Source organism: Vicia villosa, unplaced genomic scaffold (genome assembly GCF_029867415.1).
Source record: "Vicia villosa cultivar HV-30 ecotype Madison, WI unplaced genomic scaffold, Vvil1.0 ctg.002943F_1_1, whole genome shotgun sequence".
Classification (NCBI taxonomy): Eukaryota; Viridiplantae; Streptophyta; class Magnoliopsida; order Fabales; family Fabaceae; genus Vicia; species Vicia villosa.
The window spans coordinates 6,637-78,725 of record NW_026706074.1 but is presented as its reverse complement, the minus strand read 5'-3'; the positions used below and the strand labels follow the sequence as shown (position 1 = coordinate 78,725).

Genomic DNA, 72,089 nt, shown 5'->3' with positions numbered 1-72,089 from the left:
ATTTTCTGCACAATCGATCACTCGGAAGATCCTCTCGATCTCCTTCAACCATTTCTGAGCACCATCAGGGTCATGGGTGCCTTTGAACAGTGGAGGGTTGTTCCTCTGAAAGTTGTTCAACTGTCTGTCAGCACCAATCACAGCTCCATTGGCATTCCCTCCCAGTACACCAGCAATCATGCCCAGAGCCTCTGCAATAGCGTCATCGTTCCTTCCACCTCTTCCAGCCATTGTTCTGCTAATTCACAAAACAATCTCGTTAGAAAAATTGTGGTCATGTGCTTTGGAGTGCAAACTCGGCTTTAGCACTAAACTGTCAATACTGGTCATGATCTCGCAACGACTTTACGGCCATACAGCTCGAGTCATGATGCTCCATTCGACTTACTCTTGGTGTCATTGTAAAGAGTAAATGAAAGAGAGAAAAATTGGTATTGAGATGATTTAGAAATAATGTTAGCATCCCCATGAAAATCGCTCTTGAACTTGCTCACTTTCTATTGATTTTTGCTCAGATAAAAACTCCAAGTTCTTGGTATGTTAACAACTTCAAGTTTCTGACTTCTACTTGCCATACTTTGATGCATTCTCATCCAAATGCCAAGTTCCTTTGGTCAAACGAAAGAGGAAAATTCCTAGGACAAGCTTTATGTTAGCAGTTTCATGAATTGATACTTGAATCCTCATGTAAATCTCCACCAAAGTCAAACCGTCATTCAGAAATAGAACTCTTGAAAATTATGCCAAGTATTGGGAAACTAACAACCTTGAGCCATGAACTTCTTGCACTTGTAACTCTTGATACGAAACTCAAATAAAGAAACTTCCAACTACAACATTGTAGCTTGCCATGAATTGAGTAACTTTGCTTTTGAACTCATCCCAAGAGAATGCCTTGAACCATGTGGAAGTTAGGCTTGAAGTCAGCTGCCTCATTAATCTTAAATTTTCTCCAAATTTTCTCCAAGTGTAGAATTTTCCATTTTTGGAAACTTCACCTTTTAACTAATTTCCCAAAATGGCAAATTAGTTAAAATTTGACTTTATTTATTTTTATGATTTTCCTTGATCAATTTTCCAACAAAAATTTCACCCATGAATGTTGACTCCGATTTTGACCAAAACAGTCAACTGTCTGACTTTTACCATTTCCAGATGAATTTTCCCGATTAATCAATTTCCAGTCCAATTTTCGATCAGTTTTCAACCAATAAAATCTAGTGAATGCTTCCTCAGGGAACCCATGTTGTTTCATACTCAAAAATCATCTCCTGATTAAATGTTGACCAAAAAGTCAACTGCGTTGACTTTGGTCAAAAACCCTAACTTGGAAAGCCTGATGAACTTGAGGATTATATCTTTTAATCAAAGCTTTGGCTTGGAGACGATAAAACCCTGATTTTAGGAAGATTTCAACGGGAATGATGGCATACAATCAGTCTTCAAATCTTCCCTTATTTTTCATCAAGAATTTCTTCTGGAGAAGCTATTTTCTTATCAATTTTGGATAGTAACCATGATATGGATGAATGTAATGGATGAATGGCCTAGATGAGGTATGCACATGAATGTAATATGAACGCCAATTGGGGAATAAATAAGTGGGCAAATTTTGGGGTGCAACAGTTACCTACAAACTGCAAAAGCTTGCTAGCGCTATAGCAAGCTAACTATCTTCTACACAGCAAACGGCGAGCCCTCGCTATTGCTAGTTGGGTTTATTTATCACGTTAGTCCCTTGGCAGTGATCTCCTTCAAATCTTCTCGCTAATTAATATCATCTCCGGCAGCAAATAGGGATTCATTTTCCCTGATCACAAGGTTTTTCAAAGTGTCCCTCAATTGGGTTTATCACGTTAGTCCCTCGGCAGTGATCTCCTTCAAAATTTCACCAATAACAAACAAGGTTTTATTTTTCTTTTCCAAACTTACTAACATACTTCAACTAACATAACTAACAGTCATGCATCATTCAATTGCATATCTCGTTCATACATAATGCATATACATGCATTGCTCTCATTTATTTTGAGAAGCTCACTGCATCATACATTACATGCATCATAACATTGCATAAAATCAAGGTTGCCTTTTTAGGCCATGCTACAATCAAAACACGTGGTTCCTTTCAAAAAGCATCTGCTTCACATCCAAGAAAAAGAGGGGTATTTACCTTGCATGTCATCTTTAAGCCCATCTCCCATGGAACTTTTTCCCAACAAATGCAAATTTCAGGGCATTTCAGTGTTCAATCATCTTCTACCTTTAGATCACGATAGGAAAACGTGCCTATCTGACTCTTCAGGTTTAAGAAGATTGAACAGGGGCAGCTGTCATACCCCAAAATTTTCCCTCTTATATTCAATCAAAGGTTCCTCATTTCATCTTCAATAACTCAAGGTTCAAGGGTTTATTCAAGCAACATTCTCCTAATCGAGGGCATCCTAAATTAGGGTTTGCACTTTATCAAAGGAGTTTGAATCTCTAATGCCTCAAATGGATCTCAAGGTATCTCATATGTCTCAAAGCATCTCCATGTCAAAAGTCAAGGCCCAATCCCAAGGTTTGCTCATTCAATGGCTCAGATGATCCACAGTCGACTAGGTTAACCTAAAAGTCAACTATGGTCAAAGTACGGTCAAAACTCCTGACTTTTGATAAACATCAAGTATTTGAGGTTATATCCATCATTTTATCAAAGTTTGATCATGATCCATTAATAAAAACTCAGAAATGAACAAATTCAAAAAGGTTCAAATTAGGGTTTTTTATAGGAGAAAGTCAACTCAACTTTGACTGGTCATAACTTTCACATGGAGTATCAAAAATTTCCCAACCAAAGCCTAATTTGAAGGAAATTGGATTCTCTACAACTTTGTCTCTCACAAGCCAACGCCCAAAATGCTTCATTTAAGAGATATGGTCCAATACATTATAGGTCCTCCAAAAAGTCAACAAAAAAACACCTTTTGGGTCAAAGCTCATAACATGAGTATGAAAGCTTCAATTAAGATGAAATCAAAAGGATCATTTAAAGGACTCTTTGAGCTTTCCAAAAAGTCCTAGAACATGGTCATATGGCAAAAATTGAAGGAGGTACAAGGCCCAGAAGTTGGCTAAAAATCAAGGAAAAGGTGAAACCCTAAATGAAGAATCTTGTATTTTCAAGTAATGGGCCATGAGTTTTTGGTTATCCACGTGATTTTGAGATCATGCAAGACCCAAATATCATTTGATAATTATTTTATGATTTTTATTACATTTATTTTGAATTTATTCATTTAAATTCAACTTAAATCAAATAAAATCAAAAATAAATAAAACCAAATCATGCAAAATACTTCCATTCATTGAATCAAGTCAAATTTCATGTACCAAGGGCCAATTACACGTTGTAAAATTTATGGGAAATAGCATGGAGCTTAATCTGGGCTTTTGTTTGGTTTTTATTCATTGATTTTTGCAGGTTGCCATGGTTGGTCACGGATTCTTGGGAAATCCGCAGGAAATTTTGCATCAAAAGTCGCAGGAATTTCCACAGGAGAATTTGAAGAAGAACATGAATAGTAGGGTGGAATGTTTGACGTCCACGCGTGCCACGAATGGGTGTCCCCATTGGCTGGTCAAATGCTGCACATCCTCTCTCCATGCGTGGCGTAGATCTATTCGCTGGTCAAAGTTATTGATTTTCTCTCTCTCGCGTCATTGGACAGAAGCGTGGGTGTGGGACCGGCAGTTGACTAACTCTTTAATTGTTTTGTTTTATCTATATTATATTTTCTGTGCAGTCTTTTGTCAATTAATGAATTTGGCATAGATGGAGAAGAAGAAGCGCTGGGAATCAATAGGACCTGGGTTCGATCCTTGGGTCCATCATATTTATTTTTCTCAATTGTTCCTTCAAAATCCAGCGCGTGCAGTCTCCATACTTTCCCAATGCACCGTCAATCCTCACCATCCGATTTCGCCAGTAATTTGATCAAACGCTTGGAGATGCGCAGGTGCATCATGGATTTCCAGAGTACGCCACACAAGATTACACTCCCAGGTTTTTTTAAATTATTTTCATTATGTGTTTTAGTTTATTATTTTTCCTATTTTTCTTTTACTTTGTTAATTAACTTGAATTAATTTATTAGCCAATAACCAATAGGAAATTAGGATTAGTCCCTAATAATTACTTTAAATTAGGTTTTGATAATTAGATTAATTAGGTTAATTAGATGGTTAATTTAATTTGGGTTTAATTTAATTTAGTTAATTAATATTAAAGTGTTATTTATTATTCGTTTCGACTGAATTAATCGGTCGTGATGGTTAATAATCAATTATCTGATTAATTAAATTCAGATAGGGTTTTATTTTGCTAAAAGGTTGTAACCATCTTATTGGTTACGATGATTATCATGCTTTTATCGAATTCATTACTATTTTTAATCAAATCTATTGATTATGAGGGGTAACGATAAATTAATAATTTAATTTTAAAACATACAAATTTTCTATTAGTAATAATCGAATCTATTGATTAGAATTGTTAGCAATCCTCTACTAATCTATTAATTATGGTGATCAAACCTATTGATCATCGTGATTAATGGTCACATAGAAAACCAGGGTTGTACGCCCAACCTTAAAATACTTTCCAAAACCTTTCAAAAACTACGATTTATCATAACTACGATAAGGCAACTCAAAAAGCCTTCAAACCATGTCAGATCAAATTCAAAGGGCGTACAACCCTTACCCCGAACTACGTAGACTCTGATCCTCCATAAGGAGGTACGTAGGCACTTGGCAACAAGGCGAGTCCCCTTCCCCAAAATCCTCATCAGGTTCAAATCTTACCGTTCACTCTTTTCATTTCTTTAGCTATTAACTTAATTATTTTAGCCATAAACCTCCGCCTCTCAATTCAAGACCTTAGGAAAGAGTTAAGGGTGCCTAACACCTTCCCTTGACCTGATTATAATAATCTTACCCAGATCTTTATACTGCGTAGGGTTTCCTATTCGCCCTGGTAGAATAGGTGGCGACTCTAAAAGCTTATTTTTAGGGCAGGTTGCTACACACAAGATAGGTGATTGATCAAGGAGCTAAGGAAAATTAGGGTTTTAAAGCTCACTAGGTGGCTCGATCCTTCTCATATGATTAAGTGATTTCCCCCATCAATAACCAAGCCCATGTGCGGTTTAAATAAAGATCAACAACTTTCAAATTCATCTGTTACACAATTAGGGTTTTGACCTAATTCTATGGAAAGTTGACTTTCGGTCAAAGCTTGGTCCTACGGCTCAAGGTGACCATCATAGGAACTCATATGCATTGAATTTAAAAGAGTAAGATCATCATTATCATCATTATTATCATCTATAATAATTTGTGCATCATTTGCTAACCAAAGAATGAACAAAAAGATTGTGTTTGCTTGTTTCACAAGATAGGTGATTGATTAAGGAGCTCGGGGAAATTAGGGTTTTAAAGCTCACAAGGTGACTCAAACCTTCTCGTATGCTTAATTGATTTCCCCATAAATATCCAAGCCCAAGTGTGGTTTAAATCAAGATTAAAAACTTTCAAATTCATCTGGTACATAATTAAGGTTTTGACCTAATTGTCTTGAAAGTTGACTTTTAGTCATAGCATGGTCTTATGGCTCAAGGTAATCATCATAGAACCTCCTTTGCATTGTATCTCAAACTGTGTGATCATTATTATCATCATTTATAATCATTCATGCATCATTTGCTAACAAAACAATATATAAAAAGCTTGTGTTTTCTTGATACACAAGATAGGTGATTGATCAAGAGCTAAGGAAAATTATGGTATTAAAGCTCAGTAGGTGGCTCAAACCTTCTCGTATGCTCAAGTGATTTCCCACATCAATAACCAAGCCCAAGTTCAGTTCCGATCAAGATCAATAACTTTTAAAATCATCTGGTACAGAATTAAGGTTTTGACCTAATTCTACGGAAAGTTGACTTTTGGTTAAAGCATGGTCCTACAGCTCAAGGTGATCATCCTAGGAACTCATACGCATTTTTTCTGAAAGAGTATGATCATCATTATCATCATTATTATCATTCATAATAATTCATGCATCATTTGCTAACCAAAAATTAAACAAAAATATTGTGTTTGCTTGTTTTACAAGATAGGTGATTGATCAAGGAGCTCGGGCAAATTTGGGTTTTAAAGCTCACAAGGTGACTCTAACCTTCTCGTATGCTTAATTGATTTCCGCATTAATATCCAAGCCCAAGTGTGGTTTAAATCAAGATCAAAAACTTTCAAATTCATCTGGTACATAATTAGGGTTTTGACCTAATTATCTTGAAAGTTGACTTTTGGTCATAGCATGGTCCTATGGCTCAAGGTAATCATCTTAGAACCTCGTTTACTTTGTATCTCAAACTATGTGATCATTATTATCATCATTCATGCATCATTTGCTAAACAAAAAATATACAAAAAGTTTGTATTTTCTTGTTTCACAAGATAGGTGATTGATCAATAAGCTAAGGAAAATTAGGGTTTTAAAGCTCACTAGGTGGCTCAAACCTTCTCATATTCTCAAGTGATTTCCCCCATCAATAATCAAGCCCAAGTTCAGTTCCAATTAAGATCAAAAACTTTCAAAATCATCTGGTACAGAATTAGGGTTTTGACTTAATTCGATGGAAAGTTGACTTTTGGTTAAAGCATGGTGTTACGGCTCAAGGTGATCATCATAGGAACTCATCGCATTGTATCTGAAGGAGTATAATCATCACTATCATCATTATTATCATTCATAATAATTCATGCATCATTTGCTAACCAAAAAATAAACAAAAAGATTGTGTTTGCTTGTTTCACAAGAGAGGTGATTGATCAAGGAGCTCGGGCAAATTAGGGTTTTATAGCTCACAAGGTGACTCAAACTTTCTTGTATGCTTAATTGATTTCCCCATAAATATCAAAGCCCAAGTGTGGTTTAAATCAAGATCAAAAACTTTCAAATCCATCTGGTACATAATTAGGGTTTTTACCTAATTCTCTTGAAAGTTGACTTTTGGTCATAGCATGATCCTATGGCTCAAGGTAATCATCATAGAACCTCCTTTGCATTATATCTCAAACTGTGTGATCATTATTATCATCATTCATAATCATTCATGCATCATTTTCTAACCAAAAAATATATAAAAATCTTGTGTTTTCTTGTTTTACAAGATAGGTGATTGATGAAGGGGTTAAGGAAAATTAGGGTTTTAAAGCTCACTAGGTGGCTGAAACCTTCTCATATGCTCAAGTGATTTACCCCATCAATAACCAAGTCCAAGTGCGGTTCAAATCAAGATTAACAACTTTCAAATTAATCTGGTACACAACTAGGGTTTTGACCTAATTCTAAGGAAAGTTGACGTTTGGTCAAAGCATGGTCCTACTGCTCAAGGTGATCATTATAGGAACTCATACGCATTGTATGTGAAAGAGTATGATCATTATTATCATCATTATTATCATTCATAATAATTCATGCATCATTTGCTAACCAAAAAATAAACTAAAAGATTGTGTTTGCTTGTTTCACAAGAGAGGTGATTGATCAAGGAGCTCGGGAAAATTAGGGTTTTAAAGCTCACAAGGTGACTCAAACCTTCTCGTATGCTTAATTGATTTCCCCATAAATATCAAAGCCCAAGTGTGGTATAAATCAAGATCAGAAACTTTCAAATTCATCTGGTACATAATTAGGGTTTTGACCTAATTCTCTTGAAAGTTGACTTTTGGTCATAACATGGTCCTATGGCTCAATTTAATCATCATAGAACCTCCTTTGCATTGTATCTCAAACTGTGTGATCATTATTATCATCATTCATAATCATTCATGCATCATTTGCTAACCAAAAAACATATAAAAAGCTTGTGTTTTATTGTTTCTCAACATAAGTGATTGATCAAGGAGCTAAGGAAAATTAGGGTTTTAAAGCTCACTAGGTGGCTCAAACCTTGTCATATGCTCAAGTGATTTACCCCATCAATAACCAAGCCCAAGTTCGGTTGAAATCAAGATCAACAACTTTCAAATTCATCTGGAATACAATTAGGAATTTTACCTAATTCTATGGAAAGTTGACTTGTGGTCAAAGCATGGTCCTACGGCTCAAGGTGATCATCATAGGAAATCATATGCATTGCATCATTTGCTAACAAAAAATAAACAAAAAGATTGTGTTTGGTTGTTTCACAAGATAGGTGATTGATCAAGGAGCTCAGACAATTAGGTTTGTAAATCTCACAATGTGACTAAAATTTCTTGTATGCTTAATTGATTTCCCCATCAATATCTTAGCCCAAGTGTGGTTTAAATCAATATCAAAAACCTTCAAATTCATCTGGTACAGAATTAGGGTTTTGACCTAATTCTCTTGAATGTTTACTTTTGGTCATAGCATGGTCCTAAGGCTCAAGGTAATCATCACAGGACCTTGTTTGTATTTGCTAACAAAAAAATATACAAAGAGATTGCCTTTTCTTGTTTCACAAAATAGGTGATTGATTTAAGAGCTCATGCAAATTAGGGTTTTAAAGCTCACAAGGTGACTCAAATCTTATCATATGCTCAAGTGATTTCCCCCATCAATAACCAAGCCCATGTGTTGTTCAAATCAAGATCAACAACTTTCAAATTCATCTGGAACACGATTAGTTTTTTGACCTAATTCTCAATAAAGTTTACTTTTGGTCAAAGCATGGACTTATAGCTCTAGGTGATCATCATAGGTTCTCGTTTGCATTATTTCTCAAAGATTGTGATCATCAGTATCAACATTATCATCATTCATAATCATTCAGGCACAATTTGCTAACCAAAAAATTTACGTAAAGATTGTGTTTGCTTGTTTCACAAGATATGTGATTGATCAAGGAGCTTAGGAAAATTAGGGTTTTAAAGCTCACAAGGTGACTCAAACCTTCTCATATGCTCAAGTGATTTCCCCCATCAATAATCAAGCCCAAGTATGGTTCAAATCAAGATCAACTTACAAATTTATTTGGTACACAATTAGGGTTTTGACCTAATTTTATGCAAAGTTGACTTTTGGTCAAAGCATGGTCCTATGGCTCAAGGTGATCATCATAGGACCTCATTTGTATTGTATCTCAAAGTGTGTGATTATCATTATCATCATTCATAATCATTCATGCGTCATTTGCTAGCCAAAAGATATATAAAAAGATTGTGTTTGCTTATTTCACAAGATAGGTGATTGATCAAGGAGCTCGGGCAATTTAGGGTTTTAAAGCTCACAAGGTGACTCAAAGCTTCTCAGATGCTCAAGTGATTTCCCCCATCAAAAACCAAGCCCAAGTGTGGTTCAAATCAAGATTAACAACTTTCAAATTCATCTGGTACAAAATTAGGGTTTTATCCAATTTCTCTGGAAAGTTGACTTTTGGTCAAAGCATGGTCCTATGGCTCAAGGTGATCATCATAGGATCTTGTTTGCATCGTATCTCAAAGAGTGTGATCATCATTTATCATCATTCATGATCATTCATTCATCATTTGCTAACCAAAAAATATACAAAAAGATTGTTTGCTTGTTTCACATGATAGGTGATTGATCAAAGAACTCAGACAAATTAGAGTTTTCAAAAATGCCATTAAATACAAAGAGTTTTTAGAAATATTTTCAATCAGTTGAGATCATAACACCTTTTGTTTAATTCTTGTTCCTCTTAGTATATTGAAGTTGTATATACTCTCAATTGATTCCTTATTTTTTGCATATATTATTTATATTATTTTCCAATTACGTTATTAATCTACCATGAACAAATTCCACCCCATTCATTGGTGTATTTTCAATATGCATGACATAACATTCCAATACTTTACAACTTTATCCTTTACTTATCCCACTATTGTACCTTCCACACAATTTTCTTAGTTAGTCACAACTAGTAACAAACCCGTTCATACGCACGGGTTCTATTCGGTTACGCGAATTTGGATTCATCATTTATTTTAAATACAAATGTTAAAAAAAATAGATCAATAATTGATTATTTCGTATATAAAAATATTTAGATCAATAATAAGTTTTTCCCCGTACACCATTTTTGGATTAAAAATATTTAATCATAAATACCATTTCTCGTATATAAAAATATTTAGATCCCGAGACAGTTCATTGGGTGGATCATGACCAGTGTTTGCTCTGTGTCTTATAAATTCAATGTCAACGGGGAGCACACTAAATTCTTGAAAGCCAATAGGGGTATTCGACAGGGCGATCCAATTTCACCCATGTTGTTTGTGATCATAATGGAGTATATGCATAGGTTGATGGCAAAGATGCAGACCAAACCAGAGTTCCACCACCATGCCCAATGCAAGAAGCTTAGCCTCACAAACCTTATTTTTGCTGATGATGTATTGTTGTTTTGCAGAGGAGATAAGAGATCTGTGGAGCTTATGCAGGAAGCTTTCATCACCTTCACCAATTCTACTGGTCTCATTGCAAATGCAAATAAGAGTCGCATGTACTTTGGAGGCATAGCTGAAGGGATGAAACAAGAGATGCTTCGGATGACTGGGTTTACTGAGGGTGAGCTGCCTGTTAGATATCTGGGTGTACCACTTACGAGCAGAAAACTGAGTGTCCATAACTACATGCCTTTGATTGAGAAGATCCTTGCTAGAATGCACCACTGGACGACAAAACTGCTCAGTTATGCTGGCAGGATTCAGTTAGTTAAGAGTGTTACCCGAGCTATTGCGCAATATTGGATGCAATGCTTCCCCATACCGAAAGCTGTGATTAAGAAGATTGAAGATATTTGCAGGCGTTTTGTTTGGAATGGGAACACTGAGGTTAAGAGTAAAAAATGTCCAGTTGCGTGGAATAGAATCTGCAGCAGGTATAAACAGGGTGGGTTGCAAATTATGAATCTGTATTGGTGGAACTGTGCTCTACTTATGAAGTGTCTGTGGAACATTAGCGAAAAGGCTGATAACCTGTGGGTTCGATGGATCAATTGCCATTACTTAAAAGGCATGGATGTCATGGATTATACTATTAAAAATAGTAATAGCTGGATGTTTAAAGGAATATTGAAACAAAAAGAGCATATGATGAATATGCTGCAGATCTGGAATGAGGCCAAGGCTAAGCATAGATTCGTAACTACGAAGTTCTACAACTGTTTGAATTCTGATGGCAGCAATGTGGCATGGGCTAGTGTGATTCAGCATAACAAAGCGCAACCCCGGGCAATTGTTTGTTTGTGGATGGCTTGCCACATGAGGCTTCCTACTAGAGATAGATTGAGACGGTTTGGGATGTTGCAGGAAAGTGTTTGTCTCTTATGCCATAGGGATGAAGAATCACATAACCACCTTTTCTTTGAATGCAGTAAAACTGAAGGGGTGTGGCAGAGTATTCTCAACTGGATAGAGGTGGATCATAAACCCCTTAAGTGGGAAGAGGAACTTCATTGGATCACTGCAGTAACTAGGGGAAAGGGCTGGAGATCTATGGTGGTTAAAGTTGGTATAACTGAGACCATTTATAGCATTTGGAGAATGAGAAACGATACTTGTTTTAAGAATAATGTGGATAATACGAAAATAGTGGATAGAATTAAGAATAGTATAGTTTACAGGATGTGGAACATTAGGAAATTCAGACAACATGTAGCTCGTATTATGATGTAATGTTGTCCGTGTCTTTCTAGTTGGTTGGATCGTGTGTGATCACCATGGGCTTGTATAGTTTTTTGAATTAATATCAATAATATATTCTTTGATTCAAAAAAAAAAAAAAAAAATATTTAGATCAATTATAGATTTTTTTTCGTATACAAACTTCATTTATGTTTAGGTATCATTTACAAAAATATTTGGATCAATAGTAAATTTCGTATATAAAAATATTTAGATCAATAATAAATTTTTTCTCGTATACCATTTTTGAATAAAAAATATTTGGGTCATAAATACCATTTTTCGTAAATAATAGTTTTTTTCCGTATAAAAATATTATTTTTATTTAAGTATCAATTACAAAAATATTTGGATCAATATTAAATTTTCGTATATTAAAATATTTAGGTCAATAATATATTTTTCCCGTATACTATTTTTGGATCAAAAATATTTGATAAATACTATTTGTCGTATATATAAATATTTAGGTCAATAATAGATTTTTTTCTGTATACAGACTTCATTTTTGTTTAGGTATCATTTACAAAAATATTTGGATCAATAGTAAATTTCGTATATAAAAATATTTACATCAATAGTAATTTTTTCCCCGTATACCATTTTTGAATAAAAAATATTTGGATCATAAATAACATTTTTCGTAAATATTAATACAAATATTATTTTTATTTAGGTATCATTTACAAAAATATTTGGATCAATATTAAATTTTCGTATAAAAAAATATTTAGATCAATAATAGATTTTTTCCCGTATACCATTTTTGGATCAAAAATATTTGATCATAAATACCATTTCTCATATATAAAAATATTTAGATCAATAACAGATTTTTTTCTGTATACATACCTCATTTTTGTTTAGGTATCATTTATAAAAATATTTGAATCAATAGTAAATTTCGTATATAAAAATATTTAGATCAATAGTAGATTATTTTCCCGTATACGATTTTAGAATAAAAATATTTGGATCATAAATTCTATTTTTCGTAAATAATAGATTTGTTTCCATATATAAATATTATTTTTGTTTAGGCGTCATTTACAAAAATATTTGGATCAATATCAAATTTTCGTATATAAAAATATTTAGATCAATAATAGATTTTTTGGCCTATTCCATTTTTGAATAAAAAATATTTGAATCATAAATAACATTTTTCGTATATAAAAATATTTAGATCAATAATAAATTTTTTTCCCGTATACAAACTTCATTTTTGTTTAGGTATCATTTACAAAAATATTTGGATCAATACTAAATTTCGTATATAAAAGTATTTAGATCAATAATAGATTTTTTCCCGTATATCAATTTTGAATAAAAATTATTTGGATCATAAATACTATTTTTCGTAAATAATAGGTTTTTTTCGTATACAAATATTATTTTTATTTAGGTATCATTTACAAAAATATTTGGATCAATATTAAATTTTCATATATACAAATATTTAGATCAATAATAAATTTTTTGAATAAATTTTTCCAGTATATCATTTTTCACTAAAAAATATTTCGATCATAAATACAATTTTTCGTATTTAAAAAATATATAGATGTTTTTTTTGGAAGAAAGAAGTGAGAAAGTGATGAAAGTGAAAAAAATAAGAGAATGTAGAGAGATTTGATAAGTTTGATAAAATATAAGAGTTGTATTATTTTAATAATAAAATTAAAAACTTTATGGTGCAAAGACCAAAATATCATAATTTTAATGTGATGGCAAAAAATCAAATAAGAATATTTTTGACTTTTCCACAGCCATTAATTTTCTTATATTATAGATTAACTTGATACTTGTCTAAATCTTAAATGACACTTTCTCTTTCTCTTATAACATATACGAAAATGCAATGAATATGTTATCTTAATAAAAGTAATACCAACAAAGTAGACGGTATTTATTGATTTTACTAGTAGAATACATCACCAAAACAATAAAAAAGTCTTTAACAATTTAATTCAATTCGTATGGCTTTAGAAAATTTCTTTGACAATTTGTGAATCAACAAATAATATAGAGTTATACACAGACTTCATGTGACAGCTCGTCCAATGAATAGACATACAAATGTTAGCATCATCCACCTCGATTAAAAGAATAACCAGGTAATGTCGGACCTCAAAGTTGTTCATGCTCTCTAAATAAAGCACAAACATCTTTGTACTCTGACTATGAGAGACCGGACCCTGGGCACTGGCAGAAGAGCGTTAAGGAGGAAGCTCCTTTCTTTTATTCATACTAGTATTAAAAGACTTTGATATAAATCCAACTCAGTTGTGAATGAACAATTACTAAATGATTTAAAATGATTTAAGTTGCTACCTCAAAGTCATTAAACGGGAGACAGAAACCTATCAAATAAGAAAATTTCTTTACCCACCTTTCTATAGGGGTCACCCCCAGCGAAAAATCAAAACTGTCCCTGTTTTGGAGATGCATCTCCGAAGTTTTTTTTTTTTTTGAATTTTCATACATTTCGAAAATGAATCTCCGAAAACACCAAAAAAATGGTGTTTTCGGAGATGCATCTCCGAAGTTAAAAAAATTTAAAAACGTGAATATTTTCGGAAGTTCATTTCCGAAAATATTCCTGCATATACAAATTTCCTTCCTTCACTATTTCATCATTTTTCTCCAAAACATCTCAAAACCCTCTCCAAAACCCAATCAATCTCCATCCACTTTTCGCCCTAAAATCAAGTTTCAAACCGTTGATCACGTTAAAGGGAGCATAGAAAGCTACAATTTCAGGTAAACATCACTCATTTCATCCCCTATTTCACTACATTGATTGATAAATTTTATGCTGAAACTGATATGGTTCGGAAGTTCATTTCCGAAATATATTACCTAATAAATTTCGGAAATGAACTTCCGAAAATATTCACGTTTTTAAAATATAAAATGGCTACTGATGGCCATGTTTCGAAGGAGTGTATGATCGAAGGCAAGGTGGTTACTGATGACCATCTCTGAGAAATATAAAATGGCTACTGATGGCCATGTTTCGATAGTAAAAAATGTCTAAGTTTTTTATGAAGATGATGGCTACTGAAAGCTATTGGAAGGACATATCCTCGAAGACTTAGACAAAATTTATGAATTTGCTTAAGTATTATTATTTAGCGTGTTTGTTAGTAAGTGTTATTAACATACTGCCACGCGTCGAAGATGGACTCAGGCGGGAAGATTTGAAATTCGAAGATAGTTGCGTAACTGCTTATTCACAGATGTCATCGCTGGAAGTTCTTATGAGAAACGTGGCAGCGGATTAGCATAGGGCCGTTATGGTCGAAACTAGTATAAATAGGAGTTTTTATGATAGAATTCCGTGTGTTCATTTTGTACAAATCACTCACATATTTACTCAAGTATCAAGCGTTAACGAGAACGAGTTCGCTGAGAAAATGTACGTATGACACCACCATCTTAATACATGAGTATTATCTTTTATTGCTTTTCGTTTTCGAATATCTTTAAATTCTTGCATTCTACTTACTTCTTGTCATTTACATTACTGTATCTTTACTTTCATGTTATTTACTTTCATGTTATTTACTTTCATGTTATTTACTTTCATGTTATTTACTTTCATGTTATTTACTTTCAAGATCTTTAACAGTTTTATGTTTTAAGATTCTTTTTAACAGAATTGCATGTTACGTTATCTGCGTTGTTTACATTTTAAAGTCATAATCACATATAATCAAGTCATCACTAAAAGTGTATGTTTTCAATCGAATAACATTTGTCGAAGACAACGAATCATGAACATGGTTCTAAAGAATATTGATAACAATCTAATTGACTATGTGTCCTAGGATCAATCTAGTCGATCCTGCGAGTAACCAAATCATATTTATTATAGTTTGGAGGACTAGCGGTTGTTTACCGGAAATCACCGTAAACAAATTGGCACGCCCAGTGGGACAGTGTCGAACGGATTGTTTTAATCAATTGCTTTGTTTTGTCTAGACAATATCAAGACCTTGTATGAACCTTAGGAACGGTAAATTAACAAACAGTGCACAACCGGTTCCCAAACGAAGGTACAACAAGAAAATGGCTGTTACAGCCAGTGCAGGGGGTGATCAAGATCCCTCACAAAGCACAGGATCAGGAGCGGCAAATTCGAATTCCACTCAAGGAACAAGGGATACAACGGGTCCAAATGGATCGAGACCTGCAGATAATTCCCAGTCGGTGCCTGAGAATAATACAGGACTTTCAGGGACTTTGCCAGTTTCGGTGTCAACAACTGCACCTTCGACCACGAGTGCAGAGGAAGTATTACCGTTTCCCTCAACAAATGCTGCAAATAACTTGTCTAGTCAAGGCACGAATTCAACTTTCGAATGGAGGCCAAATCCTCCATACGGGATGCCATTTCCTTTTGGATCAGGCGTACGAGGGGCCGGACCTACTTATGTCCCAACTAATAATGCGACATTTTCACCAAATGTGGGATCTGCAAGTCGAAGTACACACAACGTTGGTTTTTCTACCCAGGTGCCTCATTATACCACAAACAGCCAAGCAGCATTTCGACAAGAAATGGATGCAAGCAACCATGATATGCTAGGGGCTTTAGCCAAAGAATTGACTTCAATCTTTTCCCCATTATTGACAAACATTTCTTGCACAAATAGGGAAAATGTAGAAACTTTCCAAAAGATGTCATCTCAAATGAATCGGATGGCGGAGTTCATGGGTGTAACACAACCAAAAAGGAAAGATAAACAGCCCGCGTACCAAGAGGGAATGCCCGTTTTAGAACGCATACAAGATGAGGGCCCATCATCGAGACCAACCATCCGAGACATAAACTCCTTGCGGAGGACGAATTGGACAGAAGAAATTCCAGTAATTAATTTAGAGACTTCAAGTCAAAGAACCGTCCCCGTTCGACAAGAAACGGAGGAAGAACAACCCAGAGTAAGAGTTGTAGGTAGAAATGAACATCCAGATGGGGTTGTTCAAAGAGTCAGAAGGGAAAATCTGGCCACGGAGAATAACTTGACTGCTATGATAGAAAGGGTGATGGCCAATAATGGCCTAAGTACTGGACTCAGACGTCCAAATTATACATCCCCTATATCAGACTATATTATGCAGACAGAATTACCTAGGGGCACTAAGGTACCCAAATTTACAAAATTTTCAGGCGAAACTAACGAATCGACAGTGGAACACATTGCTAGGTATCTAACAGAAGCAGGGGACTTGGCAGGAAACGAGGACTTGAGGATCAAGTATTTCCCTAGTTCGCTGACAAAGAATGTCTTTATTTGGTTTACTACTTTGCCACCCAATTCGATAGATGCGTGGGCATACCTAGAAAGATTGTTCCATGAGCAATTTTACATGGGTCAAACTAAGATAAGTTTGAAGGAATTGGCCAGTGTTAAGAGGAAATTCACGGAGACTATTGATGATTATTTGAATAGGTTCCGTCTGTTGAAATCTAGGTGCTTTACGACAGTTCCTGAGCACGAACTTGTCGAAATGGCTGCAGGTGGTCTAGATTACTCAATAAGAAAGAAATTAGATACCCAATACCTTAGGGACATGGCCCAGTTGGCAGATAGAGTTCGACAGGTCGAACGCTTGAAAGCAGAAAAGGCTAGGGCTAATAAAAGTCATAAGAAGGAAAGGATAGCATACGTCGAAGCCGAAGACGCCGATGATGAGTCTTGCAATGACTCATATAGCTTGGAGGAAGTCGAAATAGACTTAGCAGAATTAAAAGAGGCACCACCTTATGCCTGCAAACTATTAAATCCTGCAAATGGAAAGAACCCTGTAGAAAATGATAAGAATGATAGGTTTCCTAAGAAAACTTATACATTTGATATTACTAAGTGTGATGAAATATTTGATCTATTAGTAAAAGATGGCCAAATGATACTACCTCCTAATTCCAAAATTCCTCCGTTGGAACAACGGAAGAAAAGAGGTTTCTGTAAATATCATGGGTTTTTAGGCCATAAAACTTCACAATGTTTTCTTTTCAGGGATCTAATTCAAAATGCTATCAATGATGGAAGGTTGAAATTTGCTGACAAGACCAAGAGTCACATGAGGGTCGATACCAATCCCCTAAACATTGCTGATGCTAGCCTCTGTGAGGTAGAAGATATCAACATGGTGGAAGTATCGGAGATCGAAGTGGCGGAAACTAAGGCAATGCTCAACGGAAAGCAGGCTACTGAAAGCCTAAATGATGAAATAATCTTCAATACTGAGATTGAAGAAGCTTCCCAAACAGAGATGACTGAAGCACCAAAAGAAGAGAGCAATGAGGCCACTGAAGACCTCAGGATAAAACTCCAGAAAATCCAAATCTCTGAAGTTGCTCCAGCGGTGGTTAACATGGTTAGCGCCAGACACCCAACATCTGAGTTTGGCGAACTAGAGACACGGCTGACAAGGCAGAATGGGGGTATTAAAGTTCCTCTAAGAGCTGAAAGCCTCAAAGACTACCTATGGAATTGCCATGAGAGAAATGGCGGAAAACAATGGATGTGCCCAAGGTGTTCGATCATGCTGAATCGACGAATCGAAGCCAATTTCGAAAGGGCTCGACGTGAAAGATGGGAACACCCAGGGAGAGAACCAAATCCTTTACTACAAGTGTACCCAAGGATGGATGAAAGCTTATTAGGATTTTTGATCAGATGCCACAAAGGGAACTCTGAAGTTGCACTCTGCCCCAGATGTGGGGCAGCCTATGATGAGATGCTAGCACGATCATTTGAACGTGTGCACTGCTCCATGAATCAAGAAACTCAGGGGCTACGTCCTGACCTGTATGGTTTCGATGTATGGACCCCAACGAAGAGACCAGATAGTCCACACCCTAGAGTTCGAAGGGTAACGTTCAAAGTCCCTGCAGATCCACCTAGGGATAGATGGGTACAAGCCGATGCAAGAACCAACAAACGGCGTAGTTGGGACCAAGGAGGAAGAACCGCAACGGCATATAGGAGACAATTTCAAAGGCCAAATCGAGAGACATATCGATTGGAGAACTATAAGGGAAAAAACCCTATGTCTCGGTCCCAATGGAGGAGGCACCAGAGGATGAAAAAGGCCCAGAAGGAATATAGACCAAGAGAAACTGGAGAAACTAGCAGCAACCAAGTCCCATACCAGGGAGCAAAGTCAAACAAACCTCCGGTGGAACGTGCATTGTTCGAAGCTGAAAAGCTCTTGGATGAAGAAGATAAGATGCGGTCAAATTCCTGGAACGAAGAGGACAGAATGACAAATGATTTTGATTCTGATGGAGTCTCGTCTATAAATTTAAATTGCAATGTTGTGTCCGTACTCCCTCACGAGTTTAACCAGGAAACTGAGGTAGAAGACTGTGAGGAGGCTGATATCGAAGAAATGGCAAAACACAGACCTGTGTGTTACTATGTGCTAAATAATGGTGCAGTCGAAAAGCAGAATGCTTTCTTCGAGAGGCCTGATGAGGGTATGAGAAATCATTTGAAACCACTCTATATTAGGGCTAAGATTGAGAATGTTGGCATCAATAAAGTCCTAGTTGATGGGGGAGCAGCAGTAAATTTGATGCCCCAGTATATGATAAAGAGAATTGGCATGTTCGATACGGACATAAGACCACATAACATGGTCTTGTCTAACTATGAGGGTAAGATAGGACAAACACTGGGAGTTGTTCAAGTCAATTTGACAGTAGGCTCAGTTACCAGACCCACTATGTTCATGGTTATACCAGCAAAAGCAAACTATAACCTGTTGCTCGGAAGGGAATGGATTCATGGGGTAGCAGCTGTACCCTCAACAATGCATCAAAGGGTGACAATCTGGAGAGAAGATGGCATAGTAGAAAACATCGAAGGTGATCAGAGTTACTATATGGCTGAAGTTAACCAGGTAAATAAATCCAACTTCGATAGGAATCTGGCAAATATAGGACCTTGTCATACTGCAGAAGAGATGTACACCCCAAATAAGAATGCATTGTATTATCTTACTTTGCACCCAAACGGATTCCAATGGGATAGAGAGATCATGGATGGTCCAACGGATACAGCACCTTTAGAAGATCATGCAGCAATACGGCCAACAGGCTGGGACGATGACATTAATCATGTCTGAGTCTTCATTCTTCGAAAAGATTTCGGCCTACGTGGCCGAGAACAAACAGAAGGCGGCTCTCGGGGCCGAATTAGCAGATGTAAAGGTAGATACCATCCAAATCAAAGAAGAGATAGCAGAATTGGAGGTGCATACAGATTTCGAACACTCCAAAGATACGGTCCTAGGTGAAGAGATTATGGACGAAGGATCAAACCAAAAATTAGATGCAATATACGACGAAGAACCTTTAGGGTTCGAAAAAGACCCAATGGCTTCTAATATAAAGATGTTAGCCCAAGATCCACTCGAAGAAGTAAACCTCGGAGACAGGGATCAAAAAAGGATAACATATATCAGCGCGAAATTAGAGCCAGAACTAAAAGCAACGGTCATCAAAATGCTGAAAGAAAATAGAGATTGCTTTGCTTGGGATTATGATGAGATGCCTGGTCTAGGAAGGGATCTAGTCGAATTGAAGCTTCCAATAAAAGAAGGGAAGAAACCTGTGAAGCAAACTCCTAGAAGATTCGCGCCAGAGATCCATTCGAAGATTAAAGCAGAGGTCGAAAGGCTTTTACGTTGCAAGTTTATCCAAACTACAAGGTATGTCGAATGGATTGCCAATATAGTACCTGTAATTAAAAAGAATGGCTCTTTACGAGTATGCATAGACTTTCGTGATCTTAATGCAGCCACTCCTAAAGACGAATATCCCATGCCAGTAGCAGAAATGCTGGTAGACTCAGCCGCAGGTTTTGAGTATCTAAGTATGTTGGATGGATACTCAGGATATAATCAGATCTTTATTGCAGAAGATGATATATCCAAGACAGCGTTTCGTTGCCCAGGGGCAATAGGCACTTACGAATGGGTTGTAATGCCTTTTGGTTTAAAAAATGCTGGGGCAACTTACCAAAGAGCAATGAACTCTATATTCCATGACTTTATAGAAACATTCATGCAAGTATATATAGACGACATTGTGGTAAAATCTACTTCGGGAATGAATCATCTCGATCATTTAAGCCAATCATTCGAAAGAATGAGGAAGCATGGATTGAAGATGAACCCCCTTAAATGTGCTTTCTTTGTACAAGCAGGAGATTTCTTGGGTTTCGTAGTCCATAAAAAGGGAATAGAGATCAACCAGAACAAGACAAAAGCCATCATGGAAACCAAATCTCCATCCACGAAGAAAGAGTTACAATCACTATTGGGAAAGATAAATTTTTTAAGAAGATTTATCTCTAACTTGAGTGGACGCACGCAAGCCTTCTCGCCTTTACTACGGCTTAAGCAAGGAAAGTTCGAATGGCGTGCTGAACATCAAGAAGCTTTCGATCAGATAAAGCAATACTTGACTTGTCCACCAATCTTATCTCCCCCAAACGGGAAGAAACACATGCGCCTGTACATTTCAGCATCAGACAAAACAATAGGCAGCATGCTGGCACAAGAAGATGAAAATGGCATCGAAAGAGCCATTTACTACTTAAGTAGAGTACTCAATGATGCAGAGACTAGATATACTGCTATAGAAAAACTCTGCCTTTGTTTGTATTTCTCTTGTATTAAACTTAAGTATTATATAAAGCCAGTTGATGTTTACGTTTCGTCTCATTGTGATGTTATTAAGCATATGTTATCCAAGCCAATATTACATAGTCGAATTGGCAAGTGGGCTTTAGCCCTAACGGAATATTCGCTAATATTCCAACCTCTCAAGGCAATGAAAGGCCAAATTGTGTCAGACTTCATTGTCGATCACGCAGTGGTTGAGAATCATCTGCATTACGTGGACATAAAACCTTGGAAGTTGTACTTCGATGGGTCGACACATAGAGAAGGTTCTGGAGTTGGAGTGTTGATAATTTCTCCTGATGGAATTCCAACAAAGCTCAAGTACAAACTCGAAGGACCATTATGCTCCAACAATGAAGCTGAGTACGAAGCGTTAATCGCCGGACTTGAGGCTTTGTTAGAACTGGGGGCAACCAGAGTCGAAATTAAAGGAGACTCCGAATTGGTCATCAAACAATTAACAAAAGAATACAAGTGCATCAAAGAGAATCTAATCATGTACTTTGTCATTGCAAATAGGCTACTCAAGAAATTCGAATATGTAGAATTGAAACACGTATCAAGGGTGAATAACCAAGAAGCGAACGACTTGGCACAGTTGGCTTCAGGATACAAAGTATCGAAAGAAAAATTGGAAGAATTGATCGAAGTAAGAGGAAGAGCAATGTCTACTAAACTTTCTCCGAGCGATCTAGAGAATTCGCAATTAGGTTATGCCAACAAAGAAGAGTTCGAAGTCTTAAATATTGACTCTTTGGCAGACACGGATTGGAGGAGCCCCATAATCAACTATTTGAAGGATCCTTCGACGGAGACAGATAGAAAAATCAAGTACAGAGCCTTGTCATATTTTCTAATGGGGAATGAATTGTTCAAGAAAACTCCTGAAGGGGTATTGCTGAAATGCTTGGGTGAAGCAGAAGCATACTTGGCTCTATCAAACGTACACAGTGGGGCATGTGGTGCACATCAAGCAGGACATAAGATGAAATGGCTTTTGTTTCGTTATGGGATGTATTGGCCTTCAATGTTGAAAGATTGCATAGAATTTGCCAAGGGGTGCCAAGAATGCCAAGAACATGCAGGTATACAACATGCTCCAGCAAATGAACTCAGTACAATAGTGAAACCTTGGCCTTTCAGAGGATGGGCTTTAGATTTAATTGGAGAAATTCACCCCAAATCATCCAGAGGTCAAAGGTACATTTTGGTAGGAATAGACTATTTCACAAAATGGGTCGAAGCAATACCATTGGCAAATGTGGACCAAGAAGCGGTGATTGAGTTTATTCAAAAATATATTATATATAGGTTCGGAATCCCAGAAAGCATAACAACTGATCAGGGATCAGTCTTCACTGGACGAAAAATGCAGGACTTTGCCAAGGAAATAGGATTCACGCACGTCTTGAAATGACGTTTTGAAAAAGTAACGTTACTGTTTAGTCATGATTAGGGCTAAAGAAGTAGAAACGTCAAGTCCAAAGGCTAAGAGGTTGCGAAGAGTATTCGGAGTTTGCATGTTGCATTAATGAAGAGTACTGTGGAGGATCTGAAAATATATTTTGACAAGAGATTGAAAAGATTTGCTAAGAAGTAGTGCTGATAAATATTATATTTAAACGAAGGGAGAAGTTAAGCATATAAATAAGTGCTTTTACAAAACATATGAGGTTTCGATTACAAATAAGAACGCAACAGATAATAAGGTTCGAAGCAGCTAGTTGAAACCCTCAGGGAGGTTATTCTTGATCTTTGAATATTGTGACTCCCAAGAAGTCATACGGAGTTCAATCACCGATCGTTGTTTCTTCAACCTTTCGATCTCAGGAATCAATTTCTGAGCAGCCTCGAAATGTGTGATCCCTGATTGTACTATTTCGACCAACTCCTTTTGGTTGGATTGTTGGATGGTTGCCTGGCTGCGTTCAGCTTCCTTGATTTTCTCCTCAAGTGCCTTTATCTCTTGTTTCCAGATCTTAATATTTTTTGCATGATCATCAAAGGCCTTCTGGTCTTCTGATTGCTTAAGTTTGAGGACTTCGCCTCGTTGGGTTGCATCTACTGCAGAATTCCATGAAGAATCACGGGAGGCTATTGCTTCAGATAACTCTTTTTCGATACTTCGTTTTCGAAGGATATCAGCTTGAAGTTGCTCAACCAGAGAGCCTAACAGAACAAGTACGTCTGAGACTGTTGTGGAGACTTGAAGTAAATCTACTTTTCTCAAAAGTTGATGTAAACCATGACTCTTAAGAGGATCCCGAATGAGGAGATCCACAAGATTGACATCGAAGAACCGCTCTTTGATTTGTCGGAGCAGGCTAGAAGTGTCTTCTTGGTTGCCAGACCCCACAGTCGAAACTGGAATAACGTCAGGACTTGGAGACGAAGAAGTATCCACATTCATGATAATCTTCAAGAAACTAAGAGGATCAGCATGCTTTAATTGTTCTAGCTCCGAAGGAGTAGGGGCAGGCATTGAAGTGGTCCCAGGATCAGCTTTTGTGTCAAGAGTCGAAGCTTCTTGAAAGTTTTGTTTTTCTAGTTTGGAAGTTTCCTCCATAGCATCTGATTCAGACACAGTGTCGTCACTATGATGAGGATGCAGATTCACATTGTCACTACCTGAGAGGGCGTGATCTTCGCCTTCCAAACTTTTGTCTTGATGGGTGGCTGGAGATTCATCAGTAGAATGACTTTCTTCAACGGGTTCATCAGGCAGCATAGTGTTGATGGGCTGAGCATCTTTGACCACGGGTGAAAGAGCAGGAGCTTTGTCTCGAGAAGTATCTGTGTCAGATAAAGCAGAGTTAGTCATAAGAATAAACTTGTAACAAGTTTGTCAACGAAGCTAAAGATTATTATTACCATAGAGTTTGGGAACATCAATGGTAAGACCAGGATCTTTGAAACCTGAAGTAGCAGTGCCAGCATCATCCTGCAATAACAAGGTAAAAAAGTTAATCCCATTATTTAGATAAAGTCACAAGTTAATATGCGAAGAAACCTGAAAGACCTTGGTTTGGATATTATCTGGACTTGAATTGTGACTTTCGACAACAAGTATGTTGCTAGTTGTTTTCAAAGGGGAATCTTCAGAGGACGCTTTATCAGTAGGAGAAGCAGTTTTGGAGGGACTTGCTCCCTTTCCCTTTTTCGAAGGAGTAGCAGATTTTTGCCTTTTCCTAAGTCCTTGTCTAGTGCTAGGAGGAGATTTATCCTCATCATCTGAAGCAGCGGACGAAGAAACTTTCCGTTTCGGACCAGTTGGGGGCTTCGAACTCTGAAAAGACAGATGATAAGCAAAGGGACTATTGATTACGGATTATATAAGATTAAGAACGCAAAAGGTGCGTACCGTAGGCTTTTTATCAGGATTGAGAGAGCCACTTTCACTGGGTTTGTCGCTTTGGGATGTCCCAGGATTCTTTTGGGCAGGAGTCTCTTTGATCTTCCTCCTATGAGCAACAGCTGTAGTCGAAACTGAAATTAGTATACCAGCCAAAAAGGAAAAGTCAGTCGAAAAGATTATCTGAATCCAAACCTTCAGGTATTGGAGTCAAGACACGAACGTGTTCGAGATCTATATGGAGATGTCCTTTGAAAGTATCCAAGGTATGCTTAGTCGGAACCACCCGTTCAGCACGTTTTTTACTACTGTTTTGAAGATCTTTTAAAACGTTGCCACACACAAACCAATCTGGAAAAGGGGGGCTCAAAGCCACACCAAAATCCGCGCTTGGCAGTGGAGGAAATTTTGGAGGATTAAGTTTGAAAGCCACTTCATAACGTAGTTCTGGTCGAACATACGAGGGCAATTTCAACTTATCCAGTTTGGCGGAAAATTTTTCGCGCAAAGTGATTGCAGCCTCACGAACGGTCCGACTAAGATCATCAGGCCTATAGATAGTTTCAAAAAAATTTTGGAAAGCTTGTATTTCTTTAATATGAGTTGTAGTACCTTTACGAAAAGTCTCCTGCACATCAGCAAAAGCTGCAGTTAGTTCCTGCGTCAAACTATCAGCATCAAAGATTTGAGAAGTGTAATAATTCGTCCACCATTGATGGAAGTCTGGTGTACAGTAAAAGGAAGGTTCGAAAGGAATAGGGGAAAGGTTGGTGACGTCAGCATATCTGTTAACTTTTGTTTCACATTCTTCTTCTGACAAGTATAAGGTGTGGAAGCACATATGACTCCTTTTCTCATATAAGCATTTTGGTTTTATTTGGACCAATCCAAACTGTCGTGAAACCAAATTTGGTTGATAGCACACAAGGATGCATTGCCCTTTCGATGGTCGAAGACGGTGGAGGAACAACCTCGGAGTCAGAAAAGATTCCCAAATTTCCATAAGCTCAGTTTGTTGATCCTGAGATGTTGGTGGGAATTTCTGAGTAAACCATTCAGGACCCTTGGTTCTATGTACAAACGGAGCCATAGACGGATCGAATTGATGACGCTGGGCAAACATCATCATATACGCTAAGAAGTATTCTTGAAGTTTCCCAGGCTCTTCTTTTGGAGTTAGGTAAGCCAACCTAGTTCCTTCAATAGTTCGATTCCTGATTTTGTCATCTTCCTCCTTGACTTTCCCTCGAAACGGAAGATGAGCTTCGAACGTAGCATTTAGCCACAGTTGCAAAAGCCAGAAAGGTCCAGCATAAAGTAAGGCACCAGATTGGTAATTCTTGGTAAGGTTTGCAGCTTCGCTAAGGTTTTCATAAAGAAATCCCAGAAGTAGTTGGCCAAGATTGAGCTTTTTTCCATTATGCAATTGATTAGCCATGCAAAGATATCTCTTTGCAACTTGTATGGATCTTGAGCAGAAAGCACATCGCGAAAGCCATAGTGCCAAGAAGGCAATATGTTCGTTATCAGAGACTTCTTCGTTCGCGGTAACATGATGTTGTTGGATAAACGCAGTATAAGTAACTGTCGAATTATTAAAACCGATTGTGTCAACATCCATCTCAGTGGGATCAAAGTCTTCCCCAGTTGGTCGAAGTCCTGTAATCGCAGCTACATCGAAGAGAGTAGGGGTGACCATTCCACATGGGAGGTGGAAAGTGTTGTGGGAAGCATCCCAGAAATGGACCGCTGCTACTAGCATGGGTTGGTTATATGTTAAGCCTGTTTTTGATAGTTGGATCAAATCGTAGATTCCTAACGATTTCCAGTCAGATTCTTTCTTTTTCTCTACTTTTTCTAACCAGGCAAAGTACAAGTCAGGATCTTTGGCTAAAGGGAGTGACCTAAACACTTTCACAAAGTTGGTCATATAATTTAACCTAATTTTTGGCAAAGCCAAAGGGGCTACAGTTGAAGTTTCTTCAACATTAGCAGATTCTCCTGAAGGAGAACAACCCTCTTCATTTGTGTTAGCTTTGCTCACTAATGGCCTAGTCTTATAATAAGCAGGGAAGAACTTACTTAGGGTTTGGTTATCTTCACCCGGCAATGGACCCATAAAAGCAAAAGATTTTCCAGAAAGTTCAAAGGGTATGATTACCTGGGAAGCGTAGATAGCGCGAACTTCTTCAACGTTAGGGTTTGGAATGTGTTCGTGTTCACCAGACCGTGTGGTGGATTGGAGCTTTAGAGCAGGTTGAAGAACATTAGAAGGTGAAGCCATCGGACGAGTTTTGAGAAATTCAGATTTGAAAAGTTTGAAGATGTTGGTTCCTTTGTTTGATGAAGAAGACGGAGAAATAGGAATGAGAAGTTATAAAAAGAGTGCAAGTCCAAAGTATTTAAAGGTTTAACGGGAATCCTTTTTAAATCTTTTGGGTAAAACCCAAAGGACACGTGGCGAATGATGATTTAATCCAATGGCGGTCGAAAGATTCAGCTTTACTCCTAGTATATAGGAGTAATAATCAGGAAGTAAGGTCAAGGACGTGGGAATGTAAGTTATGAGAAGACATTTTGAGAATGACAAGACGTTTCGGAAACAGAGATTATCAATGATTATGACGTTTAGTCAGTAGTCTTGGAACTATCAAAAATTTAATAAGAGACGAAATCTTATGATGGCAAAAAACGCCTATTTCTGTTGATCTTCGAAACAGGCATTTATTGGGGGCAATTTGTTAGCTGAAGATTTCGTTGAACAAATATATGTGCTTCGAAGGAGTGTATGATCGAAGGCAAGGTGGTTACTGATGACCATCTCTGAGAAATATAAAATGGCTACTGATGGCCATGTTTCGATAGTAAAAAATGTCTAAGTTTTTTATGAAGATGATGGCTACTGAAAGCTATTGGAAGGACATATCCTCGAAGACTTAGACAAAATTTATGAATTTGCTTAAGTATTATTATTTAGCGTGTTTGTTAGTAAGTGTTATTAACATACTGCCACGCGTCGAAGATGGACTCAGGCGGGAAGATTTGAAATTCGAAGATAGTTGCGTAACTGCTTATTCACAGATGTCATCGCTGGAAGTTCTTATGAGAAACGTGGCAGCGGATTAGCATAGGGCCGTTATGGTCGAAACTAGTATAAATAGGAGTTTTTATGATAGAATTCCGTGTGTTCATTTTGTACAAATCACTCACATATTTACTCAAGTATCAAGCGTTAACGAGAACGAGTTCGCTGAGAAAATGTACGTATGACACCACCATCTTAATACATGAGTATTATCTTTTATTGCTTTTCGTTTTCGAATATCTTTAAATTCTTGCATTCTACTTACTTCTTGTCATTTACATTACTGTATCTTTACTTTCATGTTATTTACTTTCATGTTATTTACTTTCATGTTATTTACTTTCATGTTATTTACTTTCATGTTATTTACTTTCAAGATCTTTAACAGTTTTATGTTTTAAGATTCTTTTTAACAGAATTGCATGTTACGTTATCTGCGTTGTTTACATTTTAAAGTCATAATCACATATAATCAAGTCATCACTAAAAGTGTATGTTTTCAATCGAATAACATTTGTCGAAGACAACGAATCATGAACATGGTTCTAAAGAATATTGATAACAATCTAATTGACTATGTGTCCTAGGATCAATCTAGTCGATCCTGCGAGTAACCAAATCATATTTATTATAGTTTGGAGGACTAGCGGTTGTTTACCGGAAATCACCGTAAACAATGCCCTGGCAGTTAAAAAAACAGTTTTGGCCAATTTTGCTAATTTATTCATTTGTTAGGTATGGTGCATCCGGACAACATTGTGCGAGACGATGGAGTATTAGTTCCGGAAATTGTCAACGTTAATAATGATCCGGTTATTGACGTTACTCCTATGATCAATGCGGTCGATGTTCGGCAATATTTTACAAATGATCGGAGCTTCGGTAGTCGCGAACAAATGATTGATTGGGTTTGGAAGGAAGCTAACAAACATGGATTTGGAATTGTTATTTTAAGGTCGGACAACGAAAATAGTAGGCGGAAAGCTTTCGTTGTTTTGAATTGCGAACGGGGTGGTAGTTATGTACAATCAAATCGGGTGCTAAAACACGAGGACACGGGATCGAGAAAGTGCGGGTGTCCGTTTAAGTTGCGTGCTACTCGGAGGGTTGATGATTTGTGGCGGTTAACCGTAATTTGTGGAATTCATAATCATGTCTTGGATGTCAAGTTACACAGACATCCAATGGCGTGTCGTTTGTCCCGCGAAGAGAGGAATGTGATATCGGACCTAACGATAGTCAAAGTGGCGCCTCGCAACATACTTGCCGATTTGAAGCGTAAGAATCCGGATAGCGTTTCAAATATCAAGCAAGTTTACAATGAACGGCACAATCTCAAAGTATTGAATATGGGCCCTCGGTCGGAAATGCAACAACTTTTGAAACTACTAGACGATAACAAATATGTTTCAAGCTTCCGAACCTCCGAGGATAAAGTTACGGTGCGTGATATTTTTTGGACTCATCCCGAAAGTATCAAATTATTCAACACATTTCCAACCGTTCTAGCCATGGATTCGACGTACAAGACAAACAAATATAGGCTTCCGCTTCTAGAGATAGTCGGTGTGACCTCGACGGACAAGACTTATTCGGTGGGGTTTGCTTTTTTGGAGTGTGAAAAAGAAGACAACTTTACGTGGGCCTTGGGAATTTGCAAGTCTTTGTTAGTTGATCAAGAGGTTATGCCAAACGTCATTGTCACCGATCGGGACAATGCTTTGATGAATGCGGTCGATACCGTCTTCCCGACATCTACCGCTTTACTTTGCCGGTATCACATAACTTGCAACGTGAGAAGCAAGTTGAAACCCGCGGTTGGGACAAAAGATAGGCCGGATGAAAATGGTAAAGTTGTCAAAGCCGGTGTTGTGGTTGATAGGATAATGGCGACATGGAGGGAAATTTTGGATGCATACTCCGAAGAGGTGTATACCAAGAAATTGGTACAATTTAGGTCTTTGTGTGGTTCCATTAAGACTTTTTGTCATTACGTCGAATCCACCATTCTTGACAAAGTTAGAGAAAAAGTCGTGTGCGCTTGGACAAATCGGGTTAGACATCTTGGTTGCACCACGACTAACCGAGTTGAATCCGCACATGCGGTCTTCAAGAGGTGGTTGGGTGATAGCAAGGGAGATTTGTGTCGGGGATGGGACAGCGTCAACCAAATGCTCCAAAATAAACACAATGAAATTCAAACATCGTTCGGTCGGAGCAAGACGGTTATGGAACACCGGTATAAGGGCCAAATTCTATTCTCCCAATTGATTTACAACATATCTCGAACGGGTTTGAATTTTTTGTTTCATGAAGCTAAGCGGTCGGAGACCACGGGGACGGATAGTTCATTATGTGGGTGCACCATTAGAAAGACATACGGCCTTCCATGTGCTTGTATACTTGCAAAAAAGAAAAAGTTGAATTCACCCATACGCATGGATGAGGTAGCCGACCATTGGAAGAAACTTCGTTTTGATGATTTTGACCCGCCGAAAGAAAATGACTCCAAAATCACCATCTCTGACGAGTTGGAAGTGATAATGGAGAAGTTTGCTAAAGCGGACGACACAACAAAAATGCATATAAAAGAACAATTGCGAAAGATCGCATTTACGGAGATCACCGATTTGAAACCGCCATCTCAACCGGTTAAGACGAAAGGTGCACCGAAAAAGTCCAAAATTACACAAGATGACACGTCAACAAAACGATCTCCTTCCTACTTTGAACATGTTGATGCATCGTTCCCGGAAATTCATGAGACACCTAAGTCCAAGTGTAGTGGTAACAAAGGTGCCCGTATTTCAAAGCCACCTCGCACACCGCCGATAAAAAAATACCCATTGTCTACATTGATGAGATGCCACTTTTTATGCACAAATATATCGATAACATCGTTGATGTTGGAGGCGACGGCAATTGTGGATATCGGGCCGTTGCGGGTTTGCTCGGTAAAGGGGAAAATAATCACACTTTAGTCCGACGGGAACTTATTGCGGAGTTGACTTCGTATCGGGACATCTACGGCCGACTATATGAAAATCAAGAAAAGTTTGCGAAAATTCATGATTCACTTGTTCCATCACTTACCGGTCTCGAAGTGGATGTCATTCCCCGATATGGGTCATCTCATAGCAAGTGCATATGATATTGTATGCGTCGATTTGACGAGGTTTGGACTAAGTGAGACTTTCTTTCCACTTCATAGTCGACCGCCATTGGACTCGTCGGGCGGGATCATATGCATCGGGTATCTACGATCGCGGCACTTCGTCCAAGTGTTTTTGAAACCGGGGTGTCCTATACCGGCTACTTGTTGTCAATGGACCGCACATCGTTCAAATGAGGCGGAGACTTGGCCGGATCCTTTCGTTTCAAGAATGGCGGAGTTTGAAGAAAGCCAAGAGCGTGAGCAAAATAGAGAGCGGTCGAAAAACGTGTCTATTTTGGACTTAGGATCTACCGATTGGTTCGGTGAATTTTAGTTCGTTCCGGATCGTTTTGTAATGACCATTTTTGTATGTATTGTTGTTTATCATGTAAAATAGGACCGATTCAATACATATATAATATAAGTATGTTTTATGTCATCTTTGTCTAATTTATGTTTAATGTACCTTCCATTTGTTCAATTTACACAACACACTAAGCAATCAACAAAATGCAAAATTTATGTCTGTTTCTGCATAATTCGGAAATGAACTTCCGAAATATACATCTCTGCCTCCTATTTTCGGAAGTTCATTTCCGAAAAGTCCCCTGAGGCAGGATAAGGTTTGTTGGGCCATCAATGCTCCAATAAGTCTATAAATACTACACACTCTTCTTCATCCTCTTCACACCATAAAACACAAATGACACAAATATGTAACTTTAATATGTAACTTTAATTTTCAGTAATATTATCGTTGTAATCTTCACCCGATTAAATAAAGCGAATCGTTGTTGTTTTTCATTTTTCTTCTGTCCAGACATAAATTCGGAGGTTCATTTCCGAATTCCCTCAAGGGGGGTGCGTTCGGAGATGAACTTCCGAAAACACCACATTTTCTGAAAAGTAACTTTATTTCGGAGATGCATCTCCGAAAGCAATATTTTATATTAAAAAAAACACGTTTTCGGAGATACATTTCCGAAAACACCTATTTTTACAAAAAAAAAGTACTTTTTCGGAAATGAACTTCCGAAACAAGGGGTAGTGTGGTAAATTCACCAGAGGTGGGCAAGAAGGTTAGGAGGTGGGTGAAGAAAAACAATTTAATAATTACTACATATCCACTTGTCCTCTTCGGGAGGAAGCAACTTTTTATTCAGCCACAAATTTAAGTTGTGGCTTACGCATTGAAGTCCTATCCTTACAAATCTACTGCCTCTCCGCCATGCCATAAATTTGTTCCACTATAACAAAACCTTATTCTCTGACTTGATTGCAAATATCTGATTTATAAACCGAACAATTGTTATTTTGCTTTTGGAATTTGTTCCACAATATTTTAGTTAGGTTGTGTTGTTATTATGGTTGAAGATACTTGGTTGAAGATACTTTTCTCCTTCTTTAGCCCCTTCGTGTTGATGGGCAGGAATAAGAAATCAAAGGGGAGTTTGATATTTATTTGGCAAGCGACATTATGAGACATTATGGTCGGTTTATGGCTTTGATTAGAGGCAATTTGTGGCTCATAGGTGCTCCAGAGATGTAGCTGATTAGCGTCCAACTCAGAAAAAAGAAAAAGCGCAACTTGATTTGATTCAGGTACTGCATATTAATCAAAATAAGTTAAATAAATTTGAATCAATACAAGAAAATTTTCTCAGCTTTATCTGAATGGCTCAATGGTTTTTATTTTACCCAACCTAACTTCGCCCCTCCCTAAAGGTGTGTATGAGAAGAAAAAAAATTCGGATGTCACACCTTTTCTTTGCCTTACATTGTGCCCTTCTCCGACTCGAGAAATTAGTCTTTTGAGATGAGCGCAAAAGATATTCAATTTATTCAACTAACACAATTTCTCGCGTTCATAAAAAACAGTAGAACTCTCATGTTCATGAATATAACATTTCTTTCAATCATAAACATATGAAAATGGTTTTCAAAGGTTCATCAAACATCAAAATCAACCTGTAACAATATATCTTTTGTCAGCTACTCCCTAAGATGACATCAAAACTATTGAAGAAAAAAATTGATGTGGATGCTTAATGAAAGACTAATGTAGATCAAATATATCTTTGAAGAGCAAAATAAACATGATTACCGTTCTACATTCATTACTTTTTGGAGGACTACTAACATAATATTGTGGACTAGGGATTTACAATGCAGTCAACAGGAGATCGTTATTGTCGGTTGGTCTTCAGTCGGACTGCACAGTAAAGTCGGTTGTAGAGGAACTGGGTTCTGGTCCCTTACCATCATTACAATATCAAAAGAATTGACGTTGATCTTGTAGTTAGTGTATGCCAATGTGATTAGTAATTGACAGAAAAATATGACATGAGAGACCACTTAGGACAAAATTGAAGAGTATTCAAAGGGTGGAAAAGCCATAACTTATGTACCTCATTTGTTTATTCCAAACAGCATTTTCAAGCTATCAACATTACTTCCTTTATTTTAATCAATTACCGGAGGCGATAAAGGCTTCTTATTATCAAGAGCCAATTTCATTCGTAAAGGCCGGCCTTGTACCTCCTGAAAACATTAAGTTATACATTCAAAGAAAGTTGTTACGTAGTTAGATTGAGATATCACAAGATGAACAAAAGTTGCAAAACTAAAAACTGAAAAAACTTGTTCGTACCACGCCGTTCATAGCAATCAAAGCAGCTTTTACATCCTCAGCAGTTTCGAACGAAACAAACCCATATCCGCGAGATTTTCCGGTGTTCCTTTCATAGATAACCTTGGCACTCAGTAAGCCTTTCTGCTTAGCAAAGGCTTCTCTAAGATCCTGGGAAGTCATATCCCAACCGAGGTTTCCGGCATAGATTTTGTGAGGGCTGTCTACATAACCTCTATAGTTTGAGCCCATTTTTGCACTTTTGCCTACTCTAGGCACTTCTGGGAAGTTTACCTTAATAACTCTACCTCCAACATTCTGTTCACCATCATAGCCATGGCCATTAAAATTGAGTTATCATTGTTTGCTCAATGCCGTAAACAGTACAGTTGCGATTGATAATTTGGAACATAAAGCCAATTCGATGAGAATTGTAATTGAACAATTGGTCAACTTAGATTGACATATTTGAGCTTATCTACTGATACATGTCCATAAGATGTTTTCAATTTCATAAGTTCTTCATTCATGATAGCTTATGAAAACAGTCTATAACTTGTACTAAAAAGTTTGACTTTATTTTGGTTTTTGTGGTAGAAATAGCCTATAGATAAAAACTTGAGTTATAAGCAATAAGTAGGATCGCTTGCCTTGTAAAAGATTGTAAAACTCAGATCGTTAGCACGGCATATAAGATCCTACCGAAGATATATATATATATATATATATATATATATATATATATATATATATATATATATATATATATATATATATATATATATATATATATATATATATATATATATATATATATATATATATATATATATATATATACACACACACACACACACACACACACACACACACACACACACACACACACAATTGTCCCAACACCTTTTTTTTACGATCAGGCTTCAAAAAGCTCAATCTTGACCACACAGGCGACGGAAACTATCTTTCTCTAATCGTAGCACTCTCAGACATTCTTAGCATGCTAGATCTTATGATCTTACAATGCAACACTCGATCATGACTACACTGGTTATAAGCGCTTAATTAAGCCATTTGTCCAAACAGGGCCTAATTTCTGCTCAAATGATAATAAGACAAGAAAACATGAAATTGACCCTAACTAATTTACAACTAACCCTTGGTTAAACACCAAATCATTATGGCCTTAATGTCTATCTCCATCTTCTAATATAAACCTGAACACCAAATAATATACAAACCTGGTTCAAGTGATAGTGCAGGTTGTTGCACAACACGACTGTGATTCAAGAAACTCGCCGTCAATCAAAACATGTAGATATCATATTGTCTAGATAGTTCTAAAATGAAATTGCTTCCTTCTCTCAAATATGGATTCTTTATTTATAAAAAATGAATTGTAATCAACAACAGAGACTTACAGTGCCCTCAAACATTCGAATTGCTTCTTCAGCATCCTCCACGCTCCCCATTGTAACAAACGCAAATCCTCTGCTTCTATCCCCAATGTCATCATGCGCAATCTGCATAACTCAAAACCAAACACAACCAGAAAGGAGACAAATTTGATTAAAGTTTTGCAATTTCAGGGATTATTTCAAATACTGGCAGTGAAAGGACTAAAATGATAAAGTTTTATAAACCCTAATTTGGGTATTTCCCCATTATCGATCAAACAATAGGGTTAGGACAGTTGCAAACCTCTACAGACACAACGTTTCCGGCTTCTACAAAGAGTTGAGCCAATTGGGAAGAAGATAATGAAAATGGCAAGTTACCAACAAAGAGTCTCTTTGATTGCGACGATTTTGGGTCTGAATTCGGTGAGGTTTTAGTTTCAGTTTTAGGATCATTTTCTTCTTCTTCTTCAGTATATTCGAATTGATGTAAGGAAAATGATGGTGGGTGAAGAGGGTGGAGTTTGAAAGAAGGAGGGTTGAGTAACTGGGGATTTAGAATGAGGGGTTTTGAGGAACTGGTTGTTGTTGTGAGTGGGAAGTTGAGGGTGTGGGGAATGGGTGAATGGGTAGAGGAGAAGTTGAAGAGTTTGTGGTGGTAGATAGGGGAGGAAGCATTGGTTGCACGAGCCATGGATATGATTGCTATGTTCAACATTTTGTACAGTAAAAACTATAAGATAATTATGCATTTATCACGCATTACCAAATTCACAAAATTATAAATTATAAGATAATTATGCATTTATCACGCACCACCGAATTCACAAAACTATCTTAGTGTTTTCGTAAGATCCATCTTTAGAAACAACTTTTAAAAAAAATTGGTTTTTTCTATAGTTACATCTACGGAACCCCTTAGAACATAGTAAAACGTGAGATTTTCTCAATTAATTGAGAAAATATACATCTACTAAAAATTTCATTAACTTAATTAATTTGAGATTTTCCCAATTTATTGAGAAATTAATTTAGAATTTTCTCAATTAATTTGTAACTTAATTTAGAATTTTCTCAATTAATTGGAAAAATCCCAAATTTCACTATGTTTTAACTATTGAGAAAATCTCGAATTAAATTACAAATTAATTAATTTGGGTTTGATTAATTGGGAAAATTCCAAATTCTCAATTAATTGAGAAAAATCTTCCGTAGTTACATCTACGAAAATGTTTGATGGGTTTTGCCAATAATGTATTTTGTGTGTTACGTAGATGCATCTACGGATCTTGGAATTTTCCCAATTAACTGGGAAATTCCAAGTTTCACTGTGTTTTATACGCTTTCGTAGATGCATCTACGGAAGAAAGCAAATTTTTTCAAAATATGAGGTGCTTCTGGATGTGCATCTACAGAAACTGGGGCCAAAATTAAAATTTTGTATGGTGTGTAAGATAATCATGGGGTGGGTTGAGAAACTTTCAACTATAAACCGTTTTTTATTTTGATATATAGAATAAATTTAAAGTTTGAAAAAAGAGTTAAATATGAATTTACGAGGACCAAGAAAATAAGTTATATGAGGAATGCAAAAGGTAAAATCAATTTATTGTTGAGGATCACTAATCTTATTCTAAGAGGTGAAAAATACTCTATGGATTTTCAAAATTACTCCTCAAAGAGATGTTTTTCCAGACACACTCTTTGTCTCACTGAATAACGCTAATGAGTGTCATTTTTTTCTTTTTTTTTAAGTTTATTTCGCATATGCATGTCTAGGAAGATCTATCAATTTTTTATCATTGAGCGTCTAAGTGGATTTTTCAGAAATACATTTCTAGAGTTTTGAAGTGGGAATTTGAAAACATGTCACCTTTGCATGTTAGTAATTTTCGGAGTTGCATTTCCAGAATTATCAAACGTGATTTTAATAAAACAGTCATATGCATGATCAGACCTCATATCAATTTTTACTCAAACCCTTTCAAAAAACCATTTCATTCTAAATTAAGATTTTCACTCCAAACCTTCATTCTTGTGTTTCATCACAACAAAAGGAGCAAAATAAGCTAGAATGACAGGTAAAGATTATTTATTTCAAGCCTCATTGCTCACATTAATCTTGTTTTGTAGCTGAAAAACTTACGGTGAATCCAAAAAAATGTATTTCCGGATTTTGTATGTATTTCTCCATAAATGCATTTCTCTAGTCTTTTTGTTTTCATTTTCCTCCAATTTGTTTTCAATTTCTTTTGATTTTGAACATTTTATATTTTTACTTTCATTAGATATGGACCATTCCAATATTTTTCCCAAACATATTATGTCTCTGAATGCCAAACATGTTGTTGTTAAAGAGGTAAATGTTGACAACCAATTTACAAATGGACAAGAGTTTGAATTTCGTGATCACATGCTTCAATGGATTTGTACGGAGGCATCCAAATTGAGGTTTAGTGTTGTAATCGAAAGGTTTGATAATGGTTCAGATAAAAAAGTTGCAGTTATGACAGTGAGATGCGAAAGAAGTGGAAGTGTATAATTCCTCCATGAAAACTCAAACAAGATAACTCTGGTTAGAAAAATGTGAATGTCTCTTTAAGTTGCGCGGTTATATGTTGGCAAATAACAAATGGACGAATATTTAATGTGATATGTTGATTACATAACCATGACATGTGTGAAAAGGTAGTCGGGCATCCATCAAGTTGTTCAACATCTTTCCAATTGTGCTAATCATTGATTCAAAATATAAGACCAAAAAATACAGGCTTCCACTGTTGGAAATTGTCTGTGTTACCTTTATTAAGAAGACTTATTTTGTCGAGTTTGCATTTCTAGAGAGCAAAAAATAGGAAAATGGTACTTGGGCTTTAGAGGTATGTCAGAAAATGTTGAAGGACCAAGAAGTCAGGATAAACCCGCGGTAGAGACGAAACAGATTAAGTTCGAAGACGGAAAGATGATCAAGGCAAGCTTAATAGTTGAAAGAATAATGGATGCATGAAATGATGTAGTAAATTCTTCTACAAAAGAGTTATACGCCGATGCCTTTATATATTTCATGAAGGTTGTTAAAAGAGAATCACACACTTATTCTCAATTAACTTATCCAAGAGTTGAGGGGGCATAATTCATATGGAGCAATGAAAAATGTAAACTCAATTCATTGTTGGGGATTACTAATCTCACCAAAAAAATACCCTTGGATTTTTAAAATTGCCCCTCATATTTCAGAGATGTTTCTCCAGACGCACCTTTTGTCACACTAAATAACGTCTCAAATGAGTTTCACTCTATTTTTTTCAAAATTTTATTCCGTATATACATCTCCGAGTAAATTCAATCAATTTTTTTGTTATTGAGCATCCTAGTGGATTTTCCGAAATGCGTTTCCAAAGTTTTCAAGCGGGAATTTGAAAACATGTCACCTTTGCATGTTAGTTATTTTCGAAGTTGCATTTCCAGAATTATCATACGTGACTTTAATAAAATAGTCATATGCATGATCAAACCTCATACCAATTTTTGCTCAAAACCCTTTCAAAAAACCATTTCATTCTTAATTAAGATTCTCACTCCAAACCTTCATTCTTGTGTTTCATCACAACAAATTCTTGTGTTTCATCACAACAAAAGGAACAAAATAAGCTAGAATTTCAGGTAAAGATTGTTTAGTTCAAGCCTTATTGCTCACATTAATCTTGTTTTTTAGTTGAAAAACTTACGTTGAATCCGAAAATGTATTTTCAAATTATGTATGTATTTCTCAAGAAATGCATTTCTATAGTCTGTTTGTTTTGATTTTCCACCAATCTGTTTTCAATTTCATTTGTATTGAAAATTTTATGTTATTGTTTTCATTAGATATGGAGCATTGCGATATTTTCCCTAAATCTATTGTGTCTCTGAATGCCAAACATGTTGTTGTGAAAGAGGTAGATGTTGGCAACCAATTTACAAATGGACAAGAGTTTGAATTTCGTGATCACATGCTTCAATGGATTTGTACGGAGGCATCCAAATTGAGGTTTAGTGTTGTAATCGGAAGGTCCGATAATGGTTCAGATATAAGAGTTGCAGTTATGACGGTGAGATGCGAAAGAAGTGGGAAGTATATAACTCCTCTTTGAAAATTCAAACAAGATAACTCTGGTTCAAAAAAATGTTAGCGTCTCTTTAAGTTGTGAGGTTATATGTTGGCAAATAAAAAATGAATATTTAATGTGATATGTTAATTACATAACCATGACATGTGTGAAAAGTTAGTCGTGCATCCAATTGCATGTCGCCTCATGTAGGACGAGAAGGAATGTGTTTATGACATGACATTGAATATTGTGCAACCGAAAAACATACTTGCAACTTTGAAATATAAAAGACCCGGAAATATCTCAAATATTAGTAAAGTATATAATATTAGGTTTAACACCCTATTTTCCCCATCGATAATTAATTAAAAATCAGATTAATTAAAAATTCTCAATCAAAATCAAAATCAAATAGGATGCTACATCATCAATGTCATATTATTTGCTCAAAATTTAAACAAAAGATACATAACACATACATACGGATGAACCGACATTGAAATCATCGCTCTGTTCAACTTCACTTTATTAATGCAACGGAAATAAATCACACAAAATAATCATCGTCTTCGACAACTTAAAGTGCCAACATCACAACATTTTCAAAAAAGGAGTTTCTAATACTCTCAAAATCTTTCAAAACAATTACAACATAATAGCAAACGCAAGCGTTCATCCCCTGTGTTACATATCAGAGCAAGACCCGACTCAATCCATGCAATACTAAGCACCACTTCGTAGCTCAACAATCCTTTTCACATGGGCGTTACCCACGTAGAGGTAACATTCAAACAGAAGGGGTGAGATATCATAACAATATAATAAGTTATATGATAGTAACTATGCAACAGATATCTCATGCAGGCTATCGCAATTCAGGCCTCATTAATTTATACCATCGTCAACAATATAAATGCACAACAATATACACAAGCACTCACAAATCATCATTTATATCATCATATAATTCATACTTCTTCAACGTTAAAACACCCATTCTTCAATAATGTAATGCAACGGGACTAACACCGACTCAATGCATGTTGTACCAACAGGGCATAAGCCCTCACCAAAATGTCAGATAATGGGCAATAACAAGGCATAAGCCTTCAACAAAAAATGTTATTTTACTATTATCAAAATTATTCTGAAAAAGTGTTCTTTTACTATTATCAAAATTATCACCATGTTGTAGAAAATGTTTTCAGCTTTCAACAGTTCAAACGGTGTGTCAAACGGACACCCGAGTCAAAAGTTATGGACTTTATAAGTTATGAAAAAAATGCTGCCAGCTTCAGGAAATCGATTCCCCAATAATGGAAATCGATTTCCTCACTTCCATAGGCTAATTTTTGAAATTTACGCACAATAAATCGATTTCCACAGTGATAAATTGATTTCCAACAGTCCAACAACAACAATAAGTGTTTTTCGTTTTAGGAAATCAATTTCCCACAATGGTAAATCGATTACCACACTGTGATAGTGAAAAATCTGCAACTTCTTCCTGTTATAGGATTTCATCTTTTACACACAAAAATTAAGTTTTGAAACACATTAAAATGCATTGATGCTTATAATTTCTAAGAATAAATAAGTTTTTGGTCCCTATAAATATTGCAGTTTTTAGCTGGTTTTGCCAACGCTATTTTTGTAAAAACTGTTGCCTAAAGGCAGGGAGGGACTAAAAATGAAAACTGCAATATTTATAGGGACCAAAAACTTATTTAACCCTAACACATACATAACCATGTATTTCTAATCAAATCAAAACATCAATTTCATCGATTATAGCCAGTTTCAACGGATTAAATCAAAACAACCTACACCAAAACCTAACTTACATATCACTACATACCTACTATTATACCACCTATTAGAGAGTCTGAACCCCACCCTTACCTTGGATTTGACGGTTCTTGACTCCTATAGTGTACTTTCTTTGCCCTATCCTCTTCGTTCTCTTTTCTCTTCTTCTCTCTTCTACGATAAATCTTTGTTTCTACGTTTTGTCTTATCTTCCATCTTCTCAATTCTATTTTATTCTAACACAGATCCTAGGACCCCTAAACCATAATTCCAACCTTGCCCTTCTCCAATTAAATAATTATTTAATTAAATCCAATTTATTTACTTAACATATGATTATCACTATTAAAATAATAATAATATTAATAATCCTAAAACACAAATATATATACATTACCACCTCTAACATCAATTTCTCGTGACAACTACCTTATTCTAAGATTTTCTACCCCACAATTTACATCATATCACATACATCATATCACATCACTTATTTCTAAATTATGAAATAAATACGATAAAAATGAGGAATTACCTTAGGGCCAGGGGCGGTTTCACCATGCGGCAAGGGTGGGCCTATGCCCGGGCTCTACCCAGCCCAAATTCTTTTTATAGGTATATTATATTATTAAATTTCATTAAAAAAATAAAAAAAAAGGAAAAAAGGGAAGAAGTTGAACCGTAACAGGAGAAGAAAAAAAGCCGTCTCCCACCTTCCTCCTGGTTGTCTCCCTCCTTTCGCCATCTCCCTCCCTCCGTCGACTTTCTCCCTCCATATTCTCCCTCCCTTCGTCGCCTACTTGTTCCTCCCTTTGTCTCTTCGACTACGTTGCCGCCGCAATTGCAAATCTCGCAAATCACACGCTTTCGGCTTTCGGTATAATATTGTTTTTTATTTATTGTTTTAGTTTCTGGTATATAGCAATGTTTTGATTTGATGAGCAGATTTTGTTGTTATTTAGGTTATTCACAAATTGGTCTTAAAGAGTTATAGTTACACAGTAAGCAAATGTTAATTAAAATTTTTCTTAACAGTAAGCTGTAAGCATGAGAATTTATATAATTACTATAACTCTTAGGTTATAGTTACTAAGAATTTCTCCATTGACTATAGCAAGGGCTGAAAAATTAAAAAGGATGTCTATCTTCTTAGCTTTTTTAATGAGAAATATGAGAAAGACATTATATACAATTTACAAAGATATTTCTTGTTTATATTTAGCTTTTTTTTGTCTTTTTACTGTGTTGTCAAAATGGCTTTGTATCAAAATAGTTTTGTGTCAAAATAGCTTAGGTTACTAATTGTTGATGTAAAATTGGTTTATAAATTAGTTGTAGATATCCAAATAGCTTTTCATTATAAATTGGTTTAGAGATTTTGTTGTTATTTAGGTTATTAATAAATTAGTTTTCTTTGTTGATACCTTTTCATTATAGGTTTTTAAGGTTATTTTTAAATTTGTTAACTATTTTATCTTTTATTCAGAGATGAGGAGATTTTTGGTTGATAGAGAAAATACTGAGAATGTGAATGTTGTGCAACTGGAAGCTGAATTAGAACCACCGCTTAATAATGTGGTTAATGAGTTTAATCCAAATGAGATTGTGCGTGATCCAGGTCGTAGAAAACAAATTAATGAGTATGCTCCGGATATTCAAGACCACGTGAGGAGGGCATATATATTGAAGGTTCTATAAATAAACTTAAGGCCAAATTGGTGGTAAAAGGTTATTTTCAACAACACGGTGTTGATTTTTCAGACACCTTTGCACCTGTTGCAAGACATGATACAATTAGGTTGTTGGTTGCCTTAGCAGCAAAATTGGGATGGAATATTTATCATTTTGATGTTAAATCATCTTTTTTAAATAGATTGCATGATGAAGACATTTATGTTGACCAGCCTGAAGGTTTTATGGTTGTAGGAAATGAAAATAAAGTTTACAAGCTTCACAAAGCCCTCTATGGCTTAAAACAAGCACCAAGAGCATGGTATAGCAGAATTGATGGTTATCTTTTGCAAAAAGGTTTTAAAAGAAGTGAAAATGAGGCTACTCTGTATGTGAAGAGGTCGAAGAATGAACTGCAACTAATAGTGTCATTGTATGTCGATGATCTGTTGGTTATAGGGAATAAATCCAATTCTCTAAGTCAATTCAAGCAAGATATGGAGAATGAATTTGAGATGACAAATTTGGGCGAAATGAAATATTTTCTTGGAATGAAGACATTTATGTTGACCAGCCTGAAGGTTTTATGGTTGTAGGAAGGGAACATAAAGTTTACAAGCTTCACAAAGCCCTCTATGGCTTAAAACAAGCACCAAGAGCATGGTATAGCAAAATTGATGGTTATCTTTTGCAAAAAGGTTTTAAAAGAAGTGAAAATGAGGCTACTCTGTATGTGAAGAGGTCGAAGAATGAACTGCAACTAATAGTGTCATTGTATGTCGATGATCTGTTGGTTATAGGGAATAAATCCAATTCTCTAAGTCAATTCAAGCAAGATATGGAGAATGAATTTGAGATGACAAATTTGGGTGAAATGAAATATTTTCTTGGAATGAAGACATTTATGTTGACCAGCCTGAAGGTTTTATGGTTGTAGGAAGTGAAAATAAAGTTTACAAGCTACACAAAGCCCTCTATGGCTTAAAACAAGCACCAAGAGCATGGTATAGCAGAATTGATGGTTATCTTTTGCAAAAAGGTTTTAAAAGAAGTGAAAATGAGGCTACTCTGTATGTGAAGAGGTCGAAGAATGAACTGCAACTAATAGTGTCATTGTATGTCGATGATCTGTTGGTTATAGGGAATAAATCCAATTCTCTAAGTCAATTCAAGCAAGATATGGAGAATGAATTTGAGATGACAAATTTGGGTGAAATGAAATATTTTCTAGGAATGAAGACATTTATGTTGACCAGCCTGAAGGTTTTATGGTTGTAGGAAGTGAAAATAAAGTTTACAAGCTTCACAAAGCCCTCTATGGCTTAAAACAAGCACCAAGAGCATGGTATAGCAGAATTGATGGTTATCTTTTACAAAAAGGTTTTAAAAGAAGTGAAAATGAGGCTACTCTGTATGTGAAGAGGTCGAAGAATGAACTGCAACTAATAGTGTCATTGTATGTCGATGATCTGTTGGTTATAGGGAATAAATCCAATTCTCTAAGTCAATTCAAGCAAGATATGGAGAATGAATTTGAGATGACAAATTTGGGTGAAATTAAATATTTTCTTGGAATGGTTATCTTTCAGTCAAGTGCTGGAATCTTTATTTCTCAAAAGAAATATGCTTTGGAGGTATTAAAGAAGTTTAATATGGATAAATGCAAGTATGTTCCCACACCTCTTGTTGTGAATGAAAAATTATCAAAGGACGATGGTGATAATAGTGCAGATGCTTCTATTTATAGAAGTATAATTGGAAGTTTGTTGTATCTTTCAGCGACCAGGCCTGATATAATGTTTGCTGCTAGTTTACTTTCCAGGTTCATGCATTCTCCAAGTTAAGTTCATCTTGGTGCAGCTAAGAGAGTTTTGAGGTACATAAAAGGTACATCTGATTATGGTTTGTGTTTTTTGAAAAATGAGAGTGGAGACCTCCAAGGATATGCAGATAGTGACTTGGATGGAAGTGTAGATGATGCAAAAAGTACCTCTAGTTACGTTTTCTCATTTGGTAGTGCTGTGTTCTCATAGAATTCAAAGAAACAAGAAGTTGTCGCCCAATCATCAGCTGAAGCAGAGTATATTTCTGCTGCTGCAGCAGCAAATCAAACTATTTGGCTAAGGAAGATTTTAACAAATGTGGAACAATTTCAAACTAAAGCTACTGTCATATGGGTGGATAACAAATCTGCTATAGCCATAGCTAAGAATTCAGTCCAACATGGAAGAACCAAACACATCAAAGTTAAATATCATGCTATTAGAGAAGCTGAAAAGTCAAAAGAAATCAGTTTGGAGCATTGAAATTCAGAAAATCAGATTGCAGATATAATGACCAAAGCTCTTTCCAAGGAAAAGTTTGAAGAATTGAGATCAATGGTTGGAGTATTCAAGAAAAATATCAAGGAGGAATGTTAGAAATTGATATTTTTCTAACATAATAATTACTTTACTTGTTGCTATCACTTTGCTTGTTGCTATCACTTTGCTTGTTGTTGCTACTTTGCTTTACTTGTTGTCCTTATTATAATTATTAGATTATTGCTTGTCAAGATAGTAAAAGTAGACCAAACCTAATGATGTCTACTATTTAGAATAGCTGCATTGGATTTTATCTCCATTCCAAGAAGCAAGCTTATTGCTTGACTCTATATATTTTGTAGTAGTTTTCAACTTTATGATATGAAAAAAAAAACACATAACCTTTTCCTCCCATAAAAAAAACTTTATTATTTTTGTGGTTTCTATTCATTTCTTCTACAACACTTTACCATAACCTCTATTTTTTCTTACACAACATAAACCGACATCACACGTAAATTCACTTGCAGCCATACATGAAACATACCCAACCATCCAAAGCATGTCCAATGATAAAAGGTTCAAGAGAAAAAAGGAAGCAACATGGGAAGCATTTCAGAGTTATGTTCATCACACAAAAATATAAATTAGCCTCCTCACATAACTGACTGTTAAACCGTATTCCAACTAACAACTAAATCCTTCTCACATGTCTAGCTCATCATTAAAGTTTCATCCCTCATTTATGGGTCAATTGTTCACATCCCCTTTGAACTTGTAATAGCTTAGAGTGCTCCATCCCCCTATAGTGGGTAAAATTCACCCCCTCCTCGTTGCCATGTAATAGCGTAGGATTTTATTTCTTTATCACTTTATACTTACATGCTTTGTATGTTAAAAAAATAAAACAAAAAAAATGATAGAAAAGGATTTCAAAAACAAGACAAAAAAAGAAAGCTTAATTCAACACCAAGCTATTTTTAAAATAAATTAATTGAACCCTATACAATACTTGATCCACTACCAAGTACCTCACTCATCTTTCACCACACATAGATCCGTATATCGAGTCATACCTAACTTGTAAGTCGTTTTGTTTTACATCACCATCTACCATCCCATTCACATTAATTAAAACAAAACCTTGGTCCATATACCAAGTTGACTTTTTCAAACTCTTTTTCATCATAAAATTGGAATGGTAAAGGAAAGTGATTGGACGAAGGCCTCTTCCTACCCCAAGTGTTTGATATTGATTTTAGAGGTCACTGTCTAAGCGCTTGCCTTCCAAATTAAAATACTCTAAACTAAAACGAGTAATGTCCTCCCCTTATTGGACTAAAAAGGGACTGATTGAGAAAGGACTTCTTCTTCTCCGAGTACTAGGATACTCTCTTTTGAGCATGTGGTCCGACTACCTGTCTTTAAATAAGGAGATGCGACTACACTCGCCACACATTTTCATGGCAAAACTTTTGGACTAATAAGAAATTGGGTACTACTTTTAGAGTTCCCTATCCAAGAACTTATCTCCACATAAAAGCAACCTTCAATGAATCAAACGTGACACCTTGCCTTAGGAGTTTTCTCGATATTTATCCTCGATATTTTTCTTTTCCTTTAAAATAAATAAAGTTCGATAGTGACTCTATATTTTTTCGTGGCTCGACAAGGTCTATTTTAGGTTTTGTGATACCAAAACTTTCTTTTGGATAACTGTTCTAAAAGAATGACATCATTGGTCTGTCCTCTGAGAAGTGATGTCAACATCCTTTGATATTCAGATCCAACGGTCCATAAACCTTCTCCTGCTATACCTCTTGAGGAATTTCGTATTGGATTGAATTGAGACTAGTTTGGCCTAAGTCCATACCGGACTCTATTTCTTTATCTAATATTGATTGGTCCATGGACAATTTCTTTATTTTGTTCCTCCAATCAAATGATTTTAGGGAAATAGTGCATTAAGTTGTTTCACCTAAAGGTTTATTTGTGAGTTGGCTTTGAAAGATTTTAGAGGAAAAGACTTTAGATGTTCTAAGTATATATTTTGATGTTTAAAAAAATTAAGTTTGAAATTAAGAGTTTCATATACAATCTTGCAAGCTTGCTAATAAAACCTATTTCCTCTCTAAGCAGAATAAGCCTCGTCAAAAGGCAGTAAATGACACCAAAATTGTTCTTATTTTTTTCTTAGAAAAAAACCATATAAATTTAAGGAAAAATATTATTTTTTTCCCTTATATTAACTTCAGGTTTATTTTAGTCCCTTAACTTCAAAAAGTGTCATATTGGTCCCTTAACTCTTCATCTTAGTGACATAAAAACACAAAAACCTGTTAGATCAATCGCTAATATGACAAAAAGACTAAAATAACACATTTTGAAGAGTTAAGGGACCAATATAACACTTTTTAAAGTTAACGGACTAAAATGAACTCCGACATTAACATAAATTAAAAAAAAAAGTATTTTACTAAAATTTAACCATGTTCAATAAATGAAAGTCGATCCGAACACGTGGTTATCAACAAGTTCACCTAATTTTGTTTTTGGAAACTATTGAGCTAATGTTCCATGTAAGAAACCTTAAATTTTCTTAGGAAGGGAAAAATAAAATTGACATTTCCTTATTCAAAAGATATAAAAATTTGAAATTTCTTAGTAGAGTTACAATACATTGTTCCATAAAGTCAGAAATCCATTACAAAACACACCAAACCTAGTAGACAAGATTAAAAAAAACACACACATGTAACTAGAATCCATGTTCTTATTTTAACACAAACAAACACATTATCATAGTTAAAACTGCATCATGATACCAAGCCATTAGCATGTTCACCCATGCCACGGCGCGCAGAAAGACAGAAAAGACAATACAATACTACTAAATATTATAAGGCAAGGATGAATTGCCTAAGACACCAGCCAAGAATGAATTGCCTGAGCACCAGATGGAGAAGGAGTCTTCATCTGATCTCGGAAAGGATGAGTTTGGTGCAAAATATTGCACATTGCACCAAACTCATTTGTTACCTTTCTGAATCGAATCTTAAGGTTGCAACAGCTGTCTGTTAGTGACAGCTGTTGCAAACCATTTTGTTGGCATGATGATACCGTGTTCAGTATCGATCATGTCACCCAAAGAGTGGACAGAAGAAGCAATATGATTGACAGTAAAGCTATCAAGACCTCCCTGTGAATACATGCTAGTCACTTCTGACCCCGAGACATTTGGACTGCCTCCGTTTGTTTCCTTTGACGAATTCAAAGTTCCAACCTCGGATTGCAGGACTTCAGAACTCTGCGAAGCACTTGACTGCAGTTTTAGGCCGCTGGTTTTTGATCCGCCCCCACTTTTACCGTTCCCATTTGCAGAAATCTTTGTGTTCAAGAAGCGACCACCGCATCCTCTTGGCCTCCGCATTGCATGCAGATGGCGCGATTCGTGCATATATGGCTGCAAAACACATACAAAACCTTAATAGGCATAGCAAAAAGTTTTCGCGTTTGATCGAACATTATTGTCACAAGAAATATTACTCATAATCTCATACCTTGCTACGTTTGATCAGTTTATTCTGAAGCACAGCCTTGGCACGGGATTGTCGGCGTCTGATGATTCCATTGTACTGCTTCGCATTCACGTAAGTTGGTCCGTCGTCAGATGTCATACTAAGCGGAAGCATTATACGTCCCTAATTCATTAAAAACCGATACATATACGAATTAACAAATAGTGTAACACTTGCAGCAGATAAACAAATGATAACTAAAATCAGAATGTGAATACATGCAAAAACTTCAACACAGTCTGCATCATATAATCCAATTTTATTTCATTGCTTGTGCTACAAGTCATTCATAAAGCCTAAAACTCGTTAACATCAAATTTCATAATCAACTCGATTACATTTGAAAGATTCAGAAGAAGACTAACAAGATAGTTGTAAACAGAATTCTGGCTTTCTCATGTAAGCATATACACTGTACACAGATAAAAACAAATTCACATTCAAGTACTTATAGACATTGCGTGATTTATACATAGAATAAGTAAAGATTTACGGTAAAGACAAACCGAAATTTGAGGTCCATAAGTCGAGAAGAGCCCGTAAAATTGATCCATGTAAGGATATTTTGCACAGATCTAGCAAATTAAGGATAATAGTTTAATAAACATACGTACAGAAAAATTGAAAAACTAAAACTGATAAGGGACTATTTTGTGAAGAAATTTTACCATAGGTTGGTTAAACCCTAGCTCGAAACGATTATACGGCTCGGCAACAGCATATGATGATTGCAGTGATAAGGTTGCTTGATGATTTTGTGCATCAAGGGACATCTTACAGTCATCTAAGGAAGAAATTTCTGAATGGTCAGCCATAGAAAAATTCAAATGTATAGTGGAACTCTAACATAGACACATGGTTTTAAATTGCAGTCTGCAACCGCAATTGCGGCTGCAATATTGCTGATGCAGTAGTCTCCGCAGCCGCAATTGTAGAGCATCATTCTACATTAAGAACCGCATCAGACAACTTCGCCCACGTTTCTTCAAATATTTTCGTCAAAACGCAAAATTTAGAACCCAAAACTATCGCAACACCCGCAACTGCATCCGCGACCACAATTTAAAACCATGCATAGGCATGAATCTAGAATCATGTTGAAAAAGTAAGTACCTGGAAAGATGGTAAATTGGTTTGTATGTCCTTTATCAAACAATTGTTCAACTCCTCTGACTAAGTTCTTAGTAGGAGTTGGAGCAAGTTGATCTATGTAGTTGGAAAGTTCGAGCGAAAAGGGTTTGATTTGTCCACAAGAATCGCCTCCTCCATAAACAGATTGAGATCCATAGGCATTAGTACTCCACCATGGAGCTGAATTCGCAGACGAATACTGTCCAACAGAATTATGGACAATTCCTTCATGTTCTTTAAGATAAAGTGGTTGCATAGCCATAACTAGTCTTCAAAATGATCCAAAGGAATGACTTGTTGCCAAAGGTAACACAGTAAACTAGTTCCTTCAATCAAAGATTGAAAAATTGTTAAAAAAAAAACAACTTTCAAACAAACAGAAATAACTAGAGAACTAGTGGAATAAACAACTTTTTAAGCAGTTCATGCAAATCTAATATACATATAATTGAACACCTAAAAATTGTGGTTGATAGCGTTGAAACTCGGAATTAATAAATTTATGTTAGTGGTTGTGATCAGGGTCGTCTTAAATTTTTAGAACTCTGTCAAAATTTCAATTTTAACTACAGTTCAACTGTGACAAAACATGTAGCTGTCTTATTTATCTGCAATTTAAACGTTTATTTAATTTATTATCCATCAAATATAATTAACCACCTATTTAAATTGCGTTAATTTTCTAAATTTATGTGTTTAAATGCATAAAAAAAAAACATGAACATATTACTACAGCATCAAATCAAGAAAAAAGAGGAGAAGGAGAAGACATGAAAATGAAGGGAAATGAGAATATTTATGTATGTAAAAAAAAAGTTATGGAAAAGAGTAGTGAAGTCAAGCTCAATGAATATGAATGATAGAATTGACAATAAGAAGAGAATGATAGAAAAAACTAACATATTAGAATGAGTGGTACTAAAAGGAGAAGAGAAAGAGAAGCATCATAGGTTTATACTCAGAAACAAATTATAAGTCATGTGTGTACTAAATGAAGCAATAATAAGAAAGTAGTAGAGATAGAGAGAAAGAGAGAGAGAAGGAATGTGAAGGAAGTAGAAAAAGCTTACAAGTGGAAGTAGAAGCCAAATGATCCCTTCATCCAGTACTATGCTCTTCTATATTCTTTATTTATATTTATATATTTATTTATTTTATTTTTTAAATCTCTCACACAAAATACCCTTAAGCAATTTAATATGTTTCACTCTTTAAATATATAAATATATTGTATACGGCTCAAATACAAAAACCCAAGCACATTTAGTATTTGAATTCAAATATATAGTTCTCCACAGTTCAACCAACTTAAATTAAAAAAAAATATATATCACTTTGTTATCTTTAAAGGATGAATTCTTACCATTAAATTATTTGATAATTTTTTTTTTGTTATAAACCAATAATGGAAGAAAATATAGAGAATTATATTAAACAAATATTTTTTTAAAAAAATTCAAACGCAGTTAAATAAGATAATATAATTTTTTTTTTAAATTAAGTTACTACCAATATATACCCAAGTAAATATTTATATAAAGGAAAAAAATTTAGTGACACTAATTTAAAACTAAAATTTTATATAAAATATTTTTATAGAAAAATTTATAATTTACCGTCTTGAATTAAAATTTATCTCGAAAAATAAAATATTATTAAAAAATGTCAAATTTCGTGTTCTTTAAGTGAAAATACATAGTTCTTATAAATTTTTTTTGATATTCAATTTTAAAAATAATAAAATTTCAAGTTAATTCTCTTTCTAAATTGTTGTTTTAAAGCAAATAGAATAAATATTTTAATTTGAAACACATAGCTCAATTGATGAGCTATTTAAAGACACTCAAAGAGTTTGAAGATGCTAATTGAAAAGTAACATTTTTATCTATGAAAAGTAGGTAGCAATAATATAGTGTTAGTGGTGATTTAATTGTAAAATATTATGCTTTCTTACTAATGCAAGAGGAAGTGTGTTGTTCGTGTGGTAAGTTTTGTAAATTAGAGAAAGTGGTCCTGAGTGCATGATTTAATCTGCCTCATCAACGTATAAGAGAGGTGGGTATCATTAGCATTAGGAATAATCTCATTATTCTATTAAAGAATCTCAAGTTTCTTTCAAAGGGATTATGGTACTTTATTTTATTACTTAAAGTTAAACCCTTCACATCTCTTCGCAATTACATTCCATTTAACCAATTTAAGAGGATTTTCCTGTCAATCATTTACTTTCCTTCATGTTTTTTTAAACTTTATAGTTAATTTAATTTAACACTGAGGGTATTTTGATGCGTAAAATAAGAGATATAGTAAGATAATTATTTTATATTTTGTTTTAATTATGTGTTTTTAGACATGAGAAGTTAATCTTAAAATTAATTAGAGTGTTCCATCATTCTATTTCAAATTATTTTCTTAAATTTGAATCAAGTTAAAAATAATTTATTTTAGGATAAGGAAAATAAAATAAATTAATTTTTAAATAATTTAATTTAATTTTTGAAAGTAAACACTAATTTGGTATAAATAAAATTTAATTAATTAAATTAATAAAATAATACATTGAAAAAAATAATTTAGAGATGATTTATTAAAATTAAATTATATGAAGTTAAAATTAAAAATATTAAAAATTTAAATGAATATTAACTTCATTTTTTTATATAACCCACGATTTTGTTGACTGATAATTTTTTTTTTGTTTACATGTAAATATGTCCTATATTTGTTAAATGATCTAATATACACCATAAAATTATTTATTTACATAATTTGTATATAAACAATTAAAATTAATTATTTAGTAGTGTCAATTAATATTTTTTAATTATTTAATTAATTTTAATTTATTTACGATATTTTATTTATTAAATTTAAATATATAAATCGAAAATGTAGAGCAAAATTAGGGTTTAGAGAAAAAAAAATGTAGAGCCAAAATGAGCAAATAATATCATACCAATACTCCTATATAGTTAAAACAATTTCAATCTTGACAACAAAAACATAGACAACAAACAATCACCAAAGTACAACTAATTACTATTTAACCTTTTCAATTTATCAATTAATTACTCATTCATGCATAATTGCATATGTATGTTTCACAATTACTAGTTACTAGCACTCAAATCCCCCAACATGTTAATTAAATTAATTAATTAACCAACAAAAGGCAAACAGTATTAAACTAATTATGTTGCAATCTTAAATCACCCTAGTAATTAAATAAAAAATCACTTAATCAAAAGATCATAGCCACAATAATTCACAAGTCAATCCAATTAATTAGCCCTTTGGTATATAGTAAAAACTACACTATATGCAAGTCTAAATGCCTTCACGTTTCAAGTTTGAGCTGCTTTTGTAGACGGCAATTTTATATACTTTGTGTAAAAGAAACTGTTAATAAGATACCTCTAAGAGCCATTGAGGTATGCAGATTCTATTTTCAGATTCATTTTTATTAAGCCGTTTTGAAGTGCTTTTGAGACGCTAGTTTTTTCTTTCGTTTAATGCGAGACCAAGTCAACTTTCACTTAATAAAAACTCCTTTGCCTCTTTATTCATCATGTTTCTTTGTTTTACATTCTTTTTCTGATGATGCAAAACAGTTTCTTATCTAATAACTACATTATATAAATTCAAAGACCATACAAATAGTTAGTATTTAATTAGCCACTAACTAGCCTAAAGAAGAAAGAAATAAAGGAAACAACACCAAAATGGAAGTGGGATAGAATTTAACTGCCTATAGAGAATAAAGGTATAGAAGGTTAATAATATAATAGAAGTATAGTAGGTCCGCATGTTAGGAAATGTATATACAAATATTTTTTATTTATAGTATTTGGAATGCCGTATGTGGAGTTTAGGGTTGTTGATAGATATAGATAGTTCACGCAAAGTAATGATAAGTTTTGTATGTATTTCTTTAGGTGAATGATTTGATTTTGAAATTCTGGTGTTTAGATTCCAAATGTCCTAAGAGATGTCGAGACAATGATCTCTAAAAAAATTCAATGACAAGATATATAAAAGTGCAGTGTAGAAACTTTAAAGAACACAAGTAATTGTTCACTCAGTCCGGTATCAACAATACCTAATTTGGGAGCTACCAAGTTAGGGATACGTCCACTTTGATAGTATCAATTCAAAGTACTATGCAAACAACCTCTGACGATGCCTCTTATCAACCAACCAACCAGGATATCAAAGTTAAAATACTGCCTCCACCCAAGAAGAAAACCAAGCCCCAACAATCTGGTAACTTAGTTTTGGAACACATTGGAAGCAATGCTTTGAACAATGATGACCCAAATGTATAATTATGGCTTATATGTTTTCCTTCTCTTCAAATATTTCGTTACTCAATCCAATGTTTTCCTTATTTGCAGGACAAACAAATAAATCCCCTTGATTCTTCTGCTAATTGTGAAATTCGGCCCAGTACTGGTACTCCTTCGCCTTGCCCTCCAACAAGTGGTGAAGCTCTTAACAAAGGCTCTTTGACTGCAGCCAATTAGTTTGACACAGGTGATGTTCATGATGAATGAGAAACTTTCTCTCCCAATGAAGATGCTCTAAAAGACCTTCAGAAATCTGGCAAGAGGATAAGTGAAAATGAAGGGAAACCTGAAGATAGCCCTATTGACTTTTCTCCCAAAAGAGCTAAATTCGCTGAAGAGTCACTTGAGGACGAAGACCATCTTACAGAGGGCATTGAAAACTACTTTCATGATGAAGACGAAGTGGAGAAGAAAACAGAGAAGGAAACAGAGAACACAAGTAAACCAACTCATGCTGCAGCTGAATCATAAGATTTTGTCCGCCCACAAACTCAACAAACCCAAAGCCAAGTCCCAACGCCATTCACAGAAGAGAGGATCTTCTTCTGAAAAGAGTTATTATGGTGTTTCGACTAATTCTAGTGCAGGTGAAAACGAGGCTTCCTATGATGAGCTTCTTCAACAAGTGAGAAAAACTATATTCAAAGTTAATTTGTTTGATGTGTTGAAAAAGGATGCTACAGCCTGTTACTTGAAAATTCTAGTAACACACGCTCGATGTCTTACTGGATGTTATGACATCCACAATTACACAGCACATATAATTATAACAGAACAACATAAAAACAATAAAGAACACACAGAATTGGTTACCCAGTTCGGTTCAAACAACCTACTCTGGGGGCTACCAAGCCAGGGAGGGAGTCCAATATAAGCAGAATTAATTCGGAGTTAAACTCCCCCATTTACAACTCCTCACTTAAAACCTACCCAATGCAATTCCAATCTATTCCTAGACCTGAGTATCTCCACTCACTCCCCCTCAATCACAACAGTGATTACAAATAAACATATAACAATTACAGAGAGAAGACACTCTTCAAAAACACACCTTGATCTGCTTAAAAGCTTCAATCAAGAGACACACACTCGTGCTTAAAAGTTTAGAGTGACAATAAACACACATAACCTATTCCAACGCAATCATCAAGGACAATTGCTTGGATCACAAGAGACAGCTACAGAACTACGGTTCTTCACAATACACAAACTCTTCTCTCTGCGTTCCAAATTAGGATTGCAATCTTTTTATATACAGCTCCTAGGCCTTGGGCTTTTTTAGAAACAAATTAGGGTTAACCAAGTTAACCTAATTTACACGCCATCTGGTTGTTACAAAATGTGCTGTCAGCAAGATCTTCTGGACGAATTATTCAGCACACAATAAAAGGTTTCCTAAACTGATAATTGAGATAAATCAGGAAACACAACAAATAAAAAATAACAGCTCCTGTTGTTAAACACGGATGTCATGACATCGGTCATGACATTCACTACAGAACCTGTATTAGCTTAACACATTTGCAGCCTGCATAACACAATATCAACTAGGTATGTTTTACCACAAATGCAACCAATATGAAAACACCTTCAATCTCCCCCTTTGGCAAATTTTTGGCTAAAACAACCTGTCACACCATATCAGAGAAATACTTGCAGCGGACACAAAGCAACCAAAACACAATCAAGGCAAGCTAATACAATACAGACAACATACATGGCCAGTATGCACATAGTGCTCAAACAAATCAGACAGCAGCCACAAGAGCAGCACAAGCACAAACAAATCAACACAAAAATAAGCAAATTAGAAATTGTTGATCACGCACATCCACCATTCTTGTTGTTATGGGGTGACACATTTACTACTTCTCCCCCTGTTTGGCCACAAAAGTTGCCAAAGTCAACAAAATGTCTTCTCCCCCTCAAAGTTTAAATAGGTTCAACAAAAACTTAAAGTGAACTAAATCAAATAAAAACAGACAAACTAAAGCGAAAGAGAACAAAAAAATAAATAAAAGAAACAAATAGGACTTCAGCTGCATTTACTGCCCAGATTCAGACCCACTTGAGGTGTCTGCAGAGCTTTCTTTCTCAGAGCCATCAACAGGACTGTCACTTCCTTCTTCCACTTCTTGTTCATCTCTATCTCCCATCTCTTCAGTATCTGCAAAGTCTGCATTCTCATCCATTTCCAGAGTACTTATCATTTTTTCAAGGGATGTTTTTCTAGATTCCAGCTCTTTGCAAGTCTCTTTTAGCATCACTATGACTTCTGCTTTGCTGGCTGATGCTCCAGCTTTGGAAGTTTCAGCTGATGTCATGACAACGTCTGGAACATGATTACCCTGAAACAGTTTATAATGGAAGGCCAGGGGATTTTCTCTTTTGCACACTACATCATGTTCATTGAGAATGCTTGGATACTGATTCAGAATTATACCACACAAGAGGGATGGAAAAGCAATTGGACCCTTAATACTGAAGCTTCCAGCATGCTTCATGGTTTGGTCAAAAATATATGTTCCATAATCAAACTTTGCCTTTGTTCCTACAACATACCGAAATCTGCCAAGCACAGTTGAGATAGTGGACTTGTGATTTGTTCGAACCCAATTGGGTGCTCCTATCTTGTTAAGCATTGCATACTTGATGCTCAGCTTACTTGCAGTTAGCTTCTCTTTTAGGGGCCAGCTGTTTACCTGCTTGGCTGTGATCACTTGACAGACTTTGTTGTCTGTTACTTCCAACTCAGTTTGAGCTTCATATGTTCTTTCCAAGAGTTTATTAATCACAGACGGAGAGACTGATACACACTTACCTCTCACAAACACCTTTCTGAAGTCCACACTCCTGCAGTTGCCACAATCTTCAGATAAGTTCACCACAAATTCTTTGACCAGCTTCTCATAACATTTGGGAAGAATGCAAACAGTCTTTAGTAGTCCAGCTTCTTGAATTATCTCTAAGACCTCCTTGTTCTCAAGCGCATTTGGAGCCAATTCCCTTTTTGTGGTGTCATTTTTTTTACCTCCCCGTTTCACTTGGGAGGATGGCACGCTAGACCCTTCATGCGGAATTTTGAAGGAGAATGCGCCCGGGGCGGGATGAATTTTGTTTCAGTTCTTCCTATGATATCACACGAACTTTTTAATTGTCCTAACGAGTAGGAGAGGGGAAAAAGATCTCAAATTAGCCCTAGGAGTTTGCTAAGTGTGGGGATTCACCTAGACTAAAATCTCTGGAGTCCGGGGGGTCGGTTATACATAGGGAAGAGTTTAAGCACCCTACATATCCGTAGTACTCTACGGGAACCTTCTATGTGTCAATGTGTTTGTGTTTGTTGCCGAATGATTGGGAAAGTTTCTCCTTTGTGTTAGGAGAAGGAATTGAATTGATTAAAAAGAAGACAGACTGACTGTTTTTGTTGTTTTATTAGCTCGCTGAGATTCCTTGTGAACCTCATGCCTACATATCCCTAATGGAAGTCAGAGCTTTTTGTAGTTCGGAGAACTAATTAGGGAAATTAATGACTTTTGGTGCCTTGCTTGAAGCTCAAGGTTGAAGCTTGAATTAAATCTCTGTTTACAGTAAAGAGACATGAAATCATCTTTACAGAGAGGTATTTCTACTATTCCACCACAAACATTTTAAAAGTGACAGAAAAGCTAAAATGATGTTTCACTAAGAGAGGGAGCCTACTTGGTTGATCAAGTATGACAACCAACATGCCTCTTGAATGAAAGATTCTCAACCAAATTAGGGAAAGTTGTACAAGTCTGGTTTGTGTGCCAGAGCATGCCTTTCATGAGTCCTAAATGGGAGAATGTTTGAAATGATTGTTTGTTTGAAATGATTGTTTGTTTGTGGTGAGATAGGAGAAATACCTACCTATGAAGATGAGCTATGTCTATCTACTGTTTGAAAGATTTGATTTTTTGAGCTGGCTTGAATGAGGCCCAAGCTTGAGGCTTTTGATTGATTTTATTATTTATGGAGAATGATTTTACTGGGGATTAACTTGAATTAAGAAGTCTTTGTGTTATGTACAAAGCCCATAATTGATGCTGAATCTAGTTGGAGAGTGTTTATTTGATGGATTTTATTTGGTGTTCTGTACAAAGCCCAGAATTGAGGCTGACTGTTTATTGGGGAAGTTGTTATTTGATGCCTTGTATGAGGCCCAAGGTTGAGGCTGACTCTTTGGGGAGTTTTACTCTGCTGGAGGATTTATCTATTAAAAGACTAATTTTTGGAGGCTAACTCTTTCCAGGGATTTTGAATTTAAAGGAGTGATTTTGGAGGCTAACCCTTTCCAGGGATTTTGGATTTAAAGGAGTGATTTTGGAGGCTAACCCTTTCCAGGGGTTTTGGATTATAGAAGAAAGATTGTCTAATTGAGACTTCTTGTTTAAAGCCCAAGATTGAGGCTGACTTTGATTGAGGATAGACAGATAAGGAACCTAGACTCTGCTAAGGAAAATTAATAAAGATAAGGGTGACAGAGACTGTCCATGTCTCTCATTCCAAAAGGTGTGCTCAATACTGAGATTGAAGAAATCTTGGCTTGTTTAAAGTCTGGTTTGAAGAGTAGAATAAACTCACCAAGATAGGCTAAAAGGTGACTAAAGACTTGTTCCTATGTTTATAAGAAACCTGATGGGTCCTTGTATACAAGCTCAAGAGGAAGCTGGAAATGCTTTTAAGAAGCCTGTGGGTCCTTGTACAAAGCCCAAGAGGAGGCTAATCGAGGGTCATCGAGGGTCCTTGTTATAGCACAAGAGAAAGCTATGTGGTTTTGAACTTATTTTGGCTTTAAGCAAATGGGTAAGAGGTTTCACCGGGAATAATTCCTCTTGGGTGGATGTGTCCTAGTTTTTGGATTCTAAGGTTTTTCCAAGATGTTTCACCGGGAATAATTCATCTTGGGGGTTTGAACTACAAATCTCTAATTAGGAAAGAGCCTTCACCGGGAAGACATTCTCAATCCTAGGCCATATTCCTATAATATATATATATATATATAGTTTAACTGTCCTAAGGTTTACACTCAGACGTAGTTCTAAACAATATATATAAACAGTTCTATATTTAAGAGTAATTTAAATGAAGACTGTAAATTGAAAGCTTGTAAAGCCTAACCTGGATGGAGTGGAGGCCTTTGAAGGAGTATGTACAAAGCCTTACCAACAGTTGATTGATAACAGTTGAATATTTATGATAAACAGTTAAAGGGTTTTGAAAACAGAAGAAGTGAAGATGGACATAGGTCACATAGGTATCTGAAGAGTTTCACCGGGAATAATGCCCTTCAAATACCAGAAGAATGTTTTGAAAACAGAAAGAAGATTTTGTAAATACAGTTTTGAAAACAAACTATGAAAAGAAAAAGGTGTTGGGTCTTACACTCTATTAGAGGCCCACTGTTTATGAAAAAAACAGATGAAAATGATTTGAAATGATTACTGTTGTGAAAACAGTTGAGAAGATGCGAGGTTCTGTTGTTTGAAAACCTCGATCGTCTATTTATTTTGAAGTTTGAAAACAGTTTGAATTTTGACAAAAGTCAACTTAATTAGAGTAAAGATAATATCTATACCTAATTAAGACCTTAATGATTAGGATTTTATCACTAAAATACTTAGCAGATATTAGGTTTTGAAATTTCAATGAAAACATGTATTAAAATATATTTAAAACACTTAAAAACAACACCATTTTTAACCTAATAAAAATATATAAAATAAATAATATTTTTGTGATTTTTTTTGATTATTCATAATATATATATATATATATATATATATATATATATATATATATATATATATATATATATATATATATATTAATTAACAAGTGTGTGAAAAATGAAGTGAGAATGATTTAATTTAATAGGTGAAATAATTGGTTGAAGTTGTGAAGAAAATAAGTGAGAAAAGTGATAAAAAAAATGGTTTTGACCCGAGGGAGGCTCGAACCCACGCCCTTGATGACCAACATTCAAAACCTGGCCAACTGAGCTACACGCTCAGTTTGTATAATATACGCAACAAATTGATTATATTTTTAAAAAGACCCAGGAGATTCAAATTTGCGCGCCACCATAGTCATCTTCTTCCTTGAGCTCGTGAGAATTCAAATTTTCTAACTCTCTGGTTTCTCAACCAAATGGTATGATGTAAACATCAATTTTGCTCGTTTTTGGATGAGGAACATGGTCATGGGTTCAGAATTAATTTATTCTAAGTGTAACTAACGAATTTCAGTATGAACACGAAGAACACATAAACCCTAATTTTAAAATTAAATGATGCATAAGATGAATAAATGAATGATGATAGAGGGTTTTCAATCCTCTGATGATGATGAACAAACTGGTATCGAGATATACAAGAAAGAGTACTTGAATAATTGAGTTGGAGTTTGAAAAAATACCTCTAAAAATGGAGGTCGTGAGCTTGATGGAAAACACCTGGGCTTGTATGAACGATCCTAAAAGCTTCCTTGGGACTCAGTGATGCTAACTGAATACTTATTGTGACTTGAATACCTCAGAATTGTTCTACCCGACCCCTTCGATTTGAGCTTCAAGTGAACATGGAGGTTGATGAATCTGCAGTTACAGATGAGCTGCGACCATCTGAATAGCTTCACCACACCCTAAGGAACGTGTTTGGATGCTTGGATTTGCTTGACCCCTTCTGAATTGCTCTATGGACCTCCAACTGCATGAGCTCCAAAATGAAAGCAACAATGGTGTTCCTCCACTTACAGAAGTGATCCAGGTGCTTGGATCACCTCAAATGAACCCCCTTGAGATGTTAGAATGCTTACTTTCCAAAGAAGAGCTCTGGTTTGAAGAAAACGATTCTTCTTGCCAAAGAACTTTGAAAAACCATAAGCATGAGAGAGAGAAGGAGAAAGCAAGTAATTGAGTTGCTTTGGTGTGATCAATATGAAGGAGAGCACTTATATTTATAGGCAAATGGTTCTGTACAGATTGAGGGAGTGAGCTTGCTTAATGAGGGAGTTTTGGTTTCTTGGCCATGAAGGAATTCAAGGAATATCCAAAATGCAATGATGGCCAAAACGAGTTTAGATCCCTATCCATTGATTCCATATGATCTTAGGGAACATTTCTGATGCAGAATGAGCTCTAATTGGTTGGTGAGAAGATTCCTTTGATAATTCATCCATTTGCCATAAATTCCCAAATGTAATCATTACATAATCACATGTTCTTGTTTTGGGAATCTTCCTCAATCCTTATGCCATGGTGAAAATGAATGCATGGTATGTTTGCAGATGTGTTATGGGTCGTGTAGCGTCCATTTGTGAGGTCATATGCACAAAATTGCAAAGTTTCAAAATGATGCATGACCTATAATTTTCCTTCATGAGGCCAACTTTGAACAAGCATAACTCTTAGCTCAAAATGAATTTGGAGAAGGTTGAGCACAATTTGGAAAGCCCTAAACATCTACTTCAATTCATTAGTTTGGGGTTTCTTCAGAATCATTTGGGAAAATTGTGAAAAATGAGCTCAAAGTTGGAAGAAAACTAGGTTAAAAACACTTAGAAAAATTTCTAAGTTTTTATGACCTAAAGCTTCCAAATTCCAAATATCTTAAATGATTGATTTCTTGAAAAAAAATGCATTGTAAGATGTTGTTTTATTTTGCAAGATCTACAACTTTCATGTTGGAAGTTTTTTGAGTTGTGTAGGTAATTTTGAGTTCCCACAATGCCCTTAAAAACCCTAATTCCCGACTTTTTGATCCTTGGTGAATTTTCTTGAATTTCTTTGGTAAAATGACTTTAATAATCATATATTGATGATATTGATCCTTAAAAGTCATGGTTTGACTAAAAACCCTAAAAGTCAAAGGTGATCCTATTCAGTTGACTTTTTCAGATGAAGTGAGATTTTGGACTTTTGTGATGAACCAAGTTCTCCTCCTCAAATGGATGATATGAATGGACTATGTTGAGGTAATAGAAGTTCTTGAACCATGTTTTGAGTTTTGGGTTCATGTCTTGATTAAAAGTCAACTATCCAGGTGAATTAGGTCAAAAACCCTAATTGTCGACCGGATGAAATTGATGACTGTGGATCTTGAATTGAAGTGTAATGCCCAATGGATATTGTTATATGGATCATTTGAATATGATTTAAGCCTTTGATAGATATCCTGGAGCTTTTTAGGGTTTCCCAAATGTGATCCCTGATTATAGCCCTTGATGGGCTCAAAACCCAAGTCTGGTGACCTGGGTAAACCTGAGCTCAGATGACTGGGTGTCTAATCAATCATTGGTGAATAAAAATGAAGCTTTTGGGTCCCATAATTTTATTAGAGACTAATCCTTCTATTGATTGATCCTTTGCCTGAGTTCTTTTGTTTCTGAACATCCTCGATTGAGCACTAGATGAACAAGTGACTGTTCTGAGTATCTGTTTTGATTTGATGAAAAGCCTGAAGATATGTCATCTAAGGGGGCTCAAAATTAGGGTATGACACTTTCAACAGCCAATCTCTTTTGGAGTACATATTTCCACCTGCTGGCACTAGAGGCATTGTGGAATGACACATTATTAATAGGAACTTCAGGAATACTAGCAGCAAGCTTGCTGGTTGTACCCTTCTTCCTTGATGGGATGTCAGGAACATTCACTTCAACATCAGACTCAGGCTCAACAATTTTCCGCTCCTTTCTTTTCTTTGGAATGACCTTGCTCCAAGATTTTGATGGGCCAACTCCTGTACTTTTAGTTACAACTTTGCTCTTGATAGGACCAGCAGAAGTACTCTTCTTTCTGACAGCATCTTTGGTAGGGCTTTTCACTTGTGTGCTCTTTTTAGGGGATCTTTGGACTATAGCTTTATCTTTTCTTCTTTTCATTAGCCTGTTGGCTACACTTGGATTCAAGGAGGTAAGTAATTCGTTGTCAGAGTACTCATCTAAGTCTACCACATTAGTAACAGTTTCAGTATTGGCCTTAGGGTGCTCATTATCTTTGATGTCATTGACATCCTCAGTAACATTGGTATTCTCAACAATCCCTTTTCCATCCTTGTTGATCTCCTCTTCAGTTGGGTCACTACCAACGGTGTGAGCAGCTTCAGCCTTACTGGTGTTTTTGAGGGGAACAACCATTATGGTTTGAAGAGGTACAGATATCCCAGGTACTCGATGATTTTCCTTCAGAATGCGAGTAACAATCCTGGTAATTACCTTATCGACATATTTGGATCCTTCTTTAGTAAGTTCCTCCATGGTAGCAGATACAGAGGGTTTTGTGCCCTTGTTACGAGAACCCTCCTTAGGCCGTTTTGCATGAGTCGTTTTAGGCATTGTGGCCCTGACTTCATCACTGCTAATCGCCCTTAGAGGTACAACCTTCAGAATCCTATTAGGGTTAGAGGACTCTTCCGGTGTTGCTGAGTTAGATATGGGAGATCTATCACTCGATTGCTGAGACATTCTGAATCTCGTTGAGACAGAACCTATGTCGCGTTTGAGAGAATAGTTCGAGTAGTTTAATCTTAGTAAGTAGCGAGAAGAACCAACCAAGATGTTTGCCATTTTTAGAAGACTAGGAGAGCGAGGGAGCTTTATATGAACACTGAGTGAGGGAAATTTCAAATCGTGGATATTTAAAAAGCCCAAAAAATATTCCCCCACGTAGGTGAATTGCTATAATATGTTTTGGTAACAAATACCTAACATACCCTTTACCTTCACAATGTCTTCAGATGTTGTTGCAACATTCTTTGTGACATTATTTTCAGATAGACTTTTAGGATCGTTGCTCACAATTGACTTATCTAGTTTTCTTTCCCTATCAGTAATGTCTATCATAAGGCTTACTCTTTCTTCTAGTAGAAATCTATTGATGCTTCTGTACTCCTTTAATTTTGCACACAGTTTCTCATTCATTAGCCATGTCTTAGTGAAGCCAGCAGATAGTTCACTTATAGTGAGCTCTCCAACATATGATTCTTCATCAGACTCATCAGATTCATCTGATTCTTGACAGTAAACTTTTATTTCTTCTCTGATCATGGAGTAGTCAGAGGGGCAGTTTGGGGTGTTAGGCTTCCATAAATAGCAATTATCCTTAGGCCTAAATCCCTTCATGACTTCCTCATTTGTTTCATTAGTAATAATACACTCCTCTTTGGTGAACCTGACATTGAATCCTTCATCATACAGCTGACTGATGCTTATAAGGTTTGCAGCCAATCCTTGTACAAGTAGAACATTGTTTAGATTAGGGATACCCTGCCCTTCTGTCTTCCCAACACCTTTGACTTCTCTTATATCTCCATCACCCAGAGTTACATAGTTGTTTCCTTCCAATTTGAAATCTACTAGAGAGTTCTTCCTCCCGGTCATATGGTTTGAGCAACCACTATCAAGATACCAATCTTCTTTGGCAGGAATCCTTAGAGAGGCGTGTGCTACCAGAGCAACATTCTTAGCCACCCATGGTTTGGCTTGATGGATTTGATATGGAGATCCAAATAGTCTAAAACAGAATGGCTTTATGTGACCAAATCTTCCACAGTGATGACACCTCCATTTTTGAAATTTCTTCTTTAAGTACCTCCTCCCTTTATTTTCTTAATGTTGAGACATTGGAGTTGACATCTGGCTAGTCACACAAGTCTTGGGTTTTGCTCTCCTGAGTCCAGAGATGAGTTCTTCTCTAGCCAAAAATCCTACTCCGGACATTTCTCCTGATCTTTGATCAGACTCCAGAATTTCTTCTAGAGTGTCAGTTCCATTGTTCAGCGTTTTGAAAGACTTGGTCATTTGATCAAGTTTGCAGTTCAACAGGCTTACTTCACTACTGAGAGAGTCTATGGTTGCAAGATGTTTATTCTTCTCAATTTCAAGCTCTCTTATGATAGTCTCTTACTTCTCCACTTGTTTGCAGACTTCAGCATTCTTCATACACAACTTCTTGTATGAGGCGACAAGTTCATCAAAGGTTAGCTCATCATCACTATAATCATCATCGGATTCATAGATTCTTATTGGAACTGTGACATGTCTTGCAGATTCTTTTTCCGAATCTGAGTCTTCATCAGACCAGGTGACAGACATTCTTTTCTTTTGCTCTTTGTGGTAGGTAGGACATTCAGCTCTTATGTGTCCAAATCCTTCACGTCCATGACACTGAACCCCTTTCCCTTGATTGGGCTTCTCCCTAGTTTTGAATCTTTTGCTTGAGTCATATGTTTGACTGATGTCATTGGAATTGTTCTTGACATTGGGTCTGGACTTCTGATCAACCCTTTTAATAAGTCTGTTGAATTGTTTTCCAAGCATGGCTATGGCGTCTGATAAATTTTCATCACTTCCACCATTTCTTTCTCTTGAATTATCACCTATGTTGGTGACAAAAGCTATGCTTTTGTTCTTCTTTTCAACAGGCTCACAGATGCTTGACTCAAAGGTTTGTAGAGACCCTATGAGTTCGTCCATCTTCATGTTGTTGATGTCTTGGGCTTCCTCTATGGCAGTTACCTTCATATCAAATCGCTTAGGAAGTGATCTGAGGATCTTTCTTACCAATTTTTCTTCTGTCACTTTTTCTCCTAAGGCTCCTGAGTTGTTTGATATCTCAAGGAAATTCATATAGAATTCATAAATGGTTTCATCCTCTTTCATCTTGAGATTTTCAAACTTAGTGGTAAGCATTTGAAGTCTCGACATCTTTACCTTGGACGTGCCTTCATGTGCTGTTTTGAGGATATCCCACGCTTCTTTAGCTAGCTCACAGTGTTGTACAAGCCTGAATATCTTCTTGTCAATCCCATTGAATAAGGCACTTAGGGCCTTGGAATTGCCCAAAGCTAGCTCTTCTTCAGTTTTGCTCCATTGAGTTTCAGGAATTAGAACTGTGGTGTTAGAACAAGATTTGTTCTGATCAATATTCTTAGTTTTGATGATAACAATGTATATGAATTTTGTATGAGATAATGTGGTACTCTAATACTATGCAATTTCCATTTCAGGAATTATATAAAGAGAATGCACAAAATCAGCGCAAGAAGCACTGACTCAGAAGGTTCACCATGCAACATCATAACATGGTCTGGCAAGACATCAAAAGATGGTCAAGCAGAATCAGAACATGGGTCTATGGAAGCATCAGAAGAACTTGAGATCAGAAGTAGAAGCACTGAAGTTCTCATGGTATCACGCTCAGAAGCACTTCAAGGTCAGAAGACAAGAAGATGCTCTGCACCAAGCTGTTTGACTCTGATGATATTCAAACGTTGTTCACACAAACATCAGATCAGAAGAAAGTACTAGCTGGCAGGCTACGCTGACTGACAAAAGGAACGTTGAAAGCTATGAAAGGCAATGCCAGTAGACACAGCGAAAGCAAGGCTCGAGGTAGTTGACAAAAGAGTGAAACATTAAATGCAATGCTGTACAGAATACACAAAGCATTAAATGCTCTTAACGGTCATCTTCTCAAACGCCTATAAATATGAAGTTCTGATGAGAAGCTATGTTACGAATTCTGAACACAAGACTCTTATGCAAAAACACTGAAACGCTGTTCAATTCAAAAAGCTCTCAAACTTCATCATCAACCTCACTACATTGCTGTTGTAATACTTTAGTGAGATTAAGCTTAAACTTAAGAGCAAATCACAGTTGTGATAATAGCTTTATAAGAAGCATTGTAACTCTTAAAAGAATTTGTTTACATTAAGTTGTAAGAACTAGAGTGATCAGGTTGTTGATCAGAAGACTCTAGAAAGTCTTAGAGGGTATCTAAGTAGATTGTTCCTAGAGTGATCAGGTTGTGATCAGTATACTCTAGAAGACTTAGAAGTTGTCTAAGTGGAAAACCATTGTAATCTCGTGTGATTAGTGGATTAAATCCTCAGGTGAGGTAAATCACTCCAAGGGGGTGGACTGGAGTAGTTTAGTTAACAACGAACCAGGATAAAAATCATTGTGCAAATAGTTTTTATCTTACTAGTTTTAAAGCTACACTTATTCAACCCCCCCCCCCCCTTTCTAAGTGTTTTTCTATCCTTCAATTGGCATCAGAGCGCCGGTTCTAAGGTGCAAGCACTTAACCGTGTTTAGAAAAGATTCAGGAAGAGAAAAACACTAAGTCAAGATGGTTAAGACTCCACCACCTTCATCTACATCTACATCTGGCTCAGCTAAGCAATACAATGGAAATGGTAACAATGGTTATACTAGACCACCAGTATTTGATGGTGAAAACTTTGAATACTGGAAAGATAAACTTGAAAGTTACTTCCTTGGTCTAGATGGTGACTTATGGGATCTTCTGATGGATGGTTACAAACATCCAGTGAACGCTACTGGCGTAAGGCTTACAAGACAAGAAATGAATGATGATCAAAAGAAGCTTTTCAAAAATCATCATAAATGTAGGACTGTTTTGCTGAATGCTATCTCTCATGCTGAGTATGAGAAGATATCTAACAGGGAAACTGCCTATGATATATATGAGTCATTGAAAATGACCCATGAAGGAAATGCTCAAGTCAAGGAGACCAAAGCTCTTGCTCTAATCCAGAAATATGAAGCCTTCAAGATGGAGGACGATGAAAATATTGAGAAGATGTTTTCAAGATTTCAAACGCTAACTGCTGGATTAAGAGTTCTGGACAAAGGCTACACCAAAGCTGATCATGTAAAGAAGATCATCAGAAGCTTGCCCAGAAGATGGGGTCCAATGGTGACTGCATTCAAGATTGCTAAGAATCTGAATGAGGTTTCTTTGGAAGAGCTAATCAGTGCCTTGAGAAGCCATGAGATAGAGCTGGATGCAAATGAGCCTCAGAAGAAAGGTAAGTCTATTGCATTAAAATCTAATTATAAAAAATGCACTAACGCTTTTCAGGCTGAAGAAGTAGATTCTGAAGAATCAGAATCAGAAGAAGAAGATGAACTGTCCATGATCTCCAGAAGGGTAAACCATCTCTGGAAGAGCAAGCAAAGGAAGTTCAAGAGCTTCAGAAGTTCAAAGAAGCCTGAAAGAGGAGAATCTTCTGGAGGCAGAAGATCTGACAAGAAGAAGGTCATCTGCTATGAGTGCAATGAGCCTGGACACTTCAAGAATGAATGTCCAAAACTTCAGAAGGAGAATCCCAAGAAGAAGTTTCATAAGAAGAAGGGTCTTATGGCAACATGGGATGATTCTGAATCAGAATCAAAATCAGACTCTGAAGGAGAACAAGCAAACATTGCATTGATGGCCACAGTAGATGATGGATCAGAATCTACATCAGAATCAGATTCTGAAGAGGTATTTTCTGAACTATCTAGAGAAGAGTTAGTTTCCAGTTTGACTGAACTTCTGGAACTCAAGGCTCATCTTAGTATCAAATACAAAAAGCTGAAAAAGCAATTTGAATTTGAAACTAAGAAGATGGAAGTGGAAAATTCTGAACTGAAGGAAAAAGTTTTAAAATTATCCAAAGATAGTGGATCTCCTTCTGAATTAGAAAAATCCATTCCTAGTCTCAATCATATTCTGAAAGAATATGACTTGAGCTTCAGAAAGTTCCTATCTAGAAGTATTGGCAGAAGTCACCTTGCTTCTATGATATATGGTGTTTCTGGAAACAAAAGGTTTGGTTTTGGCTATGAGGGTGATACCTCACGCAAATTTGAACCTGTTGATGATTTGAAAATCACATACAAGCCATTGTATGATCAGTTCAAATATGGCCACTCACATGATATTAGGCTCACCTCACATGCACAGAGCTTTCACACTACACACACCAAAAAGCATGTGACACAACCTAAAAGATATCATGCTGCCAAACCTAAAGAATATCATGCTGTTCCTCCTGTTACTTATAATGCTAAACCTAAGTTCAATCAGAACTTGAGGAAAACTAACAAGAAAGGACCCAAGAAATTGTGGGTACCTAAGGAGAAGATAATTTCTGTTGCAGATATCCTTAGCAGCAAAGAAGACAAAGCACAAAATGTCATGGTACCTGGACTCTGGGTGCTCGCGACACATGACGGGAAGAAGGTCTATGTTCCAAGACCTGGTGCTTAAGTCTGGTGGAGAAGTCAATTTGGAGGAGATCAGAAGGGCAAGATTATTGGCTCTGGAACCATAAGTATTGGTAACTCTCCTTCCATAACTAATGTACTTCTTGTAGAAGGATTAGCGCATAACTTATTGTCCATAAGTCAATTAAGTGACAATGGTTGTGACATAATCTTCAATCAAAAGTCTTGCAAGGCTGTAAGTCAGAAGGATGGCTCAATCCTATTTACAGGAAAGAGAAAGAACAACATTTATAAGATTGATCTTTCAGATCTTGAGAAGCAGAAGGTGACTTGCCTTATGTCTGTTTCTGAAGAGCAATGGGTCTGGCACAGAAGATTAGGTCATGCTAGTTTGAGAAAGATTTCTCAGATTAACAAACTAAATCTGGTCAGAGGTCTCCCAAATCTGAAATACAAATCAGATTCTCTTTGTGAAGCATGTCAGAAGGGTAAGTTCTCCAGACCTGCATTCAAATCTAAGAATGTTGTCTCTTCCTCAAGGCCGTTAGAACTTCTGCACATTGATCTGTTTGGACCAGTCAAAACAGCATCTGTCAGAGGGAAGAAATATGGATTAGTTATAGTAGATGATTATAGCCGCTGGACATGGGTAAAGTTCTTAAAACACAAGGATGAGTCTCATTCAGTGCTCTTTGAATTCTGCACTCAGATTCAATCTGAGAAGGAGTGCAAAATCATAAAGGTCAGAAGTGATCATGGTGGTGAATTTGAGAACAGATTCTTTGAGGAGTTCTTCAAAGAAAATGGTATTGCCCATGATTTCTCTTGCCCTAGAACTCCACAGCAAAATGGAGTTGTAGAGCGAAAGAATAGGACTCTACAAGAAATGGCCAGAACCATGATCAATGAAACCAATATGGCTAGGCACTTCTGGGCAGAAGCAATAAACACTGCATGTTATATTCAGAATAGAATCTCTATAAGACGTATTCTAAATAAGACTCCTTATGAATTGTGGAAGAACAGAAAGCCCAACATTTCATACTTTCATTCTTTTGGATGTGTTTGTTTCATTCTGAATACTAAAGATCATCTTGGTAAGTTTGATTCTAAGGCACAAAAATGTTTCCTTCTTGGATATTCTGAACGCTCTAAAGGCTACAGAGTATACAATACTGAAACATTGGTTGTAGAAGAATCAATCAATATCAGATTTGATGATAAGCTTGGTCTTGAAAAGCCAAAGCAGTTTGAGAATTTTGCAGATATAGATATTGATATATCAGAAGCTGTAGAACCAAGAAGCAAAGTTTCAGAAGCTGAAAATCTCAGAAGCAAAGAATCAGAAGATCAAGTTGCTTCATCTTTAGAGAATCTCAGAATTTCTGAAGAGCCAACAGTCAGAAGATCTTCTAGACTCACCTCAGCTCACTCAGAAGATGTGATCCTTGGGAAGAAAGATGATCCTATCAGAACAAGAGCATTCCTTAAGAACAATGCAGAATGTCAATTAGGTCTTGTTTCTTTGATCGAGCCAACTTCTGTTGATCAAGCTCTAGAAAATCCAGACTGGATAATTGCCATGCAAGAAGAACTTAATCAGTTTACAAGGAATTATGTATGGGATCTTGTTCCTAGACCAAAAGGATTCAACATCATTGGTACAAAGTGGGTTTTCAGAAACAAGCTCAGTGAGAAGGGAGAAGTGGTAAGAAACAAAGCCAGACTGGAGGCTCAGGGATATAGTCAGCAAGAAGGGATTGACTATACAGAAACCTTTGCACCAGTGGCCAGGTTAGAATCTATTCGCTTATTAATTTCCTTTGCCACTCAGCATAACATCACTCTGTATCAGATGGATGTTAAGAGTGCCTTCTTAAATGGTTATATAGATGAGGAAGTCTATGTTTACCAACCTCCTGGTTTTGAAGACTCTAAGTCTCCAGAACATGTTTTCAAACTTAATGTCATACCCTAATTTTTGACCCCCCTGAGATGACATATCTTCAGGATTTTCATCAAGTCAAAGTAAGTACCCAGGGCAGTCTGGCATTCAATCGAGGGTGTTCAAAGACAAGAAAACCCAGGCAAAGGATCAATCAATAGAGGGATTAGTCTCTAATACAATCATAAGACTCAAAAGCTTCATTATTTCACCTATGATTGATTAGACACCCAGTCATCTAAGTACAGAATTACTCAGATCAACAGACTAGGGTTTGGAGCCTATCAAGAACTAAAATCAGGGATCACCTTTGGGAAACCCTAAAAAGCCCCAGGGGATCATTCAAAGACATCAATCATCTTCAAATAACTCATATGACAAGATCCACTGGACATTACACCTCAGTTCAGAGTCTACAGTCATCATTGTCCTCTGGTTGACAATTAGGGTTTTTGACCTAATTCACCAAGATAGTTGACTTTTAATCAGGGCATGGATCCAAAACTCAAGACATGATTCAAGAGTCTCTACTACCTCAATATAATCCATTTACATCATTCATTTGAGGAGAAGATCTTGATTCTACACAAAAGTCCAAAATCTCACCTTACCAGGAAAAAGTCAACTGTATGGGATCACCATTGACTTTTGAGATTTTTGGTCAAACCATGACTTTTAAGGATCAATATCATCAATATATGGATAATGAAGTCATTTGACCAAAGAAATTCAAAGAAATTCATCAAGGAGCAAAAAGTCGGGAATTAGGGTTTTTTAAGGCATGGTGAGAACTCAAAATTTCACCTACACAACTCAAAAAACTTCCAACATGAAAGTTGTAGATCTTGCAAAATAAAACAACATCTTACAAAGGAACTTTTTTCAAAAGATCAATCATTTAAGAGTTTTGGAAATTTTGGAGTTTTAGGTCATAAACACTTAGAAATTTTTCTAAGTGTTTTAACCTAGTTTTCTTCCAACTTTGGCCTCATTTTTCACAAATTTGCCAAAGGATTCCGAAGAAACTCCAAACTAATGATTTGAAGTAGATGTTTAGGGCTTTCCAAATTGTGTTCAACCTTCTCCAAATTCAATTTGAGCTAGGAGTTATGCTTGTTCAAAGTTGG

At 36.0% G+C, this 72,089-nt stretch overlaps 3 protein-coding genes and 1 pseudogene across 4 annotated transcripts; all 4 read right to left on the bottom strand.

Moving 5' to 3' along the window:
* Positions 1-32,061: 32,061 nt before the first annotated feature.
* Positions 32,062-35,791, bottom strand: LOC131640117 (RNA-binding protein CP33, chloroplastic-like). 2 transcript variants are annotated; one of them, XR_009295165.1, is made up of 5 exons: positions 35,351-35,791; positions 35,071-35,172; positions 33,671-33,967; positions 33,429-33,561; positions 32,062-33,312 (listed from the first exon to the last, which is right to left on the bottom strand). XR_009295165.1 is itself a non-coding variant. In XM_058910524.1 (4 exons), exons 1-4 carry the CDS (start codon positions 35,762-35,764, stop codon positions 33,484-33,486), a joined length of 891 nt encoding a protein of 296 aa, XP_058766507.1. In that variant the 5' UTR covers positions 35,765-35,791; the 3' UTR covers positions 32,064-33,483. The 2 variants fall into 2 exon arrangements, 1 of the variants encoding a protein (XP_058766507.1); XM_058910524.1 differs by having other exon boundaries at positions 32,064-33,561.
* Positions 35,792-47,544: 11,753 nt separating this feature from the next.
* On the bottom strand, positions 47,545-50,682 carry LOC131640116 (nuclear transcription factor Y subunit A-10-like; annotated as a pseudogene).
* A 5,338-nt stretch (positions 50,683-56,020) lies between these two features.
* LOC131640120 (uncharacterized) lies at positions 56,021-56,997 on the bottom strand. Its single transcript, XM_058910526.1, has 2 exons — positions 56,948-56,997; positions 56,021-56,828 (listed from the first exon to the last, which is right to left on the bottom strand). Exons 1-2 carry the CDS (start codon positions 56,995-56,997, stop codon positions 56,021-56,023), a joined length of 858 nt encoding a protein of 285 aa, XP_058766509.1.
* Positions 56,998-62,483: 5,486 nt separating this feature from the next.
* Positions 62,484-63,563, bottom strand: LOC131640119 (uncharacterized). The gene has a single exon (XM_058910525.1). The coding sequence runs from the start codon at positions 63,561-63,563 to the stop codon at positions 62,484-62,486; it is 1,080 nt and encodes a 359-aa protein (XP_058766508.1).
* Between the last annotated feature and the right edge of the window lie 8,526 nt (positions 63,564-72,089).

Bases quoted from the DNA above. Each gene is read 5' to 3' on its own strand.
- LOC131640117 (XM_058910524.1), bottom strand. From the start codon at position 35,764: ATGTTGAACATAGCAATCATATCCATGGCTCGTGCAACCAATGCTTCC. The intron at 35,173-35,350 runs GTTTGCAACTGT...TGAGTTATGCAG, and splicing joins GAAACGTTGTGTCTGTAGAG to ATTGCGCATGATGACATTGG. The intron at 33,562-33,670 runs GTACGAACAAGT...TAATGTTTTCAG, and splicing joins TGATTGCTATGAACGGCGTG to GAGGTACAAGGCCGGCCTTT.
- LOC131640120 (XM_058910526.1), bottom strand. From the start codon at position 56,997: ATGACACCACAAAAAGGGAATTGGCTCCAAATGCGCTTGAGAACAAGG. The intron at 56,829-56,947 runs GTCTTAGAGATA...TGGCAACTGCAG, and splicing joins ATGCGCTTGAGAACAAGGAG to GAGTGTGGACTTCAGAAAGG.
- LOC131640119 (XM_058910525.1), bottom strand. From the start codon at position 63,563: ATGGCAAACATCTTGGTTGGTTCTTCTCGCTACTTACTAAGATTAAAC.